Source organism: Antechinus flavipes, chromosome 4 (genome assembly GCF_016432865.1).
Source record: "Antechinus flavipes isolate AdamAnt ecotype Samford, QLD, Australia chromosome 4, AdamAnt_v2, whole genome shotgun sequence".
In the NCBI taxonomy this organism is placed as follows: Eukaryota; Metazoa; Chordata; class Mammalia; order Dasyuromorphia; family Dasyuridae; genus Antechinus; species Antechinus flavipes.
The window spans coordinates 8340187-8409905 of NC_067401.1; the positions used below are offsets into that span (position 1 = coordinate 8340187).

Genomic DNA, 69719 nt, shown 5'->3' on the forward strand with positions numbered 1-69719 from the left:
TCCCCTTTCCTAAGTGAGAGATTATGTCCTGGTTTGGGAAAAAACGTTTTGTAACAATTATTGTTATCGCTAGCCATCGATTAATGTTTAATGTTATTAACCAAATGCCAATTAATTATTAATAGTAATGAATAGTGTCATTAGCATTATTTATCCCAATACCGTTGTACTGTGAGTTAGTGGGAACTCTTCCCCTTTCCTAGGTGAGAGATTATGTCCTGGTTTGGAGGAAAATGTTTTGTAACAATTATTATTAATGCTAACCATCGATTAATGTTTAATGTTATTAACTAAATGCCAATTAATTATTAATAGTAATTATAAATAGTAATAGTAATAGTGTCATTAGCATTATTCATCCCAATACCGTTGTACTGTGAGTTAGTGTGAACTCTTCCCCTTTCCTAAGTGGGAGATTACGTCTTGGTTTGGGGGGAAATGTTTTATAACCATCATTGTTAATGCTAGCCAATTAGTGGTTAATGGTAAATGCCAATTAATTATTAATGGTGTTATAAACATTATTCATCCATTATTTATGTTCACTAAAATTCTTTCTATGCCCTTTGAGTAAATGCCTTTGCCAAAAAACTCAACTGGGTGTGCTGCTAGATCACTTGGGCTACATTAGGGCTAAAGTGAATTGCAAAAGGTTTATTCCCAGGGGTGACTTTTGTAAAATGGCTCGTTCCCTGAGTGGGAGCCGGGGAGCTGGGGGTGCTCACCATGGATAATGAAAATAGAAAAGAGCATTTCAGAGTCTGGGATCCCACAGACGGCTGCGAGTACAGATGCCCTCAGTCTGAGTTTGTTGCTTTTTAAAGATCCGGCGTGGCAGGGCCCAGCCCGGTCCCAGGTACTGCAGGCCTTCTTTGGGACCCTGCCATGGCCGTGGAGGTTCTAGGTGACCCTATCACATCACAGGCCCACAGATCAAGAGCTGGGAGGACATGGAAAGCCTTTTACAGAAGAGAAAACCTAGCGACTTTCTGTGGCCCGTAAATAGCATCAGGGGCAGCATTCAAACCCAGGGCCTCTGCCTGCACTCGGGCTCATCCTGGCTCCCAGACTTGCTGTCGGAGGATCAGAGGCTTTCTGTCTTTAGACCCACCAGGCAGGGAAGAGGAGAGACGCTCTAGGGAAGGAAGCAGATGATGGAGAAGGGTGGGGGCGGGGAGGAAGGAAGTGGTCCCAGAAAGGAGAAGGGGAAGGGGAGAGGCGTTTCCTCAGACAGTGCAGTGGCTGCCAGCAGGCTCTGGCTCTTCACCGTGTTGGGGACCAGCTGGAGCCTCTGTAATCGGCTTAACGCCATCTCCTCATGCTGACCAAGCGGGATCCTGGGACGGCAGCGCTGCCGGAGCCCAGAGAGGTCATCCAAACCCCCGTCTAGGAGGACATTAGCCGCTTGAAGGCAGTTTCCTCTGTTTCTATCTCCATGGCTTAGCCCAGTGCCTGGAACTTACAGGAAGGGCTTAAATGGGACCAGTCAGGCTGATTCCCAGGGGAGACTTTTGTAAAAATGACCCGGTCCCTGAATGCGGAGCAGGACAGCTGGGAGTGTTCGCCCTTGGTGATGGGAAAAAGGAGAGGATTTTTAAGGTTTCACAGATGGGTGTGGGTGCAGAGGCTCTCGGTCCGTGCCCAGCCCCTTAATTTCATAAAGAAAAGGGGCTTTTAGAGGAAGGGGTCTGGGATCTGGGCCCTCTTGCCGTCCCAGGACAAGCTCCGGGTAGCTGCTGGCAGGTCAGATCCTCAGGGACTCACGGAGCTTCTTCTCTGAGAAATCACGGATCATCCTCCCCCAGAATCTTGGAGACAAAGGGGCAAAGTGGCCAGAACTGCGGTTTCACCGTGTAGGGAAAACTTCACCTGCTGATAGAGGTCAGCAGTGGCCTGCAAGGGCTGGGGTCTGCACCAGGGCCTCTCGGTGCCTTGGGACTGGAGACTATGGACACTGACTCCTGGATCCTTCTCTGTAAAATCGGACTCAGCGACTTAGAAACCGCTGCTCCTATGGACTCTGAGTCTCGGAGAGTTGCCTAGGGTCAGTCACATGGTGTCTGGGTCAGAATCTGTTTCCCTGACTCTGGGGTCAGCTATGTCCTATGACCTGGGTTCAAATCCCATTATTGCCTGAAGAGCATTGGGTAAGTTATTTTCTCTGTCTGAACCTCAGTTTCCCCACCCATAAAATGAGGGGTTTGGATTCTAAAGCTGTGAGTGAAACTGTGGTCTCGGTTTCCCCTTCCTCCTCCGAGGTTCAACCTGTAGCTGGCTCCCATCCCCGTATCTTGCCCCACAATGGCTGCTCAGACTCTCCAGAATGTCTCATTGGGGCAGCTCCAATAGCCCGGGCCCTCGGGTCAATAAATCCGCCTGCGTTTTAGCCACTATTGGAACTTTATTTGAGCATTGGGGGAAAGGGAGCTCACACAGGACACACTACTTCTACCCTTGGATCGGCTCTTCTGCTTTCTGTGCTGCCTGGATGGCTGCTCTGGAGGCAGCGGGGGGGGGGACTTTGAGCAAATCCCTCACCTTGATTTTCTTGCCTAGCGATGCTCTTTGGACTCCTTGGATCATTTGTTTCCTGGTGTTTAGTTCTTTGAGTTCTCTTGCAGATATTCCCTCTCAAATGAGCACACGCTGAGCCTCTAATTGGTCCGATCTAGAAGCTGACTTAGTTTACCTAGGGAGCCTCTTTAATGGGGTTTGTCTCTTAAGGAATAGAGGAGATTAGAACTCTGCTTAATGAAGTCTGTTCTACTTTTTATGACACTGAAGGAAAACGTGGGGCCTCAGCTATTCCTCTGTAAAATGCAGGGGTTGCACTAAATGACCTTGACGGTCCCTTCCCGAGCTAGAGCTACAATCCTACGAGGGGGCGATCTCCCCGCCGACACCGTTCATTCATCGTTGTCCGGCCCCTCTTTTTTTTCTTCTTCATTTTCAGCCCCGTCTTTCAGATTCTGGCGAGCAAACTCCTCAAAGACCAAATCCTCCCCCATTGAGCTGAAAGACAAACATCTGGATCATCTCACAATACTCCAAGTGACGCCAAGGTCTTGTGGCCGCTGCTTGCCCACCCTGATCTTCTTCTGGGTACAGGGTTCCCATGGCCCTCTTTGACAGCCTGCTTAAGCCTATGGATCCTTTCTTACTGTCTATGTCTAAATCTATCTGTCTCTGTTTCTATCTCTACATCTACCCTCTATCCCTCTATCTATCTATCTATCTGTCTGTCTGTCTGTCTGTCTGTCTTAAAATCACAATTAAAGGAAGTGCTAAATTTTAGAGACTCATAGAGGGAAAAAGTTGTGATTTTTTTCCATCTGAGTTCAGAGAGCCCCAGAAATCTGGCGGCTTCTCCCAGCCGGGGGATACAAGCCTTGACATCGCTTGCCCCCAGGTTGCTCTCTCATGTCACTTTTCACTAAAATAAGATTTTTAAAATATTCTTAAATTTGAATTAAAAAAGTGACATCTTTTCCCCTCAGCGTCAGGTCTATTGTGAGTGCCGATATTCGTCCTTGAGAGGTCTAAGGACCGGAAGAAGGTTGGCTGGGCTGTCCCTGGAAAACAGGGAGGCAACTCGGAGCGCACAGGGCATGTAAATGCACACACGCACATGTGCGCACACACAGACACATACATGTGCGCACACACAGACACAGAGCCCTGTGAGCTGGAGCTGGAGAAGAATGGAGCAGGTGATGGAGGCGTGTATGAGCAAGGATCTGTGTCTCCCTGGGCCTTGCCATCCACCCCGCCGTGGCAGCCTTAGGGATTCTGCTCCTTTCCCTCTGCCCTGATATTGAACATTCTTTTCTATTTGTTGCCTCTTCCACTTAGGGAGTGAGTTTCCCAAGAGGAAGGACTGTCTCAAGCTTTTCTGTTTGCCTCATGCCCAGTGCAGAATTCCTGGAAAGCCCTTAAGAAGTGCTTTTTCAGGGATTCATTCTGATAACAGGGCGGGAAGGGGCCTCTGAGGCCGTCTAGTCCAACCTGGACTGAATCAGAATCTCTTCTGAAGACCCCTCGTGAGGGCCACTTGCTACCTCCTGGTGGCAGTTTCCATTGCTGGAAGCCTTTTCTGGCCCTGCCCTCTGTAGCTCCTGGTCTTGCTCTCTGGGGCCGGGAAGAACAAGGCTGAGCCCTCTCTCTTTCTCTAGACCCAGAGGACAGGGTTCAAGGTTCTTACCTGTCCTTGGCTGTTTCCGAGAGCAGGCAAAGGAGAGAAGGAAGTCATTAGTGAGCGGCAAGAATTCTTGCTTTCTGACTGTCTGCACTATGGCGCCCATCAGTCACTGGGCTGACCCGGGTCCCTGTCCCTGCCTTCCCTTGTGGCAAGAAAGCCCTCTAATTCAGGGAGCCCGGTTAGTGGTTTAGTTAGCCCATACTCGCCCTCTCCCAGGGAGGTTGCCGTCATGAATAAGTGGGGCTGAAGGTAGAGACCTTTCAAACACTCTTATGGTAAGAGGAACCCGCTTCTTCCAGCTGGTAAGTGTCAGAGGCAGAATATTAATTCAGGTCCCTGACTCCAAGCACAACACTAACCACTGGGAACAATTCTCATACAACAGTTCCCAATGCCTATGGAACGAGATCCCCCGTCACATGATTTCACCCGACGTCCCATGGATATTCTTGCTTTTCACTGGCAGTTCTGTGGACCCTTGTTTCTTTTGCAGCTCCCAAACATTTGGTCTGGTGTTTATACAAAGCGGGAGTTCAGTTATTGACTCCCAAACTAAGGTGTCCGTTTCACATTATTTCTCCTGACTGGCCATCTTAAGGGGCTGCGTGTTCAGAAGGTCCACAGCACAGAAGATTACTTTGAATACACTTTGTTTTCGTTTTCACACACTTTATAACGAATGGCCCTCGGCACACGTCGGAGAGGTGCCATTGGAGAACACCATGAAATCCGTGTTGACGTGTGCTTGAAATGTCTCTCTTATTTACTCATTATTTATGCCCATGCCTTGCCAAGCACACAGCAATAAAACACTTTGTGGACGCCCACAGTGTTCTAGACCCGGCTTTCAGGGCAGTTTTCCTTCGGCCTGATTTTCCTATTCAACTCTCCTCCAGATCTTCCCATAAGTTCACCAGAGGGAATCCACCCAATATACTGGCGTCCTTCCGTGGATTTTACTCACATAAAGACGCCATTGGAGAAACGAGTGGTCGTTGACAAAGGGGAAATCTGACAACTGGCTAATGACAACGTTTCTGGTGTGATGGGACTTGGGAAGAACCCCACGTGGTGGAACTTAGCCATTGATGAAAGGCCACCATTCCACGAGCGAAGCAAAGGCTTTTGGTGCTAAAATGCAGGATTCTGGGCCCAATTCCAGTTTTCCAAAACTTTCCTTCTTGGCTATCACATGGTCCTTAAAGATGGTACGGTGATGATATAAGAATAAATGAATCAAAAACATAGGAATGACATTCTCTCCCCCCAGAAATATAGGACCACAAAAATGCATTTGGCGAAGCGCACATGGGTGAGAACGAAAACAAAATTATTTTTAAAAGTTTGAGCCGTTTTGCAAATCTCAAAGTAACTCTGGGCGGCCTGTTCATTACTAAATGCAAATTCCTATACTAGGAACCAGCAAGGCTGAGAAACTACTTAGAAAGAGATGGAAAACTCCAAAGCTACTTGTGCAAATTGTCTTCATTGAAAATATACTTTTGCTGACCCCATAAAGGTTATTTGAATTGTGTAAGTCAGTGGTATTTAACCTTTTCTGTGCCATGGACCCCTTGGGTAGCCTGATGAAACTATGGCTCCCTTCTGAAAATCATGTTTTAAATGCAGGAAATAAAACAGGCAAGATTACAAAGTAACCAAATACGTTGAAATGTAGTTATCTGGGACAGCTAGGTGGTGCAGTGGATAGAGCATCAGCCCTGAAGTCAGGAGGACCTGAGTTCAGATCTGCCCTCAGACACTTAACACTTTCTAGCTGTGTGACCCTGGGCAAGTCACTTAACCCCAATTGCCTCAGCAAAAAAAAGAAAGAAAGAAAGAAAGAAATGTGGTTATCATTTTTTAAAAAAAGTTCCCCTACCTGAGAAAGAGAAAGAGAAAAAAGAAAGATACATATATCCATATAATATCCATATATAATTTGTCTATATACACATAGACACCCAAATTATTATATGTACATAAACCCCCACTCACATGCACACACATTTACACATGTATGTATTAGGATCCTCTTAGTCACACATTTCAATTTAAATTGTATTTTTCTTCTCTTCACAAAGCCAATATTGCTATGAAAAATTTTAGCACTGGAAGAGATCTTAGAGACCATTTAATTCACTTTTCTCATTTTATAGATTTGGAAACCGAGGCACAGAGAAGGAAGGAAATAGCCCGAGATCACACAGTCAGGAGGGCTCCCAGACCTCATCCAGAGCTTGTTGTGTAGGAGAAGGGAGATCAGAGTCATGAAAAGTAAAGCCTGACTTTAGTGCTGGGAATCTAGGGCCTATGCCCACCCTTGTTATTAAATTACTCTGTGACCAGGCAAAGCCAGCATCAGTTCCTTTTGGGGGATGCCTCTGGATGCAGAGACTTCCTGCCATCTGACCCCTGCGGGTTCTGTACATCTGGCCCCTCTCTTCCCAGAAGAGGAAGCCCATTTGGAACAAATGCCCACAAAGAATGAACACTCAGAGCCACCAGAAGCGCGGAGAGACTGACCTGGATCCACAGGGTGGGGGTGCATGAGGCGGAACGGCAGGTCGGTGCCCACTTCACTGGAAGGAACGCAGAGGACTGGCGTTAGCACGCAAGCACAGGTAAGTACCGAACAAACACACGTAGTTCACTCAGAACGAAAGTTAAAGAAAAGGGCTGAGATGTCAGCACAGGAAATGTGCCCATGGCCAGGCAGTGGCTCCTGCTCATCAGATTCATGGACACGGTGAAAAGTGGCGGAACCCTCGTGGAGGAGGAGCTCTCTTTTTATCCCTTGTCAACTATCCGGCTATGGCAAGAAACATAATGTAATACCGCTGTGCTCTAAGGGACGGGGAAGGGGAAAATGTGAGAGAAACACGGGAGGACTTGTATGAAGGGGATACCGAGTCAAGAAAGCAGCACAAGAACAAAACTTGGGTCAAACGAAAAGTCTCGGATTGGTGTCCTAGTACGGTTTTGTAATCCATGTTCAAGTAGACTTTGCACACGGTTTTTGTATTTTTAAGAGGGAGAAAAGAATCTTGGAGTGCTCTACTTTAAGTGTCATGGCTACAGACACACTGGGTGAGGCAAGAGTGTCCTTCAGCAGATTGTTGCTGGCTTAGGGAGGAGGGTGGGGAGGAAGGAAGAAAAATTTGACTTAAAATCTCACAAAAACGAATGTTGAAAATTATCTTTACGTGGAATTGGAAAAATAAAATACTACTAAGCAAACCGTACGAGGCACAGGCAGGAAGGATTAAATAAACTCTTTTTCTGAGAGACTGAGGAACTGTCTCAGGAGATACTGTGAGAAATATTTTATAAAGAGGCATGAACATAATTTTTAAGAGTACTGAATTACCATCCCGAGAGAACTCTTTTTTTCTAGAGTTGAAGAAAAGTTAGGGGCAGGTAGGTGGTGCAGTGGATAGAGCCACCAGAGTGGATAGAAGTCAGGACGACCTGAGCTCAAATCTGGTCTCAGACACTTAATACTTCCTAAGTGACCCTGGGCAAGTCACTTACCCCCAATTGTCTCAGCAAAAAAACAAAACAAAAAAAAAAAAAAAGAAAGAAAGAAATTAAGAAAGATAGCAGCAGCATTGATGAGAGAATTCTATTCCACGTCTCACCTGTAGAGAGGTGACTTTACCGATCCATTGTAAATCTTGTTTTTGCTTTATTAATTATCGTGTAGTATTTGTTGCTATAACAAAGTCATGAGTTATAATACAGATGTTGTTTAAGTCTATAAAATGGGAGAGATTTGGGTTGGGAGAGGGCTTGAGTTCGAAAGAGAGAAATGAAAGCTTAGGGTAAAAAAGTCTCTCTGATTTAATGTAGGGCAGAGGCTCAGAGCTAATTTGTTACTTAATGAGAGTATAGTTCTATTTATTTATTATTGATAATATTTAGAAACATAATATATAAAAATATTTATTATATCCTCTCAGAACATCTTCTGATTGTCTTAGAACCCAAGTGGAAAATTAACGAGGAAATAAGCCAGTAACAGTGGGAGAGAAGTAGGGGCGGGGATAGTTTCCAGCTGGAGTCCATCGGATCCCCACTGGGATTGATGTGGAGCGTCATCCTATGCAAAATCTGCTCTATTTGTACATATAGGATGGAGGCTCGCTGCACTGTCAAAATCAAAGTACACTTTTTGTTTCCTGGCAACTGGTACAGTACAAAAGTGGAAGTGATGGGTTCCATTTATATGTCAGAGACAGCTTTATTTAAATGATTCCAGGGGATGGGCTGTTTAGGGCCTGGTGTTTGCTGGGAAGTGTTTGTTGTGTCAAAATGAAAGGTATCGTTAAAAAAAAAAAAAAAACAGTCTGAAAGAGTGAATGGGATCTTATACAGCCCCGAAAAGAACTTCTGATGATGGCCTGAGGTTAAGAGAAAGAAGAGGGGTCAGGGAGGAAGACGGGGAGACAAGAACAAATGGAGAATAAAGGCAGGACAAGGAAAGGCAAGTGGACAGAGTGATTCTCCTCCCCTCTTGTCTAATGGTCTCGTCTCTGGCCAAAATCCCGCTATTTCTTTGCGCCCTTATTGGTTCCTCATCTGCGGCTGCCCGAGAACCTTTCTCCCTCTCAGCACAAGAGTCAGGGCCTCAAATCTCCAGGAACCGAACCTAACGAGCGAATGAATATTTACTGGGTTCCTGCTATCACAAAATGTACTGGGCTAGATAGGAAATGGGCCCCGGCCTTGTCCCTGTTCCTAAATCCTGGCTCATTCATTAATTCATTTAATCAACAAGCATTTATTAAACACCTGCCATGTGCCGATCATTGTGCTGAGGGGACAGACAAAACCCAAACAGCCCTTTACCTCAAGGAACCTAATTTGAGGATGTAATTTCCAAGGGGGGGTCGCTACAATGTGGGAAAGGGGGTAAGACCAGCCTCCTGGAAGGAGGTGGCCCCTGAGCTTGGCTTTGAGTAAAGCTGGAGATTCCATGGGGCTGAGCTGAGATGGGAAACCAAAGCCTGGAGGTTCAATGCTCTGTGTGGGAACAGCATGGAGGCTACTTTGGCTAGGGAAAGAGAGAGAGAGAGAGAGAGAGAGAGAGAGAGAGAGAGAGAGAGAGAGAGAGAGAGACGGGACAGACAGATAGACACGCAGAGAGACAGGGACAGAGGCAGAGACGGGGGACAGTGAGAGCTTGTTTTAGTAGATGACAATGGAAAAAAGTGGACTGACATACCTAGAGGTGAGGTCGCCCAGAAAGCTAGGAAAGACATTTAAAAAATAGAAAGCTGTTAAATCACAGAGCTCCACAAAGTTATTAACTCACACATGGCCTTCTCTTCACCCTCCTTGTCTGTCTCAGACCCCGCCACCCACTTACAAGTCCACCCTCCTGACTAGGTGAGAATCACTGAGATCTAGGAGCAGAAGAGAATCAAATGAAATTAAAGAGCCAGCCTGACTCTGAGGCAGGGACCCAGACCGCTTTGCCTTCTACTGTTACTGTGACCTCAGACACTTGTCCCTGGAACTGGACCTCAGTTTCCCCCTCTGTCAAGTGGGCCTCTCAATGGCTTCTGAGGGTCCTTCCCAGTTGAGATCTCTGATCTTATGAGGAGCTTGCCTCTTCAGGATACCGGAAGATGAAGCCTGTAAGTTCTATTATCTGTTCTTTGAACTTTGAACTCTTAACTACAAACTCTAGCTACTTTTTATATCTATACGGGGAAAAACCCAGAGAGGGCGTCCCGTTTTAAGAAATATTGCTAACGGGAACAATGTGTGAAAAGGAAATATTGCTCCCTTCTTAAGACATACTCTGTATGTCAGTCTGGCTTCTAGACCAGGCCTGGGGCAGTTCCCGAGGCTGGGAGGCTCAGCCTTTGGGAAATGGGAATGCAGGAGGGAGAACTCTGAAAAAAATTTCCCTTCCCCTCCCCCAGAGAGCACCAAAGAGAGTCTCTTATTTTCTAGACTGAGAATTGGGTTTCTTGGAATTCTGAGCTATCTGGATACTTCTCAGAGAAACAAAACGCTTTCTCTACTCTTTTAAGCAATTCAGTCAATGAGATACTATCCGCCCAGAGACCTAGAGAGCCAAGGATCCTGTTGAAGGCCAGTCAGACTCCTGGGTCGTGGTTTCCCCTTTACCCCATTCATTCCCCAATCCAGACCAATTGTAGCCAAATAAACGAAAAACCGAGGTTGTTTCAGACGCACACTTTAACAAAATCCTTCTTTGGGGCCATTTTGGGAAGCAATGAATAGGAAGTAATACCCTTGGCTCCTTGTTCCTCTTAGACCCAACTAGGGTGGGATGACTAGGGGCTCTGACCTAAGGAGCTGCCAATGAGGAGCCCGCTTCCGCCCCAGACCTCCGTCAGCCGGCACCGTACACTCTTGTTTTTTCTGGGACACTATCTGCTTATTTGGGGCTCTCCTCCCCACCCCCAGACGCACGGGCAGATTCCCTCGGACATCATGTCCTGCTCTCCGTGACATTTCTCCCTCTGGCTCCTGCTGACTTTCCCCTCCTTTTGGCCCAGGTGAGACTCGTAGGAAGACTCCTGCTCCTACTTTCCCAATTGCACGTGCCCAGTGAGAGGTGACCAGCTCAGAAGAGCCTCGAGGGCCTTCTTCCTTCCCGAGAAGCAAGATGGAGAGGATTCCTTCATCTTAGGATACGTACCCTGAGACAGTGAGCTTCACTTTGATCTGGTAAGACACCAGGATGCCCAACACTGCTCGGTCTATGCCCTCCTTAATGCTGCCCAAAGAGAGAAAAAAGTCAGAATGAAGGTGGGGAAGAGGGAGTTCGGGGGCCTGGGACGGATATTCCTTTCTTTGTCGTAGGCGACATGACAAGAATCACCCTTAAGAGACTGGAGAGCTAAGCCCGGGCTGGAAATTCAAGAACTAAATACCGACCATGGGGGAAATTCACCTCACGTTCTGCTTATTATAAAATAATAATCATATTATATTGACTGGTCCTACCCATGAACAATGAACGCATCTCTAGTGTGGGAACCCTGTCCATTCACCGATACCTCTGAGCATCCTGGGGCACTGGTCCCTCACGTGACTTGCCTCCGGTGGGTCACAGAGCCAAGAAGTGTCTAAGGATTGACTGGAGACCAAATCTTCCTAACTCCAAGGTTAGTTTTTCCCTTAGCAGCGCTCAGTGCCTATTTCTAACTCATTATTATTGCTAATTCAGCGCTAAATGCAGTTGTTTCTCTACGGCAGTCATGAGCATCAGGGCTCACGCTCAGGCTCACTGTAAATCCCCATCCCTGGAGAAGGAAGGTCTTTGTGTCTAGTGAACACTCGGCCATTTGGTCAGTTGGCTTCTGTATGCCGTGCACCTCATCTGTTCTCCTGAGCGATTGCTCTGGTTTTTAGCCAGCATCAAATTATTTTGAGAATTACCACTTTGTAGTCTAGATTGAGATCTGGTACCGATAGGCTCCCTTTGTTCCCACTGTTTTTCATTATTACCCTTAAGAATCTTGAACTTTTTTTTTGCTTCTATAGGGATTTTATTGTTATTTTTCCAGTTCTCTAAATGAATCCTTGGGCAGTTTGGTATGGTACTGAATAATGTAAATTATTTGGTTTGGTACTGAATAAGTAAATTAATTTAAATAATATAGTAATTTTTATTATGTTGACTTGTCCTACCCATGAACAATGAATATTTCTCCAATTATTTAGGTCTGTCTGTATTTCTCTAAAAAGTGGTCTGTAGTGGTCCATAAATAATTCTTGTGTTTATCTTGGTAGTTAGATCCCTAAGGATTTTATATCTTTTATAGTTATTTGAAATGGCTATGACCCTATTCTAGAGCATCCCCCATCTTGTTGGGGAGGAAGTCTATGCAAGGGGAAGCTATTATTGCTGCTGCTGCAGCTGAGGAGACCAGCAAACTTAAGTCACACATATGGTAAAACTACTATCATTATTCATATAATAACACTAGCTAGTATTTATAGAGTAGTTAAGGTTTGTAAAGTAGATGACAAATATTATCTCATTTTCTTGGGAAGAAGGCGTTATTATTATAACCATTTAACTGGTGGACAAACTGAGGCAGATATTGATTAAATGACTTGCCCAAGGTCACTCAGTTAGTAAGTAACTGAGGCTGGATTTGAATTCAGGTCTTCCTGATTCAGACCCAGGTATGTGTGAACCATTGAACCACTTAGTAGAGCCAAGAGTGAGGATGCTGGCTATAAACAAGTTGTAAATTTTCAGGTTTTGGCCAGAGTTGGGGATGGAAGTGCAGCCTAAAATTCATAGCAATGGGAGCTGTCATTCACCTACTGACAGATGGATTTCCACAATGAATTAGACTTACAGGGACTAGTGAATCCCATTTCCTGTTCCTGATTCTAATATTTAGACTTTCTCACGCCCTCTGCTTTAGCTCTGTCCCCATAGTCCACGTTCACTTCCCTTTGGGCTGGATTCCCAGTTGTGTCTCTCACATCCTAACACCTCCCGTTCCTCCCTCGCGAGGGTATTGGTTTTCACCGTCTGGGCTTGAGGAACTGCTGACGGAGAAAGGGTTCTCACACGTGTCATCCCCGTTCAGCTCATCCTATAACTGTATCCTCTTCCAGCTGCGCTCCAGGGTTCCTGACTCTTCATAGCCTCCGTAAAGATGGCGGCAAGGCAACCCAACTGGAGCCAGCAAATTCAGCTCTACCCCTGGAACGACAGCTCCGGCCGGATTCAGGGGGCTTAGAATATCTCCACTGACAAAGGTTACCGTTGCAGGAAAGAGCCTCCCTATTGAGTGCCCGGTGACAGAAAGGTGGCCGGCAGCCCAGCTTAATGGAGAGAGCTAGTCTAGACTCTGGGTGCAAATCCTGCCCGAGACACTTCCTAGCTGGGTGACCTTGGCCTAGTCACTTAAGCTCTCTGGGCCTCAATTTCCTCATCTATAAAATGTGGGGGTGGGGAAGACTGGCTGGACTGTCTCCAAGATCCCTTTGTAGTCTAAATCCACAACTCTGTGACCTTTTGGGGGCTCAGGTTCTTCATCTGTAAAATGGCCTGGATAGCTTCTAGCCCCTTCTAGGTTCTGAGTTGTGATTCTCTAGATTAAAGCTTCTTAAACTGGATCACGGGGTCATGTAGCTGAGTGTGGGGGTTGGGAAATGATGGTTTATTATCAGTAAATGTTTGATTTGTACACCTATTTTAAATACCCATATACCGGGGTCACGTAAAAATGCCTTGGGCAAAAAGTTTAAAAAGCCTGATCTGGATAGCGCTGGTTACCGTCCCCTCAAAGAACTCACATGGTGCTGGAGGCCAAGTTCGTATCTTCGTGCTTTATTTTTCCATCCAGGGCAATGCCCCGCCTTTCTCGGTTATTAGCCAGCAAGGGGGTAAGGGTCAGCGTCTTCGTTAAGACTCCGTTTGGTGGCACTTTTTCACTAGAGAGAAAAAGAAAAGCAGAACGGCTCAGAATCGCAAATTAGAAGCCTCAGAGCCCCAGTGATCCACTAGGAATTCAAGCCCATCGTCAAGTTCAAGTCGTTCTTCTTTTATCGGTAGATAAAATATTGGTAGATGTGGCTTTTTCTAAATGGCCCAAGTTCATGAGGATTCTTGTTCAAAACAAACTGAAAGAGATGCTTGAGAAGTCTCTCATAGGAAAACTGACGTAATTAGATAAAATGTAAATTAGCCCGGAAATTAGACAAAATGTCTAGCAGCCCAGTCCCAAAGCCAAGGGGACTAGCACACCAGAGTTCCTCCTATCTCAAGCACTGCCTGATTTTTTGCTGGGTTGGCAAACTGAGGGCAACGGAAGCAAGAAGGAACAGCCTCGGGGAGGCCGGAAACGGGAGGCGGGGGAAGAGGGCTACTTACTTGGCCTCCTCCATGGCTACAGGTTTGACATAGTAGTCACTCGAATACAGGACCACGTTGGCGACTTGTTCCACTGCAAAGAGAAGGGAGGGCCCTGGTGTCAGCGATGGGGAACCCGAGCCCTGCCAGGGACCCTCCCCCGTGACATCACAGACCGTGGGTAAGGGGGCACCTGAGAGGGTCGGAGGGCAGAGAGTCAGTGCAGATCTAGCCTCTGACACTTACAAGTCCCTTCACCTCTGCCTGCCTCGGTTTCCTCATCTGTAATTTGGGTTACTACAAGCCAGCTCCAGGGGTGTGCTATATAGATATTTGCTACTGTTATTATAGTTAATCAGTAGTAGCAGGAGTGGCATTTGGTGGGCCGACAGCTGGGAAAGCGAACGGCACACGGTGAGAGAGTGAGCGGCTTTGTTGAATTCTCCAGGATATTTCGGGGCCTCTATTTGTCACATGGAGATTTGTCACCTGATAGTTTAGGAAAGATGGGGCTTTTGGGACGTGATTCCGGCCGCCAGCCCCGCCTTTCTAAGGATGCGGCCGCTCTCTGGGTGCCGATGCGGAACGCTGGGTTCTGTGTTCTCCCCTGACGGCAGAGTCGGGCATGTTTAAGCCCCGGCCGGCCCACGCACCGAGGTGGGGAGAGGCAAGGGCCCTGCTGGCCGAGGATGCTGCCAGGGGTGGGGGTGGGGCGGGGGGAGGTTTCCTACCTTGCACTTTAATCTTCTTCACTGTCTTCTCCGTGTTGTTGGTCACAGTCACGGTCACAGGAATTGGCTCGCCATGGAAAAAGATCTGAAAAAAATGATGGCGGAACAAGGAAATCGGCGCCCAGCCTGGTGACCTTGTAGCCTGGAGGGGCTGGCTCCTCGGGGAGTGATGGGGAAGAGAAAGCAAGGCTCAGGCTTTGTTCTTGTTTGATCCAGGGAAGGAGGCTCTCCTGGGAGCAGCCCCAGAACGTATGATCAGAGGGCAGGGGCCCATACGATGCTCTGTAAAAAGCCGCCGTTGTTTAACAAACGTGGCTGGCTCGCGTGGTCCCTGACGCAGCTCTCTGAGTGTTACTTCCCCCCCACAAAATGAGGACCCAGTGGCCCATGAAGTGCCTCTTCCCCAAACCCTGTCGGGAAAGCTGAGCTAGGGAACAGACTGGGCTGGGCAAGGCTTGCCAGAGGCTCCTCCTCCTCGGCCCAAGAACCTTCCCAGGATGCCCACGAACGTGGCCCTGCACTTTTTATCAGCGACTCGGATAACGGACCAGCCGTGTTGGGACAGAGAGTGGGTGGCCTGGAGGACGCAGCCAGGATCCCGAAGGGCTTGCTCCATCACAGCCTTGCGGCCCACTCCTGTGCTAGGATGAGATCCGACAGCCCTAAATGTGAGTGCTTACACTCGGGCCCAAAAAATCAATTTCTTTTTGAATCCAAATGTCAGACGTCACCGTTAGCCCCCGATGCCGGGGGAGCTCGGGTTAGAGAGCGGGTGGCCGGGTGGGGGGCTGCTAGTGGCCGCTGAGCCTGGGGCTGAGGAGGAAGATCATTGTTTCATTTCCGGGCCCAGGGAGGGCTCAGGCTCTCCGCCCAGAATTCAGCCAGACCGGAGCTTAGTGCAAAGCTTCACTGTCAGAAGGAGCTGGGGTCAAGGTCACACCAGAACTGGCCGAAGGAGGTCAAGATGTTTTGGGACCCGTAAGTTACTGGGAGTTGGAGGGAGGAGCATCTGATGAAGGGCCCTCCCGTGAATGGAGGCTAAGATGACGCCCCCTGCTTCCTCGGATCTGTGGGGGACCCTGGGAAAGAGTGTTAACAACAAAGTGTCCCCAGGTGGAGGACTCTGCTCACTTTGCTGGGGCCGGGCCCAGGCTCAGGGACAACAGCCTCCTTCCCGGGCAGGAAGACAAAGCTGCCCCAAGGAATGGGCGACCCATGGTGTGGCTGCCAGCCCTTCACGAGCCCGGTTCTAACGGGACTAAATGGCAGCAACGCCCCTTCCAAGTCTAAAAGGTCGGGGTTCCCCCTCACTCCCAGAGCCAGGGCCCAGCCCCAGAGGGATCCCCGTCGGAGAAAGGCCTCCTTTTAAAAGGGGGAGCCGAGGCGGCAGTGGGAGCCCAGTGTTTCTGCACCCGCAGCTTGCTGAGGGCGAAGCTGGCAAGTACTCGCTTTGTTTTAAGTGGCAGCGTCTCCCCGGTCTCTGCCCGGGCAAATGCCTCCTGGAGCCCAGGTCCTAACCCCCCAGTGTCAGGAGGAGAGGAGGACTGGGCAGGGGTGGGCAGTGGTCTGCCCCCAGGAGGCCCTGCCCCCCCAGAGGAGAACCTGCCCCCCGGAGCTCTGGAGTGACTCTGCGGAACGCAGAGAGCAGCCCAGATGGCCCCAGATGGAGAGGTGGGCGTGGGAAGGACGCCGAGAGCAGATGCCGCCCCCTCGCCCGCGGGTCCCTGTGAACCCATTACCTCCTTGCTGAGGGAGATGGCCAGGTGCAGGGGCTTGTCGGACATGAAGAACTGCCAGGCTGTCTCCACCTGGGGCTGGGGGCCCAGCTCGGGAGGGGCGTGCTGCACCTTGCGGATCAGCAGGCGGACGGAGCTCCTGCGGAAGCAGATGGACTCAGGGTTCGGGGCTCGCCTTCCCCCCATCTTCACCCCCCGCCTCAGCATCCTCTGCTGTAAAACGCTCTCATTTTTAGGCCGGCCTCCAGAGGCGCTTTCAGCTCTAATCAGGGATGTTTGAGGGGGACATGGAGCTGGATGTGGAAGGCAGGTTTGGAGGGGGGGAACCCTTCTTACTTTTTGGGCACTTTTTCCTCTTCTATTTCTGTGTTTTCTGTGGCGTACGCCTTCACCTCAAAGTCCACTCCGCAGCACTAAGAAGGATCAAGAGACAGAGAGACACACAGAGAGAAGAGAGACAGAGACAGGAGAGACAGAGAGACACACAGAGACAGAGACATGAGACAGAGAGAGGAATCACTTTGTGGGCTTCCTTCTCTGGCATTCGAGGCTCATCTCCTAGAGGGCGCCCATGACCAGGTCCCTTTAAGAGCTAGGACACGGCCCGCCCGGAGTTTCTATGGGGGCTCACATTTAAATGAAAATTCCCGACAAAGGCCGAGGTCCACACTTCCATCCCAGCCTCCGTACAACTTTCATGACATTGGGCAAGTCACTAAAGCAGGATGGAACTCAGCGTCCCCACTGGGAATATGAGGGGCCGGGGCTGGGGGTAAAATGGGCTTCTGGTTCCCTCAGATCTGGGCTGCCGGCCTCGGCCCTCCCAATTTAACCGATCTCAGCCCCGCAGCCCTGGGCTTGTTCTCAGTGGATTTGGCTCCATGATTGAGTGGTTGAGCACACACTTGGACTCAGCAAAACCTGAGTGCGACTCTAGCCTCTGACACTTGGCAAGGCGCTTTCAGCCTCAGTTTTCTCATCTGTAAGATGGGGATAATAATAGTGTCCACCTCTCGGGGTTTCTGAGAGGACTCAAGGACTTAGAAGGCTCAGTAGCTTAAAACTTCCCTCTGACTTTTGGGGCGCCCTGAACAAATGTTACCTGACATTCTTATCATGGAGAATGGGATGAAAGCCCCTAAATCAATGTCAGCCCCACCCTTCTGATCAGGGATTCAGGGGTGGCTCAGGGACGGCCTCTTGTCACATCTCCCAGGGACCTTGCCCCACTTACCTTGCCTACATCTTGAGGAGCTGGTTGAAGAGCAACTGAGCAGGGCAAGTAGTCAGGAAACTGGGGGAGAAGAGAACAAGTCCTGAAGATGGGATGCTTGGGAGGTGACCGACTCGGTCAATCAATCCAAGAGCAAGCATTTATTAAGTGCCGATTGTGTGCCAAGTGCTCTGGGTCAACACGGACACACAACAGCCGTCCAGTGTTTCCAGAAAAGTTTGATCTGTTTTTATTCATTATTTAATATTTTAATTCCCCCCAATGACATATAAAAACAATTTTAAGGTTTATTTTTTTCAGATTTTGAGTTCCAAATTTTCCCCTTCCTTCCTTTTCCCTCATGGAGAAGACAAGCAACTCGACATAGATTCTACACGTGTAGCCGTGCAAAACATATTTCCACGTAATTTATTCTGCGAAAGAAAATCGATATTTTAAAAAACCCCAGAAAAATAAAGTAAAAAAAAAAGTATCTTTGCTCTTCATTCACTGGCTCTCCCAATGGGGATGGACAGCACCTTTCATCGTTAAGTCCTACAGAACTGTCTTGGATCGTTGCATTGCTAAGAATACTGAAGTTATTCATTTGATTTGTTTTAAATTAATTTTTTTCAATAAATAAAAATGGATTTTTTTTCCTTCTCCCTCCTTCCTTCTCTCTCATTGGAAGTAATTGGAAAAATAAAACTCTTATAATAAATATGAACAGTGGAGCCAACAAGTTCCTGCATTTGGCCATGATAAAAAAAGCATCTGGCTCATTCTGTACCCTGAGTCCATTACTTACTTTAGGGTGATGGGTGTGGGCTCCCACATCACAGGACAGCCATGGGGTTGGGCAAAATTCTTAGTTTTCTTTTTTAAAATTACTCTCTTAAAATTTTTATTGAAACAATTTGTTGTTTCTACTTCTCTCTTCACTAGACCCATTCCATATACGACAAGTTTTTAAGGGAAAAAAAATGGAGGAAAAAACCCCTCCTAAAAAATACTGATAAACAACAGATTCTGGGGTTTTGTTTTCTTATTCAATGTCTAGTTTTCTTTTATTGGATTATTTAATCCACTCATATGTAAAGTTAGGAGTAAGGTTTACGTTTTTATCCTTGTTTCTTTTCTTTTTCTCATTTATTTATTTATTTGTTTGCTTATTTTTTGCAATTGGGGTTAAATGATTTGCTCAGAGTCACACAGCTAGGAAGCGGTAAGTGTCTGGGTCAGATTTGAACTCAGGTCCTCCTGATTTCAGGGCTGGTGCTCTATCTACTACACCACCTAGCTGCCCCTTTATCCTTGTTTCTAATATGACTTTCTTTTTCTGAATTGGGATTTTAAAAACATCTCTATCCTCTTCAAAGACATTATCAAATTATTTTTGCTTAATCTATTTTAAGGAAACCCTATTTCTCTAGGTTCTCTTCTCTTTACCCTTAAATTCCTCTCTCCAGAATTTCTAGTTTTCAAAGCTTTGCTTTTATAGTGTTGTTCTTATGTACATTTCTGTCAGAAAGGACTGAATTTACAAGACTAAAGATAATTTTTTTTTAATTTTAGAAAAAGAGCGTAAAGACTGTAAATCAGACCTGGAGTCAGGAAGACTCTTCCTAAGTTCAAATCCCCTTCAAATCTGGCCTCAGATACTTAGTAGCTGAGTGATCCTGGGCAAGTCACTTCCCCCATTTGCCTCAGATTCCTCATCTCCAGCATTTTTGCCAAGAAAACCCCAAACAGGGCTAAGGAGAGTCAGACACAGCTGAAAACGACTCAGCAGCAACATGACCTAATGGTCTGGAAGGTGCGCTGGTGGCATGGGGTGTCTCGCCACTGGAAGTCCCTTCCCCTGTGCCACTGTGTGTCCCCTCCCGCCTCCTGTTTCCCCCCAAAGCTGTGCCTAGTTCCCGTTTCCCCCTTCCCGCCCCTTCCGCGTAGAGGCAGTTTGAGGGATCCCGCTCACCGTGAGAAGGAAAGGGTAGGCGTTGCTCCCCAGCTTCTTCAGCAGGCTCTCTTGCAGCTTGGTCGGCTTATTGGCCGTGCTGACGGGAGGGTAAACTTGCACCTTGGAGAAGTACAGGTCTCTCCGGAAGGTCAGGCCGATGACGTCAATGTCCTCCTGGCCGTAGCGGAACGCACACGTCAGCGTCACAAAGACTGGGCGGAAGGAGATGGCACAGTTAGACTTGGGGGGAACGTATGAGTGGAGATGCTCACAAAGGGTTCCCTGGGCTTGGGGAGAGGACTTTCACTGTGGGCTTCGGGTAGTGGGGACCCGCCCAATGGCTGTTTTTCAAGGATGATGATGACTGGATTTACCAAAGCATCATCTTCCTCACATCCTTCAGCCCTGACTGATGCTTTAAAAAGTTCCAGATCCTTCAAAATGTCCCCTAAAAGGTACTTTCTATGTACCCCTAGGAACCACAATCCTGTAGCTCCGGAAAGACTCTAAGAATTCTCCTACTACAATGTCGTCCGGGCTGGTCATTACCCTCAGGATAACAGATGTCTTTGGCAATCCCCAACTAGAATTATGGGATTGAACAAGTCACGCCATCAATCGCTCAATAAACACTATTAAGCGTTTGCCACAAGACAGCTCCTTGCGGGCAGGAGCTCCCGGCCTGATGAGGGATGCGTGTTCTATACTACATGACTAGGAAGTAAGCAGGAGAGGGAAGGCGTGGGGTTAAGGGGCAGAATTTAAAAATCTGTCTTACCTTTCTTCCCTTTCACCAGCTCAGGATCGACCAGCACGACACCATCTGGACCCAAAGGAGATAATCACAGTGAGGAGGGTGGAGAAGCTCCAAAGGGGGGATTCTTCTCAAGTGGCTGAAGGAAAGCACTTGGCAAAGGGGTCTGACCTCCCCGGACTTACCCACAGGCTCCACTTTATCCACGTGGTCAATGTAGTCCCTCTTCCCTAGGTAGATGGTCACCTGCGGGAGTGACAGGGAGGTCCCGAGGGACCTTCATTAAGGACTTGACTGGGAAGAAGCTTCCTGGCTGGGGGCCCCAGGACATGGGCTTAATCTCAGTTCTACAGCCCCAGCAGCTGCTTCCCAGTCTGGACCTCCTACCCTAGGTGGGATACGAGGGGGTTGGGCTGGAGGGTCTCCAAGTTCCGTTCTAGCTCCGAGCCCATGACCTCTGATCTCAGTCTTCTGAGAAGCCCTTTCAGGCCCCAGCTGGACAGCCTGGCGGACGGTCCCACGAGAGGCCGCACCGAGAGCACTGACCCTGCCCAGTCTCCTGTCTGATCCCAGGACCACAGAGCTGGAGTCACAAGGGACCCTCGAGGCCATGGCCTTCTGGGGCCACAATTTTAGTAGGGAGAAATCTAAGGTGGGGAGAGAAAAAGGGGCTCATCCAAGGGAGCGTGTGTAGTGTGTGTGTGTGTGTGTGTGTGTGTGTGTGTGTGAATGTGTATAAGTGTGAGTGTGAGTGAGTGTGTGTGTGTGTGAATGTGATTGAGTGTGTGTATGAGTGTGTGTATGAATGTGTGTGAATGTGATTGAGTGTGTGTGTGTCTGTGTGTGTGTGTGTGTGTGTGTGAGAGAGAGAGAGAGGCCCAGGATTGAGGTTCTCTACCTCCCCCCTCCTCCTCCTGTCCCTCCCCTTTTCCTTTCCATCCCCTTCCCAGGGCTTCATGTCTCTTCCATCTCCTCCCTGACCCCTGCTCCCCTTTCAAAACTGGAGAAGACCCTGGGATCCTCAGTGTCCTCTCCCCCCCCCCCCCAAGCCTAATGGAGGAGTGACAGATTTCGGGATCTTGACCGAGAGGCAGTTTGCTGGAGTGGTCAGAGCCTGGGCCTGGAGACAGGAGATCGGGCCATCGTTGGCCACCGACCTTGGGTCCCCTCTGCCTGTCTGGACCTTTGGGGGCCCTCCCTCCACAAGGAAGGCCGCTCTCAGCTCCTCCCTGAGGCTCTTGTTCCCAGAATCCCAGGCTCGTGGATTTGGATGGGACGGACTTTAGGGGGCACAAGACTGCCTTTATTTGCCACTGAGCCACGGGGACATTAAGAGGCTTGTTGTGGGTCAGAAGCTGGGGTTCCAGCATGGCTGTTCCTGATCAAGTTAGAGGTCCAGGAGCTGTTGGGGGTGGACTCTGGGTAACGTTTTGCTCGTTTGTTTTTTGTTTTTACCCCTTTTCCCAACATGTCCCCTCCCGGCTGAACATCGTCCCTAACAAAGGATTGAAAAGAAGGCAGCTGGGTCTTCCTGACCATCAGGCCATTGGCCTCTCAGATACAAACTGTGGACGAGGCCCTTAGCAGGGGCAGATGGGGGAGGAACGTGGGGGCTCGAGGCCCTGCCCACTGAGGAGTCAGGAAAGGCCTTGGGAAGAGGCAGCTCTGGGACTGGGCAGCGGAAGCCCCCAGGAGGTGACGAGGACCCGGGAGGGCATTCCAGGCAGACGGCCTGGCCCGGGCAAAGGCAGGCAAGGGAGCTCACAAGGGAACCCGTTCCCAGTTCCTTAGCAGTCCCTGCTTTCTGTCAGGGGCCCCCAGGCCACTGGCCTAGGCCTCCTGTTTCCTTCTGCTCCCTCCTATGGTGGGGGGGGACCTCCAAAAACCATGGCTGCCTTCTCCTCCTCTTCTTCCTCCCCCCTTCCTTCTTTTCCTCCTCCCTTTTCCTTTTCTTTTCTTTCTCGTTCTCTTTCTCTTCCTCCTCCTCTACCTCCTTCTCTTCCTCCTCCCTTTTCTTCCTCCTCTCCTTTCTTCTCCTCCTTCTCCCTTTTCCTCCTCTTCCCTTTTCCTCTTCTTTCTCCTCCTCCCTCTCTCCCCAGAGCCTCCAGTTTTCAGGCATCTGGGCCCTAGGGCCTCTTTGTGGCTCATTTATTTCCCCTGCTTATTGGTAACTGAGTCCTAGCCATCTCTGCCTCCTCCCTCCCGGCCCAGCTTGCTGGGGCCTCCGCCTTGCACACAGTAGGTGCGCAGCAGATGTCAGAGAGGCTGCTGGAGCATTCCGGTCCTTTCCTCAGAGGCGCCCCTGTGGGACACTTACTGACTTGTCCCGGGAGACCTTCTTGAAGATCACGTTGTTTGGGGCATTCTTCACACCCGTGGCCATCTTAGCAGGGCCTCTAGGAGGACTTCAGGGCCCAGAGTCCTCGGAAGGTGAGCTGGAAACCTTAAATAAAGGGACAGAAAGGCAGACTAGCTGGGTACCAAGGCAAGCCAGTGCATGCATCTGAGTCCCCGGGATCCAAGAGTCAGAACTGGGGGCAGAATCAGGAAGACCCGGTCTCCTCCTCTCTGCTCTTATCGGCTCTGTGATCCTGGCCAAGTCACCTGCTCTGAGACATGCGACTGCTCCCGGCTCCCAGAGAGAGAGCCCAGGGGACCTGAGAGGGCGTCAAATCGAGTCCTTCATGTTATAGATGGGGGAAAAGAGAATGAGGAACACTAAGGGTCCTTCGGAGATCACAGAAACAGCAAAGCTCCAAGGAGAGATCCAGAGAAGAAGCTGATGCTACTGGTAGAAGGAATGTCCACACTGGGAATTCCCAACACTAATGAAATCCTAGATCTGGATCAAAAGGCACTTTAAAACAATCAACAAAAAATTCCCAACAAACCCTCAAATTACCCTCAGTTTCCTTCCTGCTTCCCACACCTTCCCTCCCTTCTTATCTCCCCCTTCTCCTTCCTTTTTTCTTTCTTTTCTTCCTTCCTCCTCCCTTTCTTCCTCTCTCCCTCCTTCTTTCTCTTCCTCCTCCCTCCTCTTCTCTTCTTCTCTTCTCCTCTTCCTCCTCCTCCTCTTCCTTCTCTTTTTTTCTCTGTCTCTCTTTCCAATTCTATTTTTTAATGAATAAGTCTATTTTCTTTCCCTCTCATACTCCCTCCCACAAAATAACAACAAAAAGAAAAGAAAAGGAGAAAAACCCTTATAACAAATAGAGTAGCCAAGCAATCGACATTCCCAAGGTTGATTCCAACTTCAGCCTTTTTAATCCCAACAGACTTAGGATGGAAAGCTCCTTCCGCATCCAGAGAGAGAACTGTAGAGACTGAATGTGGACCCAAGCCGAGATCTTCACCTCTTTTTATTGCTTGTTTGCTTGTTTTTCCTTTCTCATTTTTCCCCTTTGGATCTGATTTTTCTCGCGCAGCATGGCGAATACGAACTATGTTTAGAAGAATTGCATGTTTAATCTATAATGGATTCCTTGCTGTTTAGGGGAGGGGGTGGAGGGGAAGGAAGGAGAAAAATCTGGAACACAAGGTTTTGCAAAGGTGAATGCTGAAAACTCTCTTTACATGTATTTGAAAAAAAAAAAGCTACAAAAAGATAATAAGGCCTTTTATAGAGTTTGATTTTTAGGCCGACTGTCCCTCTAAAAGAAAAAAAAAAAGATCCTTTCTTCCCTAGTGAGTGATGTCCTGAGCTGGGTATATGGGGGGCCTGCCTTCAAACATCTGACTGTGTAGCCACAAATGCTGCAACTTTCCTGAGCCTCTTGGAATGGGGTTGGCAAGCCAGGAAATCACAAGTCTTCCCTGACAGATTCATCGTTTCTTATTAAAAAAGGTCTCAACAAAACAGACCAGCTAAGGATTCTAAGAAGCGAGGAAGACTTCCTTTTCGCCCACAGTTGTGGTGTTTCCCCAGACTAGAGATGGGAGAAGTCCGAAGTGTTAGAATTCTGCATGAATTTGAAATTTTAAATCACGTCTCACGGGGGCTTCTTATGGATAATAAGGACATCCCGGAGCCCATCTATCGCGGAAGCCATTTCGTCCATAGTCATTCACTTTTTCTTCCTGCCTTCAGCTCCTTCTGGCTCTCAATAGAGACTCCTAACTTTCTGGCTTTAACCAACTGGAGCCATAACACCGATATGTGGAGAATGACTTATTTAAAGTAAATGATATTATTACACCACATACAAGGACGATGGCACTAATAATGAGGTAATATTAAATAGGTAATATAATACCGATAATTAGGTATATGGGTAATATATATGTATGTAACATACATACAAAATAGAAATTGGAAAGGGATCAAATATGGATGAAATCATGTTTGTTTCTAGAGACAATAAGGAAGTTTAATAAGTAGGGGAAGTATAGAAAAAACCCATCACGCTGAGTGGTGGGTCATGCTCCCCGGGGCTCAGGCACAGCCCAGCTTCAGAGACTCTGCCCACAAAAGGGACCGTAGACATTGCCCGGAGTGGCCACACCAGGTAACCTCGCCTGAAGGTCGCTCATGAAGGAGAACCAAGAGGAGGTCCACCCAAGGGAGGGGGAGTTCATTGGATGCCTTTGACTTCCCTCAGCCCCATTCAGTGGCAGCCATTAGAGACTGATTCATGGTGTTTTTACCTGAAGTTCCGCCGGGCCGGTAATGTCAGCGTAGAGGCGCGAGCGCTGATTGGGTTTCTTCCCAAGTGAGCTAGAGCGGTTCAGATGGGACACGGACGTGGGGGCCCTTCTCCCTGAAATGGATGAGAGCCAAGGGTCCAAGGGATGAAGAGGGGAATATGTAGCAGATTTGGATGGACTGCCTGATGAGCCGGAGATAATCCCACATAGAGAACAGGAGACAGGTCTTGGATTAGCCCTGAATCAGAAAACCGGCGCGTCAGCAGTTCCCAGCATTAGTCGGAGAACGAGCTCTTCTTCCCCAGGTGCATCTTCTCAGGCTCAGCATGGGGGGGAGGGGGGCTGGGAGGGAAGGTGTCCAAAGGAAAGCTATTTTTCTTTCCTAAACCTCTTTGGGTTTCTAGAAATAGACTGAATTTGTTTTCCTCAAGACAAAAGGCTTGAAAATCCAGGCTTAATTAAGCTGAATGAACACTTAATGACATCTTGAGGTCACAAACTTTAATAAAAAGGTCAGGAGGCCTGCTGGCCTATAGGTGTCTTAGCAGTAATGATTAGCTTGTTTCCCTCACTAGCCACGGCCAAATTCACTCAAGAGCCTTATCTGAGTGTCTGCCACAGATGGACGATCTTGGGCAAAGAGGCCGTTCTTCCCGGGCCCTTCCTCGAGCCTTCCGGGCCCTTCCTCGAGCCTTCCGGGCCCTCCAGGATTCCTGTGGTCTGAGTAGGTGGTGCTCATTACCGGAGAGCAGCAGCACGATCGGGGGAGGCCCTTTCATGGTTTACCTTGAACTTGGAAGAGACAAGTTTCTCATTTATCCTTGAAAAATTAAAAAAATTCCACGTTGAGAGTAGGATAACAAAATCGGCCGAATGAAACCGCAAATTCAGCATGTTCAAAGCTATCCAGCCACCTTCCTTCTCTTCAGTATATTTTTAAAAATGTAATAACTTCCTCCCTCCCTCCCATCCTTCCTTCCTTTTTTCCTCCCTCCCTCCTTCTCTTCCTCCCTTCCTTCTTTCCTCCCTCCTGTCCTTCCTTTCTTCCTTCTCTTCCTCTCTAAAGCAATCCATTGGCCATTTGATTGGTCTGGCGCTGAATAAGTAAATGAATATCGTTGCCATTTGTGATATACTGATATGACCTAGCCACGGGTGATGACTCTCCTCTACTTACTTCTGGGCAGTTTTACAGTTGTATTTATCGCGTTCTTGTGTGTTTTGGTGTTTCAGGTGACCCCTTAAATAGAACATACTTTTCTGGATGGAGCCAAGATGGCAAAGCCAGGAACTTGCCCGACCTCTCCCCCAAATTGCTCCAAGTTCCTTTAAATGATGACTTGAAACAAATTTCAGAGCATCAGAACACCCCCAAACAGGAGTAGAACATTTTCCAGCCAAAGGCCACTTAGAAGCTCAGCAGAAAAGGTCTGTGACAACAGGGTGGGAGCCCAGTGTGGCCCCAGACCCAGCCCCAGCCCCGGCCCGGCTCAACGTCTGAATCAGCAGCAGTCCTGGTGACTTCCAGACCTCTCAGCCCAGAAACACCTAAGAGGGCCTGGAAGGTTTGTGGAACCAGGGTGGGAGTCCAGTGCAGCCCCAGGCCCAGCCCAGCCCCCTGGGATCAGTGAGGTCGGGACCTCTGAATCAGTAGCAGTGCTGGAGGTTTCTGGACTCTCAGCCCAGGGACACCAGGGAGGACTCGGAAGATCATTGGAGAGGGCCTGTGACAACTGGGCGAAAGTCCGGTGTATAGTCCTAGGACAGCCCCAGTCAATGGTGCCCCAGCCCTGGCCAGCACCTTATTCTTACACACCTGACAGCTCCAGGGCAGAAAAGGCGGCTTGTAGTCAGATTTCCAGAAGGATCTCTGAAAACAGCTGCACAAACCCCCTGAAGCTTGCGACAGTGCCCTCTCCGCCCAGGAAACGGAGCTTTACTTTAACAAAGAGTTAAAAGCAGAGTGACAGCCTAGGAAAATGAGCAGAAAGCAAAAAGTTTCTGAAAGTGATTATGGTAACAAAAAAGACCAAAACACACTCAGAAGATGAGAACAAAGTTATCCTATCTCCAAAGCCTTCAAGAAAAATAACTGGGCTCAGGCCATGGAAGAGCTCAAAAAGGACTTTGAAAATCAAGAGGAAGGAAAAGTTGGGGAAAGAATTGAGAGAGATGCACAAGGAAATACAAAAAAACGAATGAGAAGAATGCCTTAAAAAGCAAAATTGGCCAATTGGGAAAGGAGGTACAAAAGCTCACTGAGGAAAATTACTTTAAAAATAGAACTGAGCAAATGGAAGCTAATGACTTTATAAGAATTAAGATATAATAAAGCAAAACTAAAAAATGAAAAAAAAGATTAGCTATTTCTGCAGTTATTTTGAACCCAGTTTCTTTGTGTATTGCTCTTGAAGAGGGAGAGCAAGAGCCAATATTATTTTTGAATTCTCTATACTCAAATGGGATATTTTCTAAATCCCCATTTCAACTAAATTGGGAGACAGCGGTAAAGTCCCTGGATGGCTCCTGATGATCTAGGAGAAATGGATTCATCATCTGCTGGCTCTTTAGGTCTTCTGGGAAAGGAAGGAAATTTGGTGAGCAAACAAGCAGAATTATCTCTGCTTTGCTTACTCCCAGATTTGTTCATCACAAAGAAGAGTCCAAGTCTGGCCTCCATTCCTGGAATGCATTTTCTCCCAGATCTCTACCTATTTTGCTTCAAAGGGTAGCTCAAAAATCATCCCCTCCAAGAAGGCTTTTTTGCTTCCCTTTGTCTTCCCATCTCCAGACGACTCTAATAAGTTTTCCTTTACATCACTTTTCTTTATATCCTGCTCCCCTCCTGCCTTCTTGAAGATAGGGACCATCATATTTTTTTTACTTTCTATTTTCAGCATCAGCACACGTGGCTTGACACACAGTAGGCACTTAATGCTTGTGGAATAACAATTATTATATATATATATTGCATATAATATTATAAATATATTATAACAATGATTATAGGGCATTTCAAAGGTGATGACATCCTTAAACCTCAACCATGAAATAAACACATTTTGCCCTTTGGATCCATCCATCAAATTCAGATAAATGAAAAGTCACGAAAACACAGTAGATGCGGCTGAGATGGTTTCATCTAGGCGTCGGCTCGGACATCCCGCCAGCAATTCGGGGTGAAAACAATTGTCAATAAGCACTCAAGGGAGCCTTCTGCTACAAAGCTAAGTGTACTGGGTGCAGGTGCTTGAAAAATAATTTTAAAAATCTTTCCCTTTTCTCAAATCTCTGTCAGAAAGCAAAACAATTTCCATCTTAGAAGACTTAGTTTGGATGAAATGTGACACATAATGATGCGGTAAATCTGGACAAATCCCTTCCCCTCAAACGCCCTGGACAACCATCTAAGATGAAAATCACATGGTTATTTATGAGGATGTGGGGGTGGGGGAGCATTTCCAGGCCAAGGAGAACCTTACAAAGATGACCTCCCAAAAGTCTGCTATAGTTCTGGGCCACAGTTAGGCAAAAAATCTTGCTCCTGTGAAGAATCTGAGCTATTTAGTTCCATTTCTTCAGTCCTGATATACCAAAAGGTTCTGGTTTCTTAAAAATTGAATATTTATTTAAAACTTAAATATAAAATTTAAAATAGAAAAAAATTAAGAAAAACATGGCCATGTACACAGAACGTGAGAGAATTCAAAATACGAAGCAATAAATTTCCATTTCAAGAAAGCCTATGTAATGAATACTATACATTTTATTTCGAGCTGTCCATCTTTGCTTCCTTGGAGGTTTTCTCTTGCTCTCTACTGCACACTTATTATTTTATTCTTTTTTTCCCCTTTCTGTTGCCCTCCTCCCATCTCTCCCAAGATTAAGTATGGATATATTTATATACACATACACACATATATCTATAATCCTAGATATTTACACATTCACGGAAGGCCATATTGTTTGCCTTCTGTTTCTCTGAAGGATAAAACCATCCTTCATAAGCCCAAGTCTTTCCACATTTTTCTAAATCTACCCGCTTACCATTTCCTACTCATAACAATATTCCAGCCTTATACTGACATGTGGCATACTTTCCATATTTCTTTTGATTAAGTCTATTTTAGCTTTAACTTTGTCTGAGATCAATAATTACAACCTTAGCTTTTTTATTTTTCCCTAATAAAGCCTTTTCTTGATTATTGTGATGTTTGGGTGTATCTCATTTTCTATTCCTGCTGTGCTCCTATCCCTCCCTTGCTTTACTTGCTTAATCTATTCTCCTCCCCCTTCCAGGATCCTTCCTTTGTCCTCTCTCTCCATCTTTTTCTTCCCCTTTTATCTGATGGCCCTTAATCTAGGGCCTGATCCCTTTCCTCTTAATCTAGAAACCTTATCCTTTTCCCTTAAATTTATATACTTTATCCCTTGCCCCTTAATCTACATACCCCTTTATTCTATTCCTCCCTTTTAAAAATTTTCTTATAAATTTAGACCCAATACCCTTCTGGACTTCTATGTATTATTTCCTCTTTAATCCATTCCAGAACCATCAGCTCTCCTTCCCCATCTAATTCCTGTGTCAGCTCTTGTTCTCAGCCCTCATTCGTCGAACACAATTATTCCTTTTACCTTTTCCTACATGATTTATGTCTTGCACAATCACTTCCTATTCAACTGTGCTGTTTTAGTAACTGGAATTAAGATTTCCTTACAGACTCTCTTCAGTTGGACAGAACCCGTGCGGTCCAAGCCATCCGTGACTAAAAAGCCCTGCCCCACAAAGTTGCGCAGGCCATGGTGAAGGAGCCTCCCGGGGCAGTCCAGGCCATTCTGGGACACATCGGCTAGGAAGCTTTCTCTGCGTACATACCAAGACCCGGGGTCTCGGCAGCTTCCCCCTGCTCCCCTCTAAGAGGGCCGAGGCTGCTGGCGCGGTGCCTGGGATTAAAGCTCGCCAGTCCCTTCCCAAACCAGCTGTAGTCTCCCTCCCCAGGATTCCTCTTCTCCTACTTCCTGCCGTACACCAGGCTCACCCACTGACTGTGCTTCCTACTCAGCGTCCCATCTCCAGCCTCCAGACCTTTGGCCAGGCTTTCTACCTCGTGGAACGACCAGTTCTGTTCAAAGTTCGGTTTAAGCTGCTCCTCCCAGCCAAGGCCTTCTTGACCTGCAGCTGCTGCTGGTGCTGACTAGACATTTTACATTAATAGACACACACAAACACACACACGTGTACACATTTTTGCTGATATAAAGGAAGCTCTGTGAAGGCAGGGATATGGGCTCACTAGAAAACCTGGATTCACTCAAACAGTATTTACATAAAACATTTAAAGCAAGCTACAATGAAGGCCCCCGATCTGAGTTTGAAGGCAGAAGCCAAGGCCAGTCGTACTCCTCCCTCGCTCCTTCCCTGCGCTACAGGGAACCACCCTCCCCATATTCGGGCCCATCCTGGAGCTCTTGCTCCCTGAGCAGTTTCTGCAGACTTGGTCTTTTCCTAATCTTTTTCCCGTGGATTATGACACAGAACGGCCTTCTTTCTTTAGCCCTTAAAGCCGAGGAGAGCTGCATCATACTGCCCTTCAAGGTCAGGAGAGGGAGGCTAATCTCAAATGGGCAGGACTCCTATTTTTGGCCCGGGCTGAGAAAGGCGGCCTTACCCAGTACCAGCCGCACAGTGAAAGGTCAAGCTCACGCTGTGACTATCGGCTGCCTCTGATAACTGCCTCCTGAGGGTCTTATTTAAGGGGAGACGGACCCATTTCCAGGCACAACATCAACAAGCCACGTTCCTGCAGTTCAAAGGTCCTTTACTGGCGATTACATAAAGACAACTAGAACGTCAGTCCCAATATCAGTCACTCTCTTTAAGAGTACAGGATATCGGAGAGAGATCAAACACCTTAGTTTCAAGTGGATTTTGTGTCAAGGTTCTTATGGAGGCAGCAAGAAGAGGCCTTCCGTTTTGATCTGGAGACAAGACCATTGGAAAGTGGATCAACATGTGGCGTACTGGCCAAGAACCTACACCGAGTGATAAGAAATCATTTTAAGGGAAAGAAGCCCAAAAGGTAGATGGCAGAAAGTAACTTCTTCCCCTTTAAAGACGAGGGAGAAAAACCAGCACCGCGACCCAGAAGCGTGAAATTTTTAAAGCAGAATTTATTTATTTACAATCAAGTTCTCCTGGGCAGTATAATAAAATAAATAAAAGATGTGTCCAGGTCTGTCTATTTCATCCGACTCCTTTCCAGAGAGGTTGCCTGAATCAAGAATTGGGATCCGGGTTATGGGAGGGTGGGCGGAGAATAAGAATGTGGTGAGTATTCCCTTGGCTGAGGATTGGAGACTCGGAGCCGGAAGGAACCTTAGAGGTGGCGGAGTCCAGCACCTCCCCTTGCAGATGAGGCAACTGGACCCCAAGGCCTTTACTCGGCTCTAAGAGACACTTCCCAAACTGGAGACAGAAGGAGTTCAGGAAGGAAGCAAAATAAAGTGCAAATTAGACAGTGACAACAAGAGGGGCTCGGAAGCCCGTCTGACATAATTGAAATTGTATACACAGGAGCATGGGGCAAAGTGTGGATGAGCGGAACCTGCTCTGCCTCGTCTCGGGCTCTGGGAGGGGAGGGCGCAGAAGCGGCTTCCTCAGATCTCTTCCGTCAAGCACCAAAGAGGGATCGCCCGTGTGCTTGGTGAAGGGGATGGGTCACGGGGAAGGGCCAAGTCCCAGAGTGAGAATACATTCAAGGGTTCGACCTCTCGTGGGCCCCCCAGAACTTAACGGGAGCACAGAGCGTCCTGGGGGGTCGAGTGGCCCCTCCTCCCCCCCGGAGATCTCAGGACATCTGCAATCTTAAGATTTATGGCAAACTGACACACAGGAGGCTGCTTCCTACTCCGATTCTCCCTTGGGCAGCAGCGTAAGCAGAATGCTGAATTTTTGGAAGGGTGGCTAGAGAAGACCAGAACGAGAGACATGTAAACAGACACAGGCCGCCGGATCGCTCACGCCTGCTCGCCCACGACGGACCCGTCGGGACCCCTCCCTCCACATCTCAGGTTTCTCCTAACCCAATGCCTGAGCCAACTTGCTGACTTGTTGGACCCCCAAATACGGGACTTGGTCAGACCAGAACCGAGAATAATTCTAACTTTTCAAGGACGGGGGAAAGTGCTAAAGGAGAAGGAACACGGATATTTGGGATAATTGGCACTGCTGTCCGTGAGGGGACCCAGCCGGTGCCGTGCTCCATCCCCTGAGGTATGGAAAGTCAAAGCCAGTAGTGTTCTTCCTCCAAACCAAAGGCAGGACACGGATCCCTGGTGAAACGCCTGCAGCGTTGGTTACCTTCTCAGGATTCGTCTCCGAGGCCTCTGAATCTGTCCAAGGAACAATGGCCACCGCGTCACTAGAGCTCTTCTCTGGGAAGTCAAAGCGGGGCCCGTGGCAGGGAAGTCGGCGCGAGGCCAGCTCCAGGACGAGCCTTCCTCGATCCTGTCCTGGGTCAGCGCCCCCCCCGATGCGGCACCCGAGGTCTCGTTTTTCCTGTGCCAGCCACTCAGTACTCAGACCACAGGATAGCTTTGTTTCCTTTGTCCACGCTAACCACATGAGTGCCAGAAGGCGACCACGCCACCGCATTAATCGAAGAACTGAAAAACAAACAAAAAAAGCACGGGAAGACAGTAATGAAGCCCCCCAGGCTCTTGTACAAACAACCAACTGGCTAGAATATGAGTAGTTCATTGACGTCCCAAATGTCCAGGAGATGGACAGAAGTGGGTTCTATTTCACCCCGACTATAAGTAGACAGGCACCCTCACACACTCAAATTGCCACGATTCTACCAAAAGTCACTCTTCCCCCATTGACCCCAAAATCACCACAGGGTTGGACACAAGAATGGAAGTTGACTGCCCATCAACTGGGGGAAGAATGGCCCAACAACACGGCGCGTGAAGAACACGGACAAGCTTGGGAAGCCTTGTGCGAGAGCACGCAGAACCACCTCAGCAGAACCGGGAGGACCACGTGCATGGTGACCACAAGCACGGGAGGGCTTCCTAACGGCGTTCAATGGGCAGACCACCGTGGCTTCCTTTCCCCGAGATGGCCAATGTGCTTATTTGGCTTGACTATATTTTTTTTGTTTTAAAGGAGAAAAATCACTGGGAAGTGACAGATAAAACTTTTCTAAAAGTATGCTTGGAAACAGATCAAAGCCCGAGAAATAAAAGAGAAGACTCTTGTTCACCCGAATCAACGGGAAAGAAATGGGCTTTAATGCTGTCTTTCTTCAAATCTTTGCTCCCTAAATCTGGGTCTTCACTGAAGGATGCCCGTCACTGGGGAAGGAGGAAGCGATCCGTTAGCCAGCCAGGTTGAATGGGAGGCTGAATGGGAGGCAGAGCTCCGGGCTTCCCCTTTTGTTCTGATTCTTCTTTCACAGCATGACTAATGTGGAAATAGGTTTCATATGACTGTACATGGCTAACCTGCATCACATTGCTTGCCATCTTAGGGACGTGGGAGAGAAAACTAATTTGGAAATCAAAATCTTAAGAAATCCTGGGAGTGTCTTGAAAGCACTCAATTTTCAGAATGAGTAAAAGATCTATGAAAAACATGAGCCTCTGTCTTCCAAATGGAACCTACACTAGCTGCTGGGTCATGCCCTACTGCCAAAGATGGCTTCCCCAAAGGGACTGACTCTGCTAGGCTACTGGCAAAGACTTTGGACTTCGGGGGTCTGAAGGCAGGTACGCGGCCCGCTCTTGGGCTGCCACGTCTCCGCCATCCTTAGCCACAAGGCCGGCCTCCCGAGGTTTCAGTGGCTCTAAGTCTGCCCAAGGATTGAATGATAATCTGCAGGATGAATCTCAAGCATCAAAAACTTGAAAAAAGTGATCTTTTTGGGTAAAATAGCATCCTCGTTGCTAATGAGGTATTTTAATCGCCATTTGTCTCTTCTGAAACGGGTAACTCCTACAACTGCAGGATCCAGGTGAAGAGAAGCACTTGGGCTCAGGGGTATCTGCCTTAGCGCAGCTCGACTGCTCTCTAGCTGTGGGATCAAAGCCAGTTACTGCCCTTCCCTGAGCTCAAGCTTCCTCCTTGAAGGTCCTTCCTAAGCCTGATTCAAAGCTGAATCACTGAATCCAACAGGCGTGGCTGAAAAGACCTACTCGATCACAAGGAGGACTTGAAGACAGGTTCTAAAACCCGGAGCTCCTGCTCCTTTTATACCATCCTAGCTGCACAATGGGAATGAGCAGTGAACACGTCTGGGAACCTGCTGGCCCAACGTGAGCTTCCTGGCCTGCCCGCTCTGGGACCCCCTGGGGCAGGGACTGGACAGAGGCAGAAGCTAGGCAGACAGAAGCTCCTGGCCCCCCTCCAGGGACTCCTGACCCAGGCCACCATCTTACCTGTGCTGTTTTGAAAGGACCTTTTCCACTTTGCCCGTGAGCACATTCCAGATGTAGAGAGACCCTTCTGCGGAGCCAGCTGCTATGTAGCCGCCATCAGGGCTGGGGGAGGAAGCAAGAAGGAGAGATGGGCTCCCCCAAACATACATCGCCACGTGCTCCTTACTACCTAAAAGCTGGTCTGAGCCTCACGGCCATTTGGAATGGAGCAGGCTCATGTCACTGACCCTGCAGGAGAAGGGGAGCAAACCCACCCCTGCCTGGTCTCAGTGTCCCCCCCTTCCAAGGGCCAAAGCCATGGAGGCAGCATTCCAGTGTGGGGAGCAGAAGGGCTAGTAAAGAGGGAAAGGGGGTAAGTGGCTGGGACAATGAAGGGATCCTGGGCAAAATCTGAGGCCCTTCAGAATCTCTTGACAGTCGCCCAGGACCCTGCAGCGTGACCTCACCTCGTCACACTATGGAGGAGATGGATACTACTGTGTGCGAGCAGTCTTATAGAAAAGACTACCCCAGCTCTGTCTCCGGAGCAGCACTCACCTGAACACGACTCGGGTCCAATCAGAGCCACACTTGAATCCTGGAGCACTGAAATCAAACGGCAAAGTAAATATGAAGTCCTTCCCCAAAGCTCTGCCCCCAAGCCCGACATGGCGTAACCCTCAAGCCACCGGGCAGCCTGATGATGGCCCCGAATCACCCTCCTTGGGTCACCTGAAGGTCTGTTTGACAGCATTAACTCGTAGGTCAATAATTTTCAGAAGATCATCTCGGGAGCAGCTTAAGAGATCTGTTCTCTCTGGATTCAAGTCAAGGGCTGTGATCTTCCCCAAGAGTTCCAATTCCCGGATTATACTTTCAGATCTAAGGGGGAGGCAAAGGATATTGGAGCTACTGTTACGAAAAAATCGCCAGGGCAACAGAAACACTATTATTCTTACGCTACGAATAACTACCAAAAAGGTCAGAAATCACGGATCCATTTTTGAGCGCTATTACCAAGATAACGGCAAATTAGCTTAAGAAGGTACAAGGATGAGGTCTGTCCAGTGGAATCTCCCCCTTTACTCATGTTTCCCCAGCTCTTCCCTCCCCCTTCCCATTATTGGTAGCCAAGAGTACTGCTTGGTCCGGTCAGTGCCCCTGGAAGGGGAGAGGCTCCTCCAGGCTCTGGGGGCTTTCAAAGTGATGTTCCCTTAAGGGCAGTGGGTCACACAGAAGGGCCCCGCCGTCTTGGACTAGACAGAGGTAGAGGAAGGGCTGGGGGCTTGGGGAATCTCAAACAATAGTTTTCTAAGTCACACAAGGAACAAGTCTTGCACAAAACCTCTCCCCTTGGTTCTTAAGCCACAATTATTTTACCGTATGTCCCAGAAACGGATTTTCTTGTCAAAATGTCCACTCATTACACACTGTTCTGTGCAGACGATATCATTGCAACTGGATCCAGCAAAAACCGTTTTTATACCTGCAAAGGAGAATGGTCCTGACTCACCAAACAGACCCCCTCCTCTCCCCACCAGTGTCTTGCAATTAAAGTGTTTTTCAGTGCCCGTTGCATCTCATGGTGAGAGCGCTGCTGGTATTGCAAACCTGCGCCATGATGACTGAACCTTACTTGCTAGTGAATGGGAAAATGGTAAGAGCAGTGGAACCAAGTGGGCTCTGAAAGCCCGGGCCGGCTGCTGACCACCGACAGTTTCCTCATCTGTAAAATGGGAAAACTACGGCTTATGACACAGAGGCTCCAAGCCCACCAGCATCTGTCATCTCACCACTAGCAGAATCTGTTCTAGAGGCGGATCTGCACTACAGAGAACGGCCATGGTCACTAGCATTTCTACGTGGTAAAGGAGGGCTGATACACGATGATGACGAGCTTCTTACAGACTTTACTGCGCAGATCCCAGAGTTTAAGCGTCCGGTCGTGACTTCCCGAAACAATCCGCGCGTTGTCCAGCAGGAACTTGGCAGAAAGAACTTTTCCACTGTGCCCCGTGAGCGTGTGCTGGGGGAGAGAACAGGGTAAAACAAGGGTTACTTGTGGGGGAGGGGAGGGCTACCCCAATCTTAGCCAAAGTTTTTTGGCTGCCGCAGGAGGCACTCAGACCAGAAGCACATTCACCATCTCCTGCCCCAAGAGAAAAGAAACAAACCCAGCCCCCCAAAAAGCAGTCATAGGATGTAAAGAATCGAGCCTATCACAGTTTCAAAGAAAGGGCCAGAATTCTCTGACATGACAGTGAAAAGTCACTGCGGCCTTGAGCACCAGCAGGGCCTGACCCCCCCCATAGCAAATGCACTGTGTATTGGTGGGATGCAAACCAGTCCTGAGCCGCTGTTCCTCCTGACTATGGGGGCTCACTCGGGAGGAGGACACAGCAAGGGGGTCCCTCTGAGGGCAATTGTGGCAGCGTCCCACACTGAAGAAATTCACCTCAGAATTGGGGTTCTCAATCCTTTCCTACCCAGAGGCCTCAGTTTGTAAGGTTCAGATCAGACCCCAAGAGATGCGTTCCCGCCACCCTTATTCCTTGCCGACTCCCACTGTTGGATGCCAACCACTGTGGTGCATTCACTGAAACTCGAGCAAACACACGCACACGCGCGGGGCGCCCTGTGATGTCAGCAGGCCTCAGCTTAGCCACAGCACAACTAGAGCCTGACAGCCAAGAGACTGCTGGGAATTGGGAGGTGGAGTCATCTCAGGGTAATCAGACCTTTTACTCTTCATCACTGACCCCTTTTATGCAAAGAACAAGGCTCAAAAGCCTCATAAGATCCAAAACAGGTCCTTCTATCTATGACCCTGGCCCAAGTCCCAAGGTTTTTCACTTTTTCTCTGAGAATTACAAAGCCATCAGTGCACCGAGGCCTGATCTCCCTGCTTTGGTTTCCCACTAGAGGGCTCGGCCCTTTCTGGGGCTTTTCACAAAGCTCCACTCCTGCTCTTTGGGTCCAAGGCCTTTCTCAGTCCCCACTACTAGAAGCTTGGTCTTTTCTGCATGCTGTCTCCCTGGTCAGAGCATGTACTCCTGGGAGACATTCCCAAGGTTTCACATAGGGCTTGGCACACAGCAAGAGCATAATAAATGCTTATTGACTGCATGTCCAAAGCCAACTTTAGATATACACTTCTTAGCTGTATAGTAAGCCAAAGGACAGGACTGATTTCTGAGCCCAGCCAAGATGCAATTACAGATGGACACTGTTGACCTGGTTTCTGGATGAACCTTTTGAATTTCCCACATGCTTTACTCTGCACACTATCACTGAGGCTGGACCTTGGACAAAGTGAGAAATGGCAATCTAGCTATTAGACAAGAATGACCAACTGTGCAAAATGGAAAGAAATCCAATCTAGAACCCTCCAGCTATTCCTAGTGCCCACAACTGTGATCTAGCTTTGGGGGGGAGGCAGGGAAGCCTTACCCGTAACCGGTTATCATCCACAGTCCAGATTCTGCTGGCAAAATCATTTGAAGATGCCAAAAGGTAAGATCCCTGTGGGGACACAGACACTAAGATCAGACCCAAGAAGCTCAGGACCTCTGTGAAAGTCCAGTCCCAAGGTCAGAGGGAAATAAGGACTAATTATCTGCAGCTGCTCAGTGCGTGCTTCCCTCCCTGGGCCTCCCGCTCCCCCGGTGTGCCAGGCTCAGCACACACTTAGCTGTCGACAAACCATCTGGAATCACCCAAAAAGGCCAGAGATGAGAGTAACTGATGTCAGAGCAAACATCATGAGCCCATCAGTGAATGCTAAGCATTTGTGGGACATGACAACCCTCAGGCCCCTCAGGCCCCCAGGCCTTTCCTGCTCACCAACTGGCTGCAGTTTCTGCTTAAGGTTCTATCTACTTAGACAATCTGGCATCTCGATGACCACCCCTAGCCTGACCACTCTAAAAATGGTCTGTTTACTCTCCGGGGCAGGTGTGGCCAGAACTGACACGGAGACGCGACAAATGTTTTATGTATGCGACTCTTTCTCTGATCTGGCTTTTGAGTTAGGAGGGAGGCAGATGCTCATCCAATGGAGCATAAGCACTGATGGGCACAAGTGGCTCTGCCCCTTTATCACAAGGTTCAAGGGCATTAGTTAGGTCAATACTTACAGCACTGTCAAATTCAATGCTGGTGATTCCCGCGTTACTGCCAGAAAGGGAGCCTTTCGCCTCACACTTATCTGTGTGAAAAAAGAAAAGGAGATTGCAACAAGATCATTCTAAGAGTCATTGATCTTCAGAGTCCAGACTCATTTTACATTAGAGGAAACTGAGGCTCAGAGAGACCAAGTGTAACCTGAGGCAGAGTTGAGATCTGAATCCAGAGCCTCTGACCCCAAGGCCAAATCTTTCCAATGAAGCACAATGTCTTTCAAGGCCAACAGAGAGACCTCTGAACCCTGAAGCTGGGACATTTTCTTGTGCTGGTTATCTGCAGGAGGTCCCTGGGACAGTGAGTATACAAGTGTGATTATAGGAAAAGCTGCAGCCCCAGCAATTCTGAGAAGCTCCTCGGTAAAGGCAAGGGAAGAGCTGACACGAGATGTTCCCTCACTGATCCAGGACCAACAAAGCCGACTCTGTCCCAGGGCCCGATGCCCTCTGAAGCCATCTTCTCTACCATCCCAAACGCCATTCATTGCCAATCCTGGACGTAAACAGAGGTGGGAAAGATCAGCTTTGGGAGAGGCATAGCCCGGCCTCTGGGAGCTCCTTCTGGTCATCGATTGGTTCCTTCTGACCCGCACCAAGAGTCTGACCACTATGTGGGAACCATGGGGCAGGAGGCTGCGGATCAAGGCATGGTCTCCTTCTCCTTCACCAGGCCAAGGGCCTCCCAAGTGAGGGTCCCCTCCACGCCAAATGCATGGGCACGGCAAAGCCAATCCTCCTCAATTCAGCGTTTCCTAGATACCTTTTGTGGGCAAAGAGCATGGAAGGAGGCCCAGAGCCTCTGGAGAGATCGGCTACCCATCTGCCAGTGGACAGCCATGTGATCCCAGGCCAGGCACAATCTTTCTGGGCCTTTTCCCGTTTCCAAAATGAGACAGACCAGACATTCTCAAGTCCTTTCTGGCCATCTCAGAGATCTTCAAGCAGAAGCCAGGGTGACCCTTTAGGAAGGGTATGTTGTTGAGGGGCCTCTTGCTCAGGTACTGGTTGGACTCGAGGCCCTGGAGGTACATCTGGGCAAAGACTGAAAACACCTTGAATGTCAGAGACCTGTGATTTCTTAACTAGCCCCTCGATGCTGGTACCCAAGCTGGTCCTGGAGAATGGCTGTGGCTGAAAGTCTGTTATCTTGGGGCCGAGCTGGTCTTGTACGGAAAGTCTGCCCACAACTATTCCTCCACTTCTGGCTCTAGCTGCTATTTTGCAAAACGAAACCACTTTTTAATCTGGACAGGAAACCCTTCTAAGTTTGGAAAAGACTTCCAGAGCTACTCTTCTACAGACACAGCTACAGAGAGCCCAAGGTCAACTTTATACCTGAAGTTCCAAGCTCATTTTCTACTCTGCAGAGATTTTGATTTTGGCTCACTTGGTTCAAACCAGGAGTCTTTTTTGGCTGAGACAAAGCAAACAACTGTTGCTCAGTCTTGTCCAACTCTTCATGATCCCACTCAGGTTTTTGTTGGCCATTTCCTTCTCCAGTTCATTTGACAGATGAGGAAACTGAGGCAAACAGGGGAAAGGGGCTTGCCCAGGATCACAAAGCTATGAATGTCTGTGGCAAATTTGAACTCAGGGAGATGGGTCTTCTTACTCCCTGGGCCACCTCACCGCCTCTGATCACAGCAAGACAAGTACCCGAATCCCATTGGAGGGATTTCTGGTGTGTAGCTTTTCTTCCTGGATTGTTATGGAGGAGCTTGTACCTTCTCAGATAATAACGGGACCCCTGTCATAGACTACACGGCAGTTCTTCACTTAGATCAGGGCTGAGGAGGTTTGTTCACCAAATCAGAAAAACCATTCTAAATCAGAGGCATTCCCTGCCTCATTTGTAGAGGCAGGAGGTACATGGACAGGGAACACTACAAGGATTTTCAATCTTCTTCAACGTATTGCTATGATCTTAAACCAATTAACCTTTTCTTTTTCTTAAAAAAAAAAATGGTGTTATATGAGATGGCTGGGGGGAGAGAAAAGGAGGACATTGGAAGAAACAAGTGATATAAAACAAACGTTATCAACAATAACAACAAATTTTTACAAAGGAAAAACATCCTCTTTCTTTGTCTCTACTTCTATTCCACAAAATGTCTTTTGGCTACAGACCAGTGAGGAGAAAGGAAAGTGGCCTATTATTCATAACCATCTGTCAGCAATGAGTAGAATTCTGTAATTCAAGACACTTTTGCCATGGAAGTGCAGTTCTAAAACTTTTCCAACCATCCCCTGGCACTGTGAGGCCCTGGCTGTGACCAAGATTTAAGTTTATCTACCACTATTTCTGAAGGAAGATTTTAGGACAAAAATGTAGCCGGCCAGGAAAAAAACGAAACCCTTGCGTTCTAGCCCCCTCTAAGTCAGCGGTGGTTGTGGGAAGAGATCGAAGAGAAGCTTACTGTTATCTTAACAGCTTTTAATGGAAGAGGAGCAGGCAAAGGTAGCGCCATCTCTCCTGAAGAAATGTCAAATACACGGAGAGATTTTAACCATTTGGGGTGTCACAGACCCCGTCAACACTGTTGCATCCCCTTCTCAGAACAATAATTTTAGCCAGACACAGGCAAAAATAAAGAGCTCATGTTTTCTCCATCCAGATTCACAGACCCCTTGGGGTTTAAGGAGCCCTGGATGCCTGCAAAGGACTGAGGGGCCGAGAGGCCACTTTCCTGGCTTCCATCACTGTTCTCAATGACTGACAATGACAGCTATCTGCTCTGGGGATATCAACAGAGGCCATTATTTCCCCCAGGCCTGAAAAGGGAGAAAGAATGAACAGGATTCAGGTAACTATCATCTAATAGGCTTCTAGTCAGGAAGCCCTGGATGCCCATCTTGCCTTGGACGTGCCCATCTACTAGGTACCAATGGGAGCCCAAGGACTCCAGGAGCAGATCTGCACACTGGGACTCCTTGGCAGGTGGGTTGAGCTCTCCACAAGCACACAATTGCTTCCTGAATAAACATGCAAGACTAGCCAACGGCCCACCAAGTCACTGTGGGGCTCAATGAGCAAGCCCCAATTCAGTGTGAGGACTCCAGGCAGCTCGGAAGGGCCTGAGGTAGAGGCCTTGGCAGCTCCCCAAGGCCTGCTGCTCTTGGCATCAAGGTTTCAGCTGACCTACAGTGACAATATTTGTCAGGAACAAAGCTACGGCATTCATGGGGTGTCCCCGACACCCTCTCTGACCTGGGGGAGTCTCTTAGCTCAAAGTTGGCCCAACTAGTAAGCGATATTTTTAAGTGGAATAGGGGAATCTAGTGATCCTTTCCCTTTCCCAAATCCGAGAGGCCTCAAAGATTGAGCTCAGATAAGAACTGTTCCTGTGATTGAAGCACAAGCTCCCATACCAGTTCCTTCCACTCCTGGGGGCCCTCCCAGGATCTTTCGCTTGGCCCGATACCTTCACTCTCCCACCAGTTTTGTGTTACTTAGCCTAGCCCATCTTGAAGGGTTTATAGTGATGGCATATGGATAAGTGATCAATCAGTGGCAGAATTGGACTGAGACCGCAATTGAGGCAGCCAAAGAACTCTCCCTATCAACTTGGGTCGAGGTCTCTGAGAGCCACTCTGGCCAAATAATCCAGCATGGGCAGCACCCCGGTGATGAGCTCCAGGGTCCTAGGCTGCTGGTCTTGGGGGACCGATAGGGTGGATCAGGGGGTCTGGACAGGAAACCCATTCTAGTTTGGGAAAGCCTTCCAGAGCTACTCTTCTATAGACACAGCTACAGAGAGCCCCAGATCAACTTTACACGAGGGGAATCTCCAGAGAGAAAGGCAACTTAAAGAGTTCTGCCATCTGGCCCAAGCCTTGACTGAAAATCCCAGACTTTCAGCAATGGGGCAATCCACTGGAAGCTGGCAGTTCTTCCAGTTCTGAGCAGCTAAAACAGCTGATTAGATTAGGAAACTTTTCCCTCTATCCACTCAAGTAGTACAGCTTCCACCCAACAGAACAAATCCAGCCTCTTCGATGTGACAACTATTATTCAGGCCAGCATGTGGCTGTATCTCCAGGCCCTTCACTCTAGCAGCCCTGACTAACATTTATCAATGTCCTCTCTCAAATACATCGGGAATTGAATAAGGTCCTCCTGAGCACAGCCTCCCTCCCAGACGCTAAGTCTCTTTCACACCAACTTTTTTCCAAAATGAAATGGCAGCTAACATGACATTCCTAGTGGTTTCTTATTTTACTGTAGCATCTCACCTCCAAACACTTCCCAAAGCTTAACTCTTCGATCCATGCCTCCTGTGGCGAGTAACCTGGAGCCGGGGCTGAATTGCACAGCGTTCACTTCTCCGTCGTGGGCGTCCTGAAAGACAAGAATTGCACCTCAGCTCCCGATCGTCTCCTCACCCAGATGCTGATGGAAGTCAACCATGGGGGACCATAACCAAAGCTTGGGTCTCATCTCTTGAAGCAGGCCCGTTTATAAACACGAGTGGGTCTCTGGTTCAGACTCGTATTGGTTTTAAAGCTGCTACTAATGTGAGTGTGCTCTCACAACTACAAGTTCATTTTAAGAACCACATTAGGGGGCCCTTAAATCTTTCTATCAACTCTGTTTCCTCTAAGAGTAATGCACTTTGGACCCGTACTCTTGTAACTTAAGTCCGTGCACAAGCTGATCGAGAGAGCTTTTCGGAAAAAACAATCTACGCTCTGCCAAGTCCTCTCTGCTCCGTGAGGCTGAGGACATGGGAGCCACTAATGGTGCTGAACCTTTTGTGCTGCTATAAATCCAGGATGTGAGCGGTAAGCACAAGCATCCACAGGGCCAAGTGCAGTCATCAAAATACCCCAGCTTTTTTCAAGGAAATAAAATCCTTTCCAAGAAAATTCAACTATCAGGTCTTCTGGATACTGGGACTAATGCTGAAAAACCACTGAAGGTAGGAAGGGCTGAGGATTTCTGGCTGGTCAAAAGGCAGCAGCAGCAGTTATGAAGAAGGGAAAAGGGCGGGGACTGCTCCAAGATGAGCAGAGGAAGTCAAGAGCTAGTTTCTTTTTCTTTTTTTTTTACAACTGTTTCTTCCCGTGCCTTTTAAGAACACAGAATCACGTGCCAGATGTGATGTTACAGGGTCAGAATTAAGTACAGGGTCATGAGTGACTGATTAATTACAAGAATTCACTACTATGACCAGCCTCTTCTTGGGAGGTACTGAGGTCTCTTTAGCTAGCTGGGGGAACAGGATTAATTCCCTTCCCAGGGTGCTTCCTGGATTTAAATGGCTCTCCTGTGTGCTCAGGCGGCCAATCGGCTCACGAGGTCTCAGCTTGAAAACTTGAGATCACGCACCATCGCATCCCTGCGGCTCTCCACTCGGAGCTCCTCAGGCCAGGTTTGTCGGACGGCCGCCCGGCGTGTCCCTCCCTTCTCCTCGAGGGAGCACACGCCGGACACGTCCCACTTGTCAGCGGCTCCACCGTCCCAGGGTCAGCATGCCTGAAGCGTGCCTGGGTGAGAAGCGATGGGCTGCTGGGAGCCATGAAGGCCACAAGCGGGAATGTGATTTCTCGGTGCGGTCAGACCTTGACTTCTCATCACTGACCTCGGCAAACGGCCGACACTTCTGGGTGATGGGCGACCTTGGCTCTAAAGCTCGGCCCGAGCTCAAGGAGAAACTCTGGTTCAAGTTCAGTGGCACGATGAAGGGGGATCTGTCTTGGGGGGTGGGGAGGGAGAGGGTGCAGTGCTTTCCATATATTTCGTCCCCGCTACTTACAAAGACATAAACTGCAGTCGTGGGGACCTGCACTTCTTTATTAGAACTAGGATGAGCATCTGGGTTATCCTGAGGAACAGGAAGGGAGGAGACAGAGCGCCTCCTGAGGGAAAAGACAAATGCAAACACGTTAAAACGGGAAGACGAAGCTTAGCTACCACAGGCAAAGATGGCAGACAAAAGAATCAGATGAACTGTCTAAGTGGGTTATTTCTAGTTCTTTCCCTTCCCATGCTGGCTAGTCACCAAAGAACGTATTTCTTAAGAGCAGCCGTGTTGGCAGGTTGGTCACCAGCGCAAACCAGCAGCCCCCGCTCCCTGGATCACAGACCCCAGGGTGCCCATTCGGGCTGGGCTAGGTGCCCAGTCTTCCAGAACTACATCACCATCATTAGAACAGTGAAATGGACTACTCTCTATCTTTAAAGAGACTTCTGAGATCAGTGCTGTGCCTCTTCACGGTCTTAATTTTCAATATGGGGAAAATCCAGCCCCGGCTCCTGACCCCAGCGGCATCCAATGCACAAGTGTGTTAAAGAGCCTTTGCTAGCATTAGCATGCTGATTAGGAAAGTTAACGACAGAGAGCAAGGAGGGTGGAAGGTCCAACCACCCCAGGTCCCATCCGGAAGGGCTAAGAGGCACATGCAAAGCTTCCGGGTTAGTCCTGTGTATGTCAGGTGACGGAGGGCAAGGAAACGGGGTCAGCATCGTCTCTATGTCCCACACTCACATGCTGGGCTAAGAGTGGATAATGTGTTCACCTGGCAGCATCAGAAGAAGGGTGGTGTCCCAAAAGGGGAGACTCGGACAGACTGGAGGGAAAGGTCAGAGGTCAGCACACGGCAAGATGTAAGAAATGGGAAGTCGAGGGGGAAAAGGGAGGGGAGGGCAAAAGCTAGAAGAAAAGCTGACATTCAAATACTTTGTATTGCTCGCATCCCTGATATTCTCGTGTCCGTTTATTTCCCACTTGAACATATACAGATACATAAATTAAAAGGTGAATGTTGTCTAACCTACCCAAAGATATTAGTGATAGAGTCCAGAAGGCCTCCAGCAGGCTGGGAGAGTCGCTTACTAAAGAGGACAGGAGGACAGGTTTAAACCCTGTGAACAGTCTCCCCCCAAAACCCATTAATAGAGTCCACATAAAAAAGCAATCTGGGAGAACATCTAACCCTTAAGCCCCACAGCCCACCTGGGAGAAACAATATAGCACAGAACCAACCAGGAGATGCACACGGGGGGAGGCAGGAGGGAGAACCCAGCTGGGAGGAGGAGTAGCAAGGGGAGGAAGAAGCCCATCCTTCCTTCCATGTCAAGAAGCACAAACTTTTCCTAACATGAAAGGATTCTGCTCTCAGAGTTTCAAACTGTGGCAATTCTGGCTATTCTTAAATACTCGGGAATGAAACAAGAAGTTTGGTGCACAGGAGTTTGTCATCACCATTTCCCAAGCCGTCACGTTTTTGTTCTAAACCTCCAACAACATGAACAAAATAACGGTCTGGCCCGAGCGGAGGCCCAGCCGCCAGTCCCGGGGGTGCTGGCCACACGTTCCCTCCTGTCCCTCCTATGTAACGTGGCAGGCTCTGGCGGCTCCTCCTGCTGCCCTCACTCTGTCCAGTCCAACACTCGCTGCTTTTACTTCCACGGGGGGAGCTAAGCTTCCCTAGGGAGCACGAGAAGTGACCTCACTTTCCCTCCCAACACACATCGTGCTTACGTGGCTGTCCGGCTGATTGCTCGAATGGGCGACGTCTCCTCAGTCGCGTCTGAAGCTTCATCCACAAGCACTTCTATGTCATCATCCCTGGGGAAGGATGGGAACGTTTCTGCTTGGTGGAGTGGCTAGCGGCCGCCCCATTACGAATGCCCCGTATCGCTTCTCGTCCGTCACCACTCTCACTAGGCCACACTGAGAACATCACTAATGTCCCAAGTCATTGCTCCACCTAAAGTTGAGTCCAGGGCTCCATAGAAACATCTCCTTCTACAAGCCAAGCTTTCAGCTTCACCCAATCACATCCTGGGGTCCCCTTGGAGTGGCAAGCAGGGCCACAACCAGACCCGGCACTGAACGAGAACTGGTCTAGTCCAGTTCCCGGGAGAGGGGAGGGTGGTGGGGGAGATAAACAAATGGCCCCTAGGCCGAGGCCCATGCGACCGACTCCATGCACAGGTGGGCTATCGAGGGGAGGGGACGTGGGCAAAGATGTGCCAAGCGTCCTACAGGCTGGCCGTAGGCACAAGAGATCAACAGAGAACAGTCGAAGGGAGTCCCTACACAGCCACTGGCTTTAAAGCAATGAGCCGGAGCCTAGAAGTTTCTCACACGTCACACTCAACCGTCTCTGCTGACACGAGGGCATGGACTCCTAGCTATTCAAAGACAATTTAGGCTTCCCAGACCAGGATCTCTGTGCCTCAGTCTAGTTGTAAAGTGGGGGAAGGGTCCCCTTTTAAAGGGGGCTTGTGCCAGGAAGCCCTCAGTGGGCTCCGAGATCTACTCTCCACAGCCAAGGGCTTGCGTTTACTTTCAGAAGGGTGCAAAAGTCCACCACTCACTGCATTTACCATTCATAGGTTTTCTATGGTGAGGTAGTTAAATATTATTGTTATTTCCAAAGTTAATCTCCCCCCCCCAAAAAAAAATATGCCTTCTCTCCTTGCCACTGACCCCTCCTCAACTGAGAAGACCCCAAAGTGCTTCATTCTTAAAGGCCTCCTGCTGAAGGGAAGCCTCAGTAGGCGATGGGAAGAAAATCAAAGGATGGAAGGGGAGGATCTCACCCCCATGTCCACAAGCACATGAAGAAGAGATTTGCCCACCATGCTTTGGAGTGCCCACAGCCGAGCTGGGGAGCGGCAAACCTTCAAGGATCCTCTGGGTCCCTTGAGGGCTGACCCAGCCTCTCTAGGCAGGTCATTTCTCTGAAGGTCTTTATGTTAAATGTCTTGTGGGACTGCTGATGTCTCTTAAGTTTTAGAGCTTGAGGGAGTCTCGGAGACCATGACTCTCAACCCTCTCTTGTGACAGGTGAAGAAACTAGACCTGGCCCATGAGGACACGTCCAATGTCCCCCAGGGAGTGACAGATGCAGCTGTCAACCTTCAACTTGCCCCAGAAATGAGGCTACTTTTATTTGATGAAGACCCTCCCAATTATGGAGAAAGGTTGCGGGTGCCAGGATCCGATATGTGGCCACAGAACAGGGGACATCGTTACTGAACTGCGGGCTGAGCCGGCTCAACTTGGGGGAGATCATTTCTCTGAATATAGTGACTTCTGAAACAGTTTGTGGAGCACTGAAGGCCGTACCAAAGTCCCTGCACCTAACTCCATCAGCCCATGGCTGGACAAGACCTAGGTCCTCATCATCCCCTAGTAAAGGGCAAGCTGTTCACCACACAGCCAGCACATCTGCCCATTGGATCTGGGAAGAAACTGCCTAGGGAGGGGCTGCAAGCTGCAGAGAGCGGAAAGTGGACCAAGACAAAGCAGAGTGTGGAGACGCCCAGATGTGCTCAGACCGGGGGTCCTGGATCAGCTGTGTCTCAGCTCTTTCCCCCGCGGGGGCTGCCCGCAGCATGAATAACAGCTGGGCGGCCTGGTGGGAGAGGCCTGGAGATGCCCTGTGTCCAAACCCAGCCTCGGACACTTCACATTTAACTGGCTCTGGGACTTTAGGTAACTCATTTGAAGCTGAGTGGTCCCCTCCCCCCCAAATAGTGGCAGCTTACTGAAGAGCTTGGTAACCACTCCAAGACAATCACAAACATTCAGGGGCCCCCACGCCCTTCCACCCCCTGAAAGAAAAGCCCTGCACACGAAGCCCCACAGCCAGTGCTTTGTTCACAAGGAGCTTTAAAGCGACTTGGGTTATTTCTGAAGCACGCAGCTCCCCAAAGCTGCCCTGAGAGGTCAGTACCAAAGCAAAGCCATTTCCTGCCTCATCTGTGAGGCATCCAAGCCTCCCACGTGTTAAGAAGCATCTTGTGGCTGGCTGAAGCACGCAGGACAAGGCATGCTGGGAGGCTTCTCAGTCCCCTCCTCCCCCGAATGGCCATGATCTCCCACCCCACCCGTGTCAGCTGGGTAAGAGAAGGCTTCCTCTCCTTCCCTGCTCTTCCTCCTCCTCCTCCTCCTCTCTTCTCTGCTTCCCTCTCCAAGGTTGTAGAACAGTTGCTCTGAAGTCCCATTCTTTTGCTAATTGCTTTACTCAAAGGATCAGAGTAAACACAACTGCTCTGGGCTCCTCCCGTTTGGTATATCCTCAGGGAGGCCGCCCGTCCTAGCTCTGAAATCCTGACTTCTGGGAGAGACAGAGCCACTCCCCTCGTGTTACACTAAGACTGACAAGGTATTCAATGCACCAAATGATCTGGACGGGCAAGTGCCCACCGAATGATTTGGAACCGGCTCTTGGAACCGCTTCCCGGACAGAGGGACTATTCGCCTGCTTCCTCTGGGTGCTGGCCTTGCATTTTAAGACTTGAAAACCTAGATTCCGAGCACAAGCCAAATAAATTCCGAGTCAAGCAGAAGAGAGGGCGTGGCAGACGCCCAGCCCAAGGGCTGACTCTGCGTGAAGCACGGGAGGGTTTCTAGCTCTTGGGAGAGGGCAGCTGCCGGGCTGGGCCCGCTGAGCATGGGCTGTCTCGGGCCCACCCTCTTCCCCAGCTTGGGGAAGGCCACCGCTTGCAGGTTGGTGGCTCCTGACTGTCAGCAGAGTTCCTTCCGCTTGTGGCTTTGCGCCAACGGTCACTTCCTCATGTGTAAAGACAGAAAACTCTGACTTGCACCCCTCCTGGAAATTCTGACCATTTCCACAGGATTTGAGAGAAATGATGCTAGTGTCCCTCGGAAATTTTGCCAAGGAGGGACAAAATCGATTCCCATGAACTAGGGCTGGGCTGGGAAGAGGCTGAAAACGAACATTTTAAAAAAATGAACGAGGAGGGCAAGCCCAGGGGCTGTTTTTTCCTCCTAACCAGCCCAGCATACTGCTGGAGAAGAGTCCTTTGGTGATCAAAAGCTCCACTAAGGAGCCTACTTCAGGCCAAAGAGACTCTGGCAGCACCCTGACGGCTGCAAGGCTGATGGGACAGCCAATGTCCGCCCTCTCCACTTGCTAAGGTGGGAAGGGGGAGTTCCAGAATGGACCCCTGAAAACAAACAGAACCAGGAGATTTTGGAATTTCTAAAACAACCTTCCTCCAAGAGCTGAGCTTTATTTAAATTCATATTGTAAAAAAACAAAACAAAACAAAACAAAAAAAAAAAAAACCAGGAACAAGAAGCCAGGTGGTCTCAGCTCAGGAGGAGTTGACCTAGAGCTCTTGGGATCCACTAAGTGGATCCAAAGCAGCAGAGGGTAAAGATTAAAGCCTCCATTTGAGTATTTTTTAAGAACCAGAAACAAGAGCCATTCTACTGGCGGTACCCCACCCTGCCCCCCAAGATCCAAGCTGCAGAGGGGGTAAGGTACAAGGCACAGACCCGGGAGCTGGGCTGCTTGGGACACTTACGGTTCTACGGGCAATGGTTCCTTGGCGGCTTCCGCGAGCTCCTTCTGCAGCCGGGCCTGGCGGCGCCTAGAAAAACAGCCACAGTCTTAACAACAAAGACAAGCCCTGTTCCCTTGAGAGGCTGTTCTCTGCCCGCAGGGAGCTCCCTGAGTGATTTTGTTAGAACAACCAGGAACATACCCACACGTCAGAAGGAACTACTCCCAAACCAAAATGCGCGCGCGTCCCCCACCATATACCCGAGTCACCCCTTTCGCTAGCAAATCCAGGATCACACTGGGAGAGAAGGAGCGGCAGACAAGTCATGTGACTTGGTACTAAGGGAGAGCTGGGCTTTGAATGGAGGTCCTTTCCAGGCCACCCTAGCCACACAAAGGAGATGAAGCAGCTCTGACGTGACCTTCCCAGCTGCCCGTCCTCTCTGGCAGCCTCCTCTAGGGACAGCCCTGCTTCCTTCCTCCTCCCTGCTCCCTCTCTTTCCCAGTCTGTCCTGGCTCTCTCCCAGTCCTCCTGCCTGGACCTCTGCCCCTGGCCCCTTAATCTCTCCCTTCAGCCCAGCCTGCACTCTGTGACCTGACATATCTCAAAACCACGCTTTCATTACGTGAAGGCTCAAACCATGATAGATTACTACACAAAAAGGGACCCAGAAAATTATGGAAAAGCCTGGGTTAAAGAATACAAAACGAAAAGTTAAACGAGCAGTACCACGTTCTAGTAAAATAAAAACCACAGCACTAATACAAATTGAGCCAAACCCATGTAGTAATCCAGGTTAATGGAAGGGTACTGGGATTGTACAGATACTGTTAAAGAACCAGGGAAATCAAAGAGCCTCGGGACGGTTCCTCACTTTCACGCCCTCACCCGACTTTCTGCTCTGCCAGGAGCTGGCCGTGTGACCCTGAAGCAAGCCATCTCCGCTGGCTGCTCAGTTCCCAGGGCTGTGAGGGCAGAGGGAGATAATATCTGTAAAGTGCTTTCCTGTAAATGCCAGCCATGAATTGGAACAATCACACTTAAGTGGCTGTCGTGTGCCAGGCACTGTTCTTAGACTTGTAACAGTTAAACAGAGGATTCTGCTTTGGACAGCCACGTGCCTGAACATGTAGGAGGAATCTGTCCCTTTGGCACTGGTCTCCCAAACTAAGCTGCTGCCTTTCTGAGGGCAGGACCCCTGATTTATGCCTTCCCGTGGGCACCGCTGGTCCAGGGAGATAAGACAGGGAGCTTGGCAGGGCTCGCCTGGCAGAGGGCAGGTGCATTGGGCCCCCATGAGGAAGTTCATTGGCCAAAAGGCCCAAAGGCAGCCTCCCACAAAGGGAACCAGCCTCTTTTCTCCCCGGTGCCCCGCCCCAAGCTGGCTGCCTGCTCTGCCACTTGCCATCTGGATGGGCTTCATGCATGCCCTGGCATGGACCCATGGGCAGCCGCTGCCCGGCTCATCTTTCCCAGAATGACTCTGCCCTCTTCATGTCCCCTGTTCTCACCCAGAGTCAAAGCCCCCAAAGCTCGCTGGGCGGATGTGCTTGGACAGAGCAGCCACTCACTCACAGAGGAGAGAGGGCCCAGCCAGCTTCCTGCAAACAGAGGCTGCCCCCTAAAAGGCCTCTCGTGGGGACCCGCAGCGGCAGAGCCCAGGTTCCCCAGATGGCTGACGCTACAGGGTGCCATCTCACTCACATTTGAGCCTATGTCAATCAGGCCTCAGAGGGCCGAAGCAGAATTAACCCTTGGGGGACTCTCCCTAAAATGGGCAAAAAACCTTGTGGTGACAGCGTCACAATTCTTTGATGAGGGGGGAGATTGGGTCTAAGTCTCTGGATCTAAAGTGGCCTAAAATTCACAGGGGAACTTGGGCGGAGGATGATTAACTTTCTAGAAGGAAACTCTTGAAGCCACAGGCCATTATCACACCGATTCTGGGCAGGAAGAAGTGAGGTATTCCTGAAAGGGCCAGATGAGGATCAGGAGGGAAATTGGGACGAACTGCTTTTGGAATGGAGGGGGATTTCACTGGGTTCAAGGAATTCCTGCTATCACCCGTGGAGAAGGTTCCCAGAGCTCCCTGAGGCCAGGAGAGAGGTTAAGCACCTTGGTCAGGCCAGGTCATAGTGGGTCTTCCTGCACTATGACCCAACCATAATAGAAGCTGGAGCAGGTTGGGAAAGATAAACAGAAAGGAGCCTCCCAAGTCACTGCATCTCTTCATGATAGTTCTGGGCCTTTGGGCAAGAGGTCATTTCATTCCCAGTTCCTTCTCCCAGAGCCAGCCTAGAATATGTTCCACAATCTCAGTTTCATTTTTGCCTATATCTGGCACAAAGTTTGTAGTAGAAGTGAAGGCTGAACTACTCAATTCCTATCAAGCTTGCTTGTTTTCTGACAAGGAACACGGTTTTTGCATTGGGAAGAATGGAACCCAAATGGCTGGCTGAGAGCTGACACGCGAGTGGAGTCAGCTGCCACCCGCGGGATTCAAGTCTTTGGACACAGCCAAAACTCCAGGTCAGGTTAATGTCCTCCTCTGCTCCAAGCACTGAGCATGTGGGAGACAAAAGTACTGAAAGGACTGGCGGAGGGGACTCCTGAGCTTCTGTGTGTACAGACAACAGGAGGCCCACCAGGGCTAGAGAAAGGCAATCTGTCTCCACTTTTGGAAAAGTAAAGAAGATTTGAATTTGCAGCATCTCTGGCAACTTTTGTTTCTCGAAAAATTCTAGGTTCCATTATTAAAAGGATGGTTTGGAGTATTTAGAAAGGGATCTGGATAACAAAAGGAAGCCACAGGCATACACGGCCCATGTGGATTGTAGCCAAACACTCGACAAAGAATCTCCTGGTACCAACACAGACATGATGGAGAGATGGCATCACAATCAAGTATCCTGGAGACTGACTGAATGACTGAAAATCCATTAATGGACTGATGTTAATTTGGAGGAGTGTCTATACTGGAGCATTCAAGGGATGCTCTTGGCCCTGTGTTCTTCAACACCTATCAGAGATCTGGATAAAGATGCCTAGAAATGGGGTCAAATTGAATAGGGCATCTTCACAGGGACCTCAAAATAGGAAGATGGGGGAGACATGATAAACCCAGAGCTCACACAAAAAGGTGAGGGTAGGTGGGACAGTTAACATGAGATGTGGCAGCTACACACATCAGCACAGGCAATGACAAAAAGGGAGAAGACAGATCAGGGTCTGTTTAACACAGCTTTACATTATTACAAAGGCTCCATTTCCAATTCTAGCTTCTGTGATGTTTAATGATGAACACTGAAAAAACTGGCCCAACTCAAAGAGGACGGCCAGGAAGGATACAGTGCCAGGAGCAGCTGAAGGCCCCGAGGTCCCTTTGCTGGGCCTGTGAAGTCATCACAAGGAAGAGATGTGATTTGTGGTGGCCAGAAGGAAGAAATTAAGAATATCAGATAGGAGTTACAGAGAGGGAGAATTTAGGCTCAATGTCACAATAATTATAACGCTCCCAAAGCATTCTGGGCTTTTTATCACTGCCAGCTCTGAGAAAGAGGCCGGACGACCACACGTTTGGAATCTTAGAAAGGCTTTGACGTCCAGGCTGGAATAGAAAGCCCCTTATGTCCCCACCTACTCTGAGATCCTGCAGAACTTATAAAGAATAAAAGACGTGGTACTGTTAGGTATTACTAAGACTCTACTATACTTATAAAAAACCGAATGTCTAAATGGAGTCAGTTTAGATGACTAGAAATACGCCTGCTAAACTTGCTAACGAGTGCTTCAGAGAGGTCACTAAGTGAGGTTCCAGAAGCTGGATTAAACCCCCTCAACAAAACACCACATGCTTCAAAATCATAAAATGTCAGCTGACTTTCGAGAACTGATACCACCTTCTATTAGTGTGAAGATGCAACGGACAAATCAAAGGGGGAGAGTAACTTTCTTGGTGTTTTCCAGAAGCGGAGCCCCAGGTAAAGACCTCCTTGGTCTCCTCTAGCTTAAGAAGGAAAAGCACCCCCCAACATTGACAACTCACCGGGAGTCCTTCTCGTTTTCTGCGTTGAGACGGTTGGCCTCCTGGGCTTTCTCGGCCATCCAGCGAGTGACCAGCTCTTGGTTGTCTTCCGTGGTCTTCCGCAGTTTCTCTTCTAAGGCAGTAAAGGTGATCTGTAGGGCATCGTATTCATCCTTGAGTGTCTGGTTGGCTCTTTCGAGGTCCTGCAGCTTATTTCGAAGTTCTTGGCACTCTGTTTCCAGCTCGCTGATTTTTTGCAAACATTCAGCAATTCTGGAAGTACACCAAAGTGAATGAGAGGGGATGAACAAGAAGTGGGTCCCAGCCACCGATCTCTGGGAAAGTCATATTTCTACTTACTTTGCTTCATTCATCTGCATCTCCCGGTCCTTCTGCTGCATCTGGTTATTCAGGTCGATCACCGACTGAGCTAACTGGGGGAGAAACACAATTTATTCAGAAGCTGTTGTACAAACTGCACTTGAAAAATTGTTGGGCGGCCTTCCGCCACATTTCTACGGTAATGATTTTCCTCCTCTCACCTTGAGAGAACAAATGAGCCTAAAAGACATGTTCTCACCTCCCCACGTTTCTTGTGTAATTCAGTTAATTCTTCTTGATGTTTAATCCTCAGCTGGGCCATTTCTTGTAGCTGAGCATCATTCCACATGCCATCATGTCCTGGACTAAGATCCCAAAAAGCAGCCAAAGGAAGTAAATATGGGGAAGACAAGGAGGAAAAGAATTAAATCAAGTCACCTTTAGGACCTAATTTAAATAACAGAACAGCAACAACCTAATTATCGAAATAATCTGTAACCCTCAGTTCACTTCCAAACTAGAATAAAAGCGAATGCATTTCTGGAGTGGTGGGAAAAGGAGAGATGTTTAATTATTACAGAATACCTGATCTCGTGCCTTCCTTGCACATCATATTTTTCTGCTTGTAGTTTATCAGCCAACACCGACTGAAGATCTGCTTTCTCCAGCAACTTATTATCTGTCAGAACAAGAAATTCAAGAATAAGATGCAAACCCAAAGGCACGCAGCCAGAACTCAGTGACTGCTGATATATCCTTGGTGATGTTTATATAAACGGTGTTTCATGATCTACGTTAAGCTCCTATTAAGGTGAGAGCTCCATTAGTGGCCTTGATGAATCTCTGAATGGCTTTCACTTGAAGCACAGGCTGCAAAGGTGGAAGAAGGGTGTGGAGGCACGCCATACAGAACACTCACTCGGGGGCCCATTAGAATGATGCCGAATGCAAACCAGGAAACTGGGGAGCTTCCCGCCTATGGTCCTTGGCGATCATTTACTCTATTCCACTCCCTTTTAGCCAAGGAAACCAAGGCCCAGAGCCCGAGAACTGCTCTGGATCAACTGGCTGGTAAGTCGGTCCAGCCCTGGACATACTTAAACAGTAAAGCTACTGCCATGTGACTGCTGGTTTGCTAACACAAAGGATACAGTTCATAAGCTCAGTCCTGGAGTTGAAAGGGAAGAAACCCGAGTTTAATTCTCTCATTTTACAGGTGAGCAAACTGAGACCCAGGAAGGGGAACAGTGACAAGGGAAGAGGAAGAGGCGACTTTTATATTTAGCTCCTTTGCCCCAGAGCCAGGCTTGAACCTCAGTGCTTTCCGTTCTGCTTCCTTTAAGTACTACTTCTCACTCAGATTCTACTGTTCTCAAGGTGAGCCAGTAACCAGTTAGCAATGACTAAAAACTTACAAGAATTGATTTTAATTTAAAATAACCTCTCCATTACCTTCCAGCTCTAACTTCACACATGGCACTTTGTGTATGGATGGACAGGCACTTATTAAGCACCAATTATGTATATTTCAGGTACAAATCTTATTTAATCCTCACAATAATGTTAGGAGATGAATGGCTGTTACTGTGCCCATTCTGCAGTGAAGAAATTGATACAGACAGAAATTAAATAGTTTGCCCAGGGTCACACAGCTAGGAAGTATCTAAGGCTGGATTTGAACTCAGCTCTCCTGATTGCAGACTCAGCACTGTGTCTACTCGACCATCAGCTGCCAGGAAATGACTGTTACAACTTTCAAGGAGGCTAAAACCCAGCACTCCTTGAAGCTAGGACTTAACCTGTTTGGGGCTCCTTCTACTAACTAGGTGTTGCACCTCCAGGGTGTCTATGGCTACCCATTAACTTCCCTCTGGAGCTTTAGGCTTAACCCCACGGGCCGCCGGACCCTCTTTAGGTTCCATCGTGCATTCTCAGTCCATCAGCAGCTATCACCATCAAAGCAGGGTTTCTGAACACAGACTCGACAACTTCTGAGAGCACTGGCAGCGGCAGCACCCGCGGTGGCTTTTTATTTCAGTCATATGGAACAGAAATATTTTTGAAAACCAGTTAAGAGTATCCTGCATCCATGATACTATTTTAGGTCTTTCGGTGCTTTTTTTCTCTCTAATTTTCCCCTTTTTTTAATAAGGGAGAATGGAAAGACACTGCTCTGACACAGAAAGACCACAGGGAAACAGGCTAAGTTGAGGTTTGTGCTGACTGGGGAAATGCCCCTTCCCAAGCATCTCGTGTCTAGTTTTCCAAGGAAGAGAAGGCTTGGAATCAGCCTGGCAGCAGTAAGCCAGCCACCCCCTCAGCTCCCAGGAACAAGCCATATGGCTTTATAAAAACAGTAATGCCTTAGGGAAAAGGCGCTGGGCTAGCCCAGGGAGGAAAAAACAGAAACCAGGTACAGCATCACAGACCTGAAAGGGCCTTGAAAGGTCATGTATTCCCAGGGTACATCCCATCACATCAGGGTTAAGAAATGAAGCCCTGCAGCCCTGTTTGTAGTGGCTAGAAACTGGAAAATGAATGGATGCCCATCAGTTGGAGAATGGCTGGGTAAATTGTGGCATATGAATGTTATGGAATATTATTGTTCTGTAAGAAATGACCAGCAGGATGAATACAGAAAGACCTGGAGAGACTTTCATGAACTGATGCTGAGTGAAATGAGCAGAACCAGGAGATCATTATTTACTTCAACAACAATATTATATGAGGATCAATTCTGATAGAAGTGGCTCTCTTCAACAATGAGAAGATCCAATTCAGTTCCAATTGATCAGTGATCAGTGACAGAACCAGCTACACCCAGAGAAAGAACCTTGGGTAATGAATGTGGACAACATAGCGTTTCCACTCTTTCTGTTATTGTTTGCTTGCATTTTTGTTTTTCTTTCCAAGTTATTTTTACCTTCTTTCTAAATCTGATTTTTCTTGTGTAGCAAGACAACTGTATAAATATATATACATACATTGGATTTAACATATACTTTAACATGTTTAACATGTATGAGACTGCCTGCCATCTAGGGGAGAGGGTGGGGGGAAGGAGGGGAAAAGTTGGAACAGAAGTGTTTGCAAGGGTCATTGTTGAAAAATTACCCAGGCATGTGTTTTGTCAATAGAAAGCTATGATAACAACAATAAAAAAGAAAAGAAATGATGTCGGCCAAGGTTACCCGACGGAACAGCTGTAGCAGTCAAGCCCCAAACCCAAGTCTAGTGACATATAGAGGGGCTGCTGTCGCTGGAAGGGACCTGAGGCATCTGATGCAAGAACCTGAACACATATTTCTCCTATCAAACTGCTGACAAGCAGACACCTGGGCCCACTCGAGCTCTTCAGCAGAGCACTCATTATTATAAGGGCTGCAGGTGCTGATCATTCCTCCCCTAATAAGCAATTAACTCTTCAGACAGAAGGGCTGCAGATGGGGCAAGCTGTTGGGAATCTTGAAAAAGAAATTAAGTTGAAAAGCTACCAATGTAGCACTCTGAGGTTTGAATGATAGTCACGTACAGGAAGCACCCAATAATGTTATTAAAGTATAAAAAAAGTCAGTAAGTGCATACATACATGGCAATTCTCAGAAGGAAAGTCTCTAACAAGTAATTGCCTAATAATGCCATAAATTAAGTACATGGCAATGTTTTTACTAGGTCTTAATTTAAAAAGTTAATTTAGAGTGGTTTTTTTTTTACTTTTATGAAAAAAAGTGAAAATTTAATCCTACAATTACTAAAAAAAATTTCTAAAAATGAAACTGACTTTGAAAGGCAGACTACAAATATGTGGAAGTGCAGCAGCCCTCATCAGCCCCATTTCTTTAACAAATCCCAAGCAGAGCAGAAGAGGACAAGGCTTGCAGTCACTAAGGCCTGGGTTCAAGTCTGCCCTGAATGAAAGGCCAGGTCTTTGTGGGCCGAGTCCTCATCCCAGCGGGCTCTCTGCAGACAAACCGCCAGCCCACAGGCTCCCCACCCAGAGCTCGCTACACTGCCGGGGGGTGGGAGCCCGGACAAAGAATCCTAGAGTGAGAGCAAGAGCACTAGGCCCAGAGCCCTGCCCTCAGGGAGTTGACAAGGAGGAGGAGGACAAGGAGAGCGCGGCTCTACCCTTCTTGGCGTTCTAGGGTCTCCGAGAGACAAGTGTCCGAGGGAGCAGGGAGCTGTTCTCTGGGATGGAGGAAAGAAACCTCCCCCCAACCTCCCCCCCATTCCCATAAAAGTCACCTCAAATTGTCCGGCCGGGGCCACGGTGGCTGGCCTGAGCTCTTGGGTTAGGTTAGAGCAAAATACAGTTGTTTGGGACAGGCAGAAACTGGGAGCGGGGTTGGACTGAGCTGCCCCCAGCTCCTTTGGCACTGGTGATGGCCCGGGTGGAAGCCCACGCCCCAAGGGAGAAGTGTGGGACAAATTGCCAGGGGTCGCTAAGGGAGGGGCCCATCCGCTCCACAAAGACCGCCCTCTTGGGGGACCTCTGAGGAAGTCCGAGGGTGGACCTGCTGCAGGAGGCTCCCCAGGCAGTGAGCAAAATCACGTCAAGATGTTACATTACATTAGGATTCCATAGGTCTCCCTCCCCAAGGCGGGGACCTGGCTTGGGGGGTGGGTGGGGGGGTCCAGCCCCACCCCCGTGCCACGTGACTAACATGTGCGAGCTGGAGGCGGCTCTTTGGCTGATGACCTTACGCTGAGGCCGAAGGGCAGGGGTCTCCCAAGGGCGGTGGCCCCAAGCTCGACCGCCCTGGTGCCATCCCGCACACACGGACCGCGGCTGCTCTCTCTCCGTCCTCCCCACAGTGGGCCGGAGTCTCCGCGGGGGCAGGCACCCCCAGCCCGGCACCCAGCTTCTCCGCTGGTGTTCACTCCCCCACCACTTGCGCACACTTACCTGACCCCTCCCCCACGCCCCGGGAACCGAGAGTCCCTCCCTCCAGACTCGGAGCTCCCCGACGGCAGGCCCCCCTCCTGGGTCTCCGGGAGTCCCAAGCACGTGGGTGGGCCGCGGGGCGGGGCCGGGTACTCACACTGAGCGATGATCTCCTCGAAGGCCTGCCTCTGGAGCCGGTCCCGCCGCCGCAGCTCCTCCGCGATGTGGCGCTTCCAGCTCGGGAGCCCGGCGCCCCGGAGGCCCGTCGACATCGCCGCCGTCACCGGCCCGGGCCCTCGCCGCCCCCCGCCGCCTGTTTCCGGCCGACGTCCGCCGCACTCGCCCCGGCGCCGAGCATCGGGGTCGGCGCCGGCTCCGGGTCCGGATCGGGCCGGGCCGGGCCGCGCCTCAAGGCTTCTCTCACCTCCGGCAGCCGCCCGCTTGGTGCACAACGGCGGCTTCCGGTCCGTGCCGGAAGCGAAACGAGCGCGGGCCAGGAAGTCCTGCCTCCCCCGCCCGCGACGCCGACGTGCGTGCGCTACGCAAGGGGAGGGGCGACGTCTCCGGGTGCCCTTCGCGGTCGGACGGGGGTGGGGTTGAATCTGGAGGCGTGGCCCGAACCGGGGCCTGGCCCGTGGGCGGGGCTTCTCGTGCAGTCCTGCTTTCTCCCTCTCCAGAGTGCTTCTGGCAGCTGGGCGCGTAGCCGCAGCCCGAGCCCCAGTTTCCCCTCCATCCCCTTGGTCCCCCTCTGTCTGGGGGGGGGGTGCCGCCCCTCCCTGGACCCGCGAGTGTGTTGCAGCATCCCCCAGGCGCAGCCCCCGGCTTTTGCTTGAATCTCCTCCGTGATGGAGAGCTCACCACTTCATAGAGCTCCCATTCTCCTTAACAGCCGCCTTCGCGGAAGTTCCTGACTTCTAGCCTCAGGCTGTCTCTGCTCCATCTTCGGCCGTTCTTTCCTGTTCCATTCTGTTCCATTCAACTTCATTCCACTCAGTTCAGCTCAGTTCGGTTCCATTCGCTTCTATTACGGCCAGTTGCCTTCTGTCCCCGAGCAATTAACAAGGCCCTCCTTAGGTCCGGCCACGCGCTGGGGGCGGGGGCGGCTCCCCTGGATTCCCGGTCAGGGAACCAAAAGTGATGAGGGAGCCCAGGGAGGCCCTTCCGGTGGGCGCAGGTCCTTCCGAACCGAAAAGTTAGACTGGCACAAGAAGCTTATTGGCACCGGGCAAGGTCCCGACAGAGAAGTAAAGGCCTAGCAGAGAAGTCCTGACAGAAAGTAAAGAGGGGTAAGGTCCTGTCAGGGAAACAGGTGAGAGAGAGACAGACAGAGACAGAGACAGAGACAGAGAGAGACAGAGAGACAAACAGAGAGAGAGACAGAGAGACAAACAGACAGACAGACAGAGAGAGGGAGAGAGAGGAGTTAACGCTGATCTCTTCTCAGTGGGCAGGGAGTCCTCGCAGGCAGCCAAGGGAGCTTCATTCCGGCTTTGCCCTCTGCAAGGAATTGAGCCCAGTTGCCCCCTTTTTATAATTGAAACTTTGGCTGGGGCTCCTTCAAGCAGTTTCTACCTCATCCCCTCCCCTCCCCCCCAGTCAGAGACTGAGACAGAGAGAGCGTTTTGGGGCCCCCCTTGTCACTGGGACGGGGAGCAGGAGGAGGACGGTGCCTCCGGCGTCCCACTCTGCAAGGCTGACCGCCCCTCCCCCATGGCCCTGAGGACCCCCTTCTGACTCAGCCTAAGAGCATCTTTTATCTTCAGGGCGGAGCCTTCAGGACTCACTTTGGTGTCTCCGCCTGCTTCCGTTGTTGGACATTTTCCTGTGAATGAGTGTCCATTAAAAACTTTCTTTCCCGCTAAATGGTCTGTGTATTCAATGGGCTTCCTCTGACCGCGCATCTTGTCATCAGCTGGCAATAAGATGTTGAGGTAAATAGAACATTGACCATAACAGAATCGATCAAGAGAGAACGGCGGATACTTGGTCCTCAGCATTATGCTGTGGGAGAAATGAAAATTTAATGGTCACTTTAAAAAAAGGAAGGGATCGTATAATACACTTCAGAGCTCATAAAATGTAGCCATGGAAGGAACCATGAGATCCTCACGAGCGCCACTTTACGGATGGGGCAGCTGAGGCCTGAGGAGACTCACAGGCTGTGCCAAAGAGAGCGCTGGATTTGAGTCTGGGCCTCTGGGTTCAAACCCTCGCTTTGCTGTGTGATTATGGGCACTTAATCACGCTAAGAAAATGGCACAAGAGGAATTGATCTGGTCTCTCTGGAAATGCTCCAGAGCCAAAGATGAAATATCCAATTAATGCAACAATTCCATTTGCTAACATCTATTTCAATTGTTACAATGCCAAGGCACCATGTTGGGACCGGGGGTGTAAAGAATGACACGGTCCTCGGCCTTCAGAACGTTTACAGTCTAATGGGGCTTTTTGACCCTGGGTAAGACCCTTAAATTCTGGTTCCCTCAGTTTCCCTATCTGTAAAATGAGGATCATAAGCGCTCCTACCTTTCTCTCAGGGTTGTTGTGAGGATCAAATGAGATAAGTATGAGATTAGTATGCTGCCTAATACATAGTATATGTAACATAAATGTTAGTTATTATTATGAAAATCTCATCTGATTCAATCCCTTCTTCTTCTAATATGGTCTTTTTTTAAAATAAAAGGTTATTTTCAAAATTTATACAAAGATAGTTTTCAACATTGACCCTTGAAAACCTTGTGTTTAAAATTTTTCTCCCTCCCTTCGCCTCGCCCCCTTCTCTAGAAGCAAGTAATCCAAGGTACCTTAAACATGTGCAATTCTTCTATAATTATTGTGCTGCACAAGAAAAATTAGATCAAAAAAGGAAAAAAATGAGAAAGAAGAAAAAAGCAAGCAAACAACAACAAAAAAGACAAAAATACCACGTTGTGATTCACCCTCAGTTCCCACAGTCCTCTCTCTGGCTGCAGAAGCTCTCTCCATCACAAGACCATTGGAACTGGCCTAAATGGTCTCATTGTTAAAGAGAGTCCCGTCTGTCAGAATTGATCATTATATAATCTTGCTGTTACTATGTATATTGATCTCTGGTTCTCACGTCCCTCAGCATCAGTTCCTGTGAGTCTCTCCAGGCCTTTCTGAAATCATCCTGCCAGTTGTTTCTTACAGAACAGTAAAATTCCATAACATTCATACCCCATGACTTCTTCAGCCGTTCCCCAACTGCTGGGCAGCCACTCACTTTCCACTTTCTGGCCACTACAAAAAAAAGCTGCCACAAACATTTTGGCCCATGTGGGTCTTTTCCCCTCCTTTATGATCTCTTTGGGAGATAAGCCTGACACTGCTGGATCAAAGGGTCTGTATAGTTTGCTAGTCCTTTGGGCAGAATTCCCAAATTGTCCTCCAGAATTATTGGATCAATTCACAACTGCACCAAGTATTAGTGCCTCAGTTTTCCCACATTCCCTCCAACATTTATTGTTACTTTTTCCTATCGTTTTCGCCAATCTGAGAAGTGTGTGGTGGTATCTGAGAATTGTTTAAATTTGCATTTCTCTGATCAATAGTGATTTAGAGGATTTTTTTTTCATAGGATTAGAAGTGGCTTTAATTTCTTCATCTGAAAATTCATAGTTTTTGAGCATTTATTACATGGCCTTTTGTGAGAAGACACGAATGGCAATCGGACAGCTGGTCAGTTCTGAGTCTCGGACCTGAGGTCTTTCCGGCACAGCCCACAATCCCTCCTTGAGGCTCCTGCTTCCTTCTGCTTTCTGGCAGATTATATTGTGTTGTGGTTGTCACTGGGGGTTTGAAGGATGCACAAAACCAAGGTTTTCATGTTTTAAAATGCTGGGGGGGGGGAAGGTGATTGATGAGTAACTCCTTCCATCCCTCCCCAGGTCTTCCATGTTCTTTGCATTAGCAAGTGCTGCCCTTCTCATCCTTTCTCCCAGAAATATTCCCGAGTCTGGGATCTTCCAAAGTCCTGCCCAATTTAAGCACCCTCCCCTTAAAGGAAAGCGTTCCTTAGGGTGAGAAATGTCTCATTTTTCTTTGTCAGAACTTCAGGACAGGAATTATATTAGGAAATACTGTCATGAGGTAAGAAGGGATTCTTTTTCTCTTTTTTTTCTTAAACAGAAAGTGAAAGAATGCCATTTCAGAGCACAATTCTTAAATGACTCATGTGATATTAATAGTTCTATACAAAATATAACAAAAGCTTTGTTCTTTTGCACAATATAACTATAAAGGACATGACAGTTTAATAGGGTTCTGGTGAAATGGATAAATAAATAAATTTTGTATGTCATGGAGTATACTCAGCTGGATTCTCAAACGAACATTAACGCCTAAAAAAATCATTGTGATTAAAATGGTAATTTATTCACTTTTCTCTGAAAATGAATAATTCTATGCAGGTTAGATTTCTGAGTTTACTTCCTATCCCTTTGTATTCATTTCTTTATAGTTAAATTTAGTCTCTGATTTGAAGAGAGTTGACCTTCTCGCTTGTGGACAAGATGGGGGCCATCTGATTTTTTTAGTCTGTGGGAATCATTCCTATGCCCGAGAATATAGGTATGACCATTCAGTCAACAAAGCTTGGACAATGGGCGATTGTGTGATCCCTGTTGCTGCCTTGACTGTGGAAATCCAGAGCGTTCTTGAAACCATTGGCCAAAGCTGATCCCCGACCTTGCTAAGAATCTGCCCCATGTACAGTAAACCAGATCACACCAATGGGAATCTCAAGTCAGCCAGTTCAACGATCACCAGACTCCCCGAATCCCCCTTCATGAAAATTCAGTTTGAGTATACTTAGTCTCAGCATATTTGCCCTGGGAAGGAAATTAGAATTCATCTAATTTAGCCAATCCGGAGTTCTTAACCTGGAATCCCTGGACCAAGGTGGGTAGATTTCAGGGGGACCATGAACGCGGATAGGAAAAAAATGCCTTCTTTGTTTTTACAACTGAAACGAAGTACTTCCTTTGATTTATTTTAGGCAAATAAAACCATTATGCTAAGAAGGGCTCTGAAAGTTTTGCCAGACTGCCAAGAACATAAAAGGAGAACCTGCTCTATTGAAAGCAAACACAGATAACGAGGGAGCCTCAAGTCTCTTGCTCAAGGTCATGCAGTTTATGTTTGTCAGAACTGGAACTCTATTATAGATTTTTTTTTTTTGTCTTTAAAGTCTGTGCTACCCGGCCTATTATAAATGATTTTCCATTTATTTTTAGAAAAAAAAAACACCATGATTTTGTCGTTGTTGCAGATGAATCTACTAACATACACAACGTGATTTAGAAACATACCTTTGGCAAACAATCTGCTGACTTTACTGCTCTTATAATCCTTGACTATATTTTTGTTATTGTTATTTTTGAAGGGAACCAATGACATCGCTGGTGACAGCCTGACTTGCTCACGAATTGGATTGAAGAGAGACAGAGTTGGACAAAGTCTAACAGCGGGACGAAAATCAGGATGTCGGCCCAGATGCAAGTGGATGACCTTGGCGTCATCCATGTCTTACCAAGCTCTAAGCCTGAATGGCCCCAGTTTTGTGGCTATTGGAGAAATTGTTCTCTTCCACCCACATCTCCCAGGGAAATCCTCACATGTTTGGGTATAATCCCCCGAACTTACCGAAGGTTTAAGGCCTGATAGTTGCTCTCAACCTGCTTTAGCCCATCGACCAGATGATTTTTACCATTTTGTTGGGTGAGTCAAGTGGGCATCAAGGGTAAAGGGGCAGCCCTGAAAAGGGATCAGCAAGCCCTCACACCAAGAGACCAGTGCTCCCTGAACACCCCTTATTCCACCCTGGAAGGATCTACATTCTAGTTTTTCTGTTCTCTTCAAAGACATAAAGAAGGCTTTCATTTTTTTCAGTAATTTCTTTCAGCCCATTCTAGTATTCAGACAGTTTTCTATGAAACTTGGGGATTTTTCTTTGGTTAAAGATTGCATTTTGTTCCTGGATTGGTATCATACTCCTGGTCACCTCAGAAACTTCTGAACCTCTTTGGTTACCCCGAATGTCCTGTGTTCCTATTGGTCTAAACCTGTCCTTTGAAAAGCCAGTACAAAGATGGTGGATTCTAGGAAGTCCAAGTTTCTTCTGCATTTATCTATTCAGCCCCATTTCTTTGTTCATCTCTACCCCCCGACTGAAGTCTTCTGGAGTTCTTATTGCCCATATTTTACCTCCTTCACTTCAGGTTAGCCCATGGGTTAATCTCAACTACCAGCTAAGGTTTACTTCCCAGTTATTTGCTCCCCTCACTAGCTGGTCTCCTGGATTTACTGCCTGCACTTGAATTATAGTTTATTCCTAAATTGCAGAAAAGTGACATCCCATCTCCCATCTTCTGGCTGCTGTATTTCATCACCTGTTCTTTTGAGACAAAAATGCCATAATAATAAAGTTTTACAAACCTACAAAATTATAAAAGCAGTATTATAAGATACTTGGAGGAAAGCTGTTGATAAAAGATGTTTAGTATCAACAAAAAGAGTGTGAATTTTTGCCATAATTAAAAAAAAAGGGAAAACAATTTTTCCTGGTCTTTTTGAGAAAGTGCTACAGTCAGTCAACCAGCATTTATTAAGTGCCTACTATGTGCCAGGTACTGTGCTAAACACGAGGAATACAAAGAAAGACAAAAACCAGTCCTCACTCTGCAGGAGCTTATGGGCCAATGGGGGGCAACAAAAATGGGTTCATCTCAGAGGGAAGGTGCTAAGATTAAGGGGAAAGATTTTGTGTAGAAGATGGGATTTTAGTTGAGACTTGAGGAAGCCAGGATAGTTAGGAGGCAGAGAGGAGAAGGACAGCATTCCAGACAGGGGGGCCAGTTAGAGAAAACGTGGAGTCCTGAGATGCGATATTTTGAGTGGAAGTTTGTCACACAGTGTTGTGAAGGCCAACCTGAGCCATTTGGACCAAGAACAAAAATCAGGAGGACCCAGAGCTGCCAGAGAAACATCCATCCGTGCAATCCAGGCAAGCACAGCATTTTCTAAAATAACTCCCTCTTCTGCCTTCTCATTTCACCATAAGATGGAACCATTGTAAAAGCTCTGAAAAGCCTATGAAGAAGTGAGACTTGGAATCTGAAGCATTTTTCCCATAAGCCCAGCACAGTGAATAACAAAACAGTTTTGTTTTTTTTTTTTTTGTGGTAAAGAAAATGAAAGCCCAGAACCCCAGGGTTTATTCCCATTGGGGGCAGCCTGCTCCCTTGTCTTGGGTCCTTCTAGCCCCCATCCTCACAGCCAAGAAGCCTTGGCAGCCAACTCCTCCCAAGCTTCATTTGACCACCATTTATTTGGCAAATTGGGGACGGAAGTGGGGGAGGCCCTAAAACACGATGAGCTCCCGGACTGAGGAGTCTTTGGGACTGTGCATCTCTCTTGGAATGGGGCTGGCACTGGGTTGAGTCTCATGCTTGGGAATTAATTGGGTAGATGATTGTGGGCCTTATAAAGAGTTTATGAGTTTAGCTACTTTTGCTCTTCCCTCTTTCCAGAAAGATCCAGAAAGAACTGGAGACTAGAGACCTAGGAATGGGACTATCCTTTTTTTTTTTTTTTTTAGGTCAAGTACATTTATCCTTATAAGGTATGAATGGTTCTCAAAATGCCAATGGAGAACATGTCCATTAGGAGTGCCCTCCACGTCTCCAACAAGTCGGTGACTCAAGTCAAGAAGTACTTATGAAGCACCTACTATGTGCTCTACTGCTGGGGATTTAAAGAACGGGGACTCACAGCCTAAAGCTAAACAAACCTTTGTCCCACCTCCTCACCTCCCACTGAATTGGTTAACGGAAGGCATCCGGCTTGGGGTCCGACTGCTGCTGGCCTACTCTGCGCAGGAGCCTGACGCGTGCTCACGGACAGAAGCACTAGGGCCCCAGAAGGGCCTCCTTGCACTCCCGGCACACGCCTGTGCTCATAGGTCCAAGTTCTTGCCTTGTGAAGGGATAGTTCTTGGCTGCAAGATGACGAGGGAATGCTTCCACTCTAGCTCCAGAACGTGCCAAATAGCTGGTTGTTGTGGGCCCTGAGCCAGACCTGGAGTCACTGCTGGATGGCCTTTGTTGGGGTGAGATGGAGGAGACCGAGAAGCCTTGGATGCCCTTCCCACTCCGAGGTTCTGCCCGTCTGGTATCGTCCAGTCCGGATTCCCGCTCATCCCTCCTTCCAAGGGACCGGTGATTGCTTAGCTGCCAAATCCAATGGTCTTTTCCTGACCCTCATTCTCTCTCTGCAGTCCCTCCCCCCTCACTGCTGATTTCTCTTTCCTTCTTGGTCCTCTCTCCTCTCTAAGGTTTTGTGACACCCCCCATCCCACCCCACCCCGATACAAACCTCTCCCTCTGTCTTGCTGGATTTTCCTTCATACCGTCCCCTCAAGACGTCCTTAAGGTGCTGTCCTGGGCCCCTTTCCCTCCTTCTCAGCGCCTGGATTTAAGCTCCATCCCTCCTCTGATGATTCTGAACTCTACCTCTCTTGCTCCAATCCCTGCTGACTTCCAGCCTCTCATTTCCAAGCTCCTTTCAGACATCTCCAGCTGGGTGTCCAGGAGGCATTTGATATGGCCAAAACAGAACTCACCTTCTTCCTCCCGAACCCTCCTTGCTCCTACCTCCCCAGTACTAAAAGGGCCCCGGCCCTGCCAGTCCCCCAGGCTCCCACCCAGAAGTCGTCCTGGACTCCCACTCTCACCCCCCACCATGTCCACGTTGGCGGGAAGGCTGTTGTTTCATGCGCGACACTCCTGGGATGCCTTCCTTCTTTCCTCCCCCCTAACCTGTCCCCTCCTTGCAGACCCTCCTCATCCCACATGGCCTGTTGCAACAGCTGCTGGGCTGAGCCGCCTACCCCAGCCAGTTCACCTTCCATTCAGCCGCTACAGGGATTCTCCCCAAATACAGGTCTGATCTCAGCACTGCTACTCAAGAAGCTCCCGTGGCTCCCTGCGACTCCAGTACAAAATGCCTTGTCTGGCCCAGATGCTTTATAACTCGGCCCCCCTCCTTTGGCCGGCTGCTCCCCCATTCTGCTATTTGATCCAGTGGCGCCGGCCATAACGAACAATGGCTGCTCACTAACAAGAACCTCTATCGGGGTCTGTCCCCAGGCCTGGAACCTCCCCTGCTTCTCTCTGCTGACCTTCCTGGCTTCCTTTTAAGTCCCAGCGAAACCCCCTTTGAGGAAGTCTCTCCCCGCCCCCCTCATGCCAGGGTTTCCCCTCTGTTCTTCCTTCCTATTTACCTGGTCTGTAGTTTGCACAGGTTTCATGTTGGTTCCTTCCTGAGAGTGTGAGCTCCTTGAGGACAGGAACTGTCTTTTCTTTTCTTTTTTAAACCCCCTCCACTTAGCACAGCGTCAGGGACTTTTAATACATGTTTACTGGTTGATCGACTGCAGTTTATGGCAGCGGGTGTCATGGCGGATTGAGCATCGAACCTGAACGCAGCAATTTTTCCTCAGACCAGCTGCGTGACCCCGGGCTGCGGATTCACGGCTCCAGAGGCTTCATGGGACTGCTGCCCAAAGGGTCATAACCCAGACAGAACTGGGAACCCCTGGGATTAAGGGACGCTGCAAAGCTCGTATTGACAGGTCTTCCCAACATGACGGTGGGAGGGGGAAAGTGGGGAGTCCAGGACGACTCCGAGCTTGGGGGCCTGGGAAAGTGGGGAGCTCTTTCCAGTATTAGGGAAGGTAGGAGTGAGGAGAGTTTGGGGGAAAGACGATGAGTTCTGTTTTGGACATATTAACGATTGCTTAGTCGCCAGAACCAATGGTCTTTTCTCAATCCTCACTCTCCCTGACCCCTCGGCAGCCTCTGACACTGCTCATCCTCTCTGGGCCCCAAATTCCTCATTCGTAAAATGGGGGTAAGAGCCCCGACCTCCCAAGGTTGTCGCGAGGATCAAACGTTCCCACTTTGCTGTTCTGCAGCATCCTAGAAATGTTAGCTATTATTAGTTAACATTCATTCCCTCTGACTGCAGAGAAGATTTCTGCAGGAGCTTCTTGGAACCGCTTGGTATTTCATTAAACAAAACCAATTATATTTTATAAGGATGTCTCGGATTCAGCTAGTGCACCTAATTAAGTTGAGGAGAAAAAATAAAAATGCTTTTTACCATATTTATTAGCTTAAATTGTAGAGAGGGTCAAGGAGAGAATTGGAATTGGGAAAAATACGCAGTTATAATTAAGAACACATCCAGGAACGTACCAGGAGATGTGCATGCTGGGCAATCAAGCTCTCTATTTTCTGGCTCCTTCTGCTTCCCTTAGGATCTGATGCACAATAAATTAAATGATAATAAAATAGGAGATCAGTGATGGGTTCGAAGCAGTTCTATCATTTCTAGCATTTGGAATCCAGAATCTTTTATTCTAGCCCATAAAAATGCTCAAAAACAGAAGTCTTCGAGTGATGAAAATGGCATCTGGCCATCTATATTTAGAAGCTTTCCAAA

General features: G+C 48.6%; 2 protein-coding genes and 2 non-coding genes across 8 annotated transcripts; all 4 read right to left on the bottom strand.

Moving 5' to 3' along the window:
* Positions 1-1910: 1910 nt before the first annotated feature.
* On the bottom strand, positions 1911-22831 carry SAG (S-antigen visual arrestin). The gene is made up of 15 exons (XM_051996475.1): positions 22766-22831; positions 20634-20694; positions 20473-20517; positions 19713-19906; positions 17759-17818; positions 16861-16937; positions 16528-16663; positions 14789-14873; positions 14079-14151; positions 13502-13639; positions 10878-10955; positions 9426-9449; positions 6545-6780; positions 4202-4211; positions 1911-3027 (listed from the first exon to the last, which is right to left on the bottom strand). Exons 1-15 carry the CDS (start codon positions 22829-22831, stop codon positions 2907-2909), a joined length of 1404 nt encoding a protein of 467 aa, XP_051852435.1. The 3' UTR covers positions 1911-2906.
* An 8412-nt stretch (positions 22832-31243) lies between these two features.
* ATG16L1 (autophagy related 16 like 1) lies at positions 31244-59669 on the bottom strand. 5 transcript variants are annotated; one of them, XM_051999313.1, is made up of 19 exons: positions 59350-59668; positions 54893-54986; positions 54567-54672; positions 54347-54420; positions 54008-54259; positions 49984-50049; positions 46178-46264; positions 45472-45528; positions 45213-45263; positions 44450-44552; positions 42927-43032; positions 38649-38719; positions 37963-38034; positions 36418-36538; positions 35893-35998; positions 35245-35394; positions 35071-35118; positions 34534-34635; positions 31244-32757 (listed from the first exon to the last, which is right to left on the bottom strand). In XM_051999313.1, exons 1-19 carry the CDS (start codon positions 59462-59464, stop codon positions 32664-32666), a joined length of 1875 nt encoding a protein of 624 aa, XP_051855273.1. In that variant the 5' UTR covers positions 59465-59668; the 3' UTR covers positions 31244-32663. The 5 variants fall into 5 exon arrangements, with proteins under 5 accessions (XP_051855273.1, XP_051855274.1, XP_051855275.1 ...); XM_051999314.1 differs by lacking the exon at positions 45213-45263 and having other exon boundaries at positions 59350-59669; XM_051999315.1 differs by lacking the exon at positions 45472-45528.
* LOC127563653 (small Cajal body-specific RNA 6) lies at positions 37004-37272 on the bottom strand. Its single transcript, XR_007954091.1, has one exon. It is a non-coding gene; the product is annotated as a small Cajal body-specific RNA 6 (non-coding RNA).
* LOC127563654 (small Cajal body-specific RNA 6) lies at positions 43992-44276 on the bottom strand. The gene has a single exon (XR_007954092.1). It is a non-coding gene; the product is annotated as a small Cajal body-specific RNA 6 (non-coding RNA).
* Positions 59670-69719: the final 10050 nt, after the last annotated feature.

Excerpts from the sequence above, each read along its gene's own strand:
- ATG16L1 (XM_051999313.1), bottom strand. The coding sequence starts at position 59,464 with ATGTCGACGGGCCTCCGGGGCGCCGGGCTCCCGAGCTGGAAGCGCCAC. Across the intron at positions 45,264-45,471 it reads TCTATCACTAATATCTTTGG|TCTGTCCGAGTCTCCCCTTT; the intron begins GTAGGTTAGACA and ends CTTTCCCTCCAG. Across the intron at positions 35,119-35,244 it reads GCTGTCAAACAGACCTTCAG|TGCTCCAGGATTCAAGTGTG; the intron begins GTGACCCAAGGA and ends GTTTGATTTCAG.
- SAG (XM_051996475.1), bottom strand. The coding sequence starts at position 22,831 with ATGGCCACGGGTGTGAAGAATGCCCCAAACAACGTGATCTTCAAGAAG. Across the intron at positions 19,907-20,472 it reads GCTGGTGAAAGGGAAGAAAG|TCTTTGTGACGCTGACGTGT; the intron begins GTAAGACAGATT and ends CCTTCCGCCCAG. Across the intron at positions 13,640-14,078 it reads GTAGCCATGGAGGAGGCCAA|TGAAAAAGTGCCACCAAACG; the intron begins GTAAGTAGCCCT and ends TTTTCTCTCTAG.